Source organism: Lactuca sativa, chromosome 7 (assembly GCF_002870075.4).
Source record: "Lactuca sativa cultivar Salinas chromosome 7, Lsat_Salinas_v11, whole genome shotgun sequence".
Taxonomy (NCBI): domain Eukaryota; kingdom Viridiplantae; phylum Streptophyta; class Magnoliopsida; order Asterales; family Asteraceae; genus Lactuca; species Lactuca sativa.
Window position 1 is genome coordinate 8924076 of NC_056629.2, and position 72089 is coordinate 8996164.

Sequence of the window (72089 nt, forward strand, 5' to 3'; positions counted from 1 at the left end):
CTTAAGAATTCCTTCCTGGTTACCGCATTCTTCTTCTACTTCTTCTTCTCCTTGGGCTTAGAAGTTGAGTGATGAGAACCACTGGATTCTTCGTCTTCATCAAACATCATTAGGTCGTCATCAGAAGGAGAGGGTTTGTTTACCTCTTGAAGTTCAGCATCATCAAAACCAAAGATGGGATCAGAACTCACTGCGATATCTGGTCCTTCATCTTGTGAACCTTCAACAGTGGGAGTGGGGGGAGTTTTGGAGACATGTTGGTCAGCAGTGGCTTCCTGAGTTTTGTTGAATGTTTCAACCATTTGTGTCATCCAATCATGAACTTTAAGGATGGTGGCTACGGTATTGGCATTATTAATGACATCTGCCTAATACTTAGCCACAGCTTGTATCTCTTGTTCCTTCAGCTGTTGTTGTTTGATTTGCTGATCCTTACGAGCTTGGAATGCCCTACGAAAAGCGGCATACTTCTTTGCTTTGGCATCATTTGAGGGTTGATACTTGCTCCAAGAATCACTAGAGTTTTCACCGTCAATTCCTTGTAAATGCACCAAGGTGTCCCTTGGGTTCACGGATCCTTGCACATTTGTGCTCACCGTGCCTAAACCACCTGTTTCTAATGAAAGCAGAGTAGGATTTCCTAAGCTTCCTTGGTCTCCTTGACCTGTGGTCAAGTTTGGCCTCGGCTCAGTTCTAGCATGGGCGGAAGAAGTGCCCTGCGGTTGGGAATGTGTTTGATGTGTTTGGGTGACATTCAATAGGATGGATTTCAACTCCTCAGGTGAAAAGATATGCAGTCGGGAAGCCTTGGAGACTTTACGGCAAGAACCAGTATTATCCCTTTGGGAATGTACCGGGGGGGTCTCCTCTTTGCTGCGAATCAGACTCACTTTCTGAGTCTAAAAGGAAAAAGATAGTGGTTTTGAATGGATGTGCAGGCATCCCAAGGACTACCAGAGCCTGTAGAGAGGCTGAGGTATCAGTCCGTTCATGCATTTGGCTAGAGGGATCAGTTTTACGTTTCTTGAGGATTGATATGGGTTGGTTGTCCTCTTCAGAATCACTGATGGAGTCATGATGACGTGGTTCCACAGTGATGATTGTGGGTGGTGTTTTTCTTTTCTTTGAAGGTTTGGAGGGTTTGGAAGCATCCTGTTTAGGAGTTCCAGATTTCTTTGTGTTGCGGGGGCCATGAAGAGTTGAAACCTTATGTTTACGTCTTTGGGAATGAGAGACATTGGAGAGAGTTATAGAGGAAGGGACTGCGGTACCTTCAGGGTTTATGATTGCGGATGGAAGAGGAGGGGTAGGAAGGTATGGTTCAATACCTTCTGTAGCCTCAATGTGGTCTGAGACATCAGCAGTCTCAAGACCAAGAGTAGAAAGAATATGGGTAGGGAGTTTGCGGATTGGACCAAAGATTGTTTGATCGGAAGAAGAATTGTACCTTTTTAGATCCTTGGTGACGAAGAAATTGATGTCACCACACATGTCTATCCCTGCATCCGCATGTAAGTCAGAAATGCAGAGAGACCAGAACCTAGCAAAGGTAAGTTCGGTTGGGTTCTGCCTTGGGCTCTCTGTGGGAATGTATTGTAGAAAGTCATCCCAAAGGATCTATCCGTAGTTTACGTCGTGGCCTGTGAAGATGCTCCAAACCAGTTCCAGTAGTTTAAGACCCATGTTGTCAGTGCCTCCAGTTCTGCCGGATAGACTGTGGATGATAAAGTGGCACACGAACTGCCAGACTGCAAGCAATTGGTTCTTCTTGAATTCACCAATGCCTTTGATCTTTTTCTGAGAACCCATCTGATAGAGTGCCGAAGTGATGTCCGCCATTGATGGAGTGAAAAATTTAATGGAGGGATGAACAAGAAGGTTAATGGCATTGAGGAATTTTCATTGGACAGAATGACCAAAGAATCATTTATTAGGTTTAGATGGACTTCTTGGGGGTTATCGATTGGGCGATAGACGGAAAAGGCACATTTGTAGAGGGTTGAAATGGGAACAACGTTTGTGAAAGAATCAAATGGACCAAACAGGGGATGGTTTTTCAAGAACTTGATTATGAATTTGGTGGGAGCATTGTAATAAGGTTGTTCTTCGAAGATAGCTCTGATATTGCTTGAAGCAATTGTAGGAGAGTCTGAACCAGTTGGGTTCACTGATCTAGAAGCTTTGGATTGTTTCTTTGACACACCGGATTTCACCATTGTTGAGTTTGAGAGAGCTTCGAACAATGCAGGAAAGGATTAAAGGTTTTGAGAGCGTAAACGTTTCTTTGTGGAGAACAAAAGGGTTTTATAGTGGCTTAATGGAGCGGGAAATGTTTTTTTCTTTTTTTGACCTAAAAGAAATTGGGTGAAATTGGGTAAAAAGTTTGGGTTTATCCTTTGAATTAGCATCTTTAATCTTAGCCACATATTGACAAATGAGGGATAAAAAATGAATTTGGGATTAACCAGAAAAGGGACTCTGCATTTAATGAAATGTCAGATTTTGTATCACGTCTTGAGAACATGTGGTGGGGGAGAGATTAATCCGTTGGATAAAGGGGAAGTTGTAACGGATGTGATGGTTTAGGGGTAATATGAAAAGACAGATTAAAAGGATTTGATTTGGAAAATCTTTATTTTGTGATCATACCTAAAATAGGTCTGACACGAGGTTTAGAGAAAAATAATGAGACAGTATCTCAAATGAATGTTTCTATTTAATGTTTTCTTTAATGAATGATCATTAAATAGAACACTATTTTTTTTTGTTTTTTGAAAAAGAATGAACAGTCTGAAAATCAATTTATGTGACTGCGGATGGACACATCATTGCAGATGGCTTCTTTGTCATTGCAGATGACTGTAGTGGGAGAAACTGAGAAGAGCACTTGTACAAGAAGTTAGTAATAACAAGAAAGAATGACCCGTGAAAGATAGATATAATATATGGTTGCGGTACATAGACTGCGGTACACAAGATATACCAAAACCATCTATGATAAATGACTTTCAGTTAGGACCGCAATGGAGACCAAGAATGGTATGCGGTACCTATTAATTCAAGAAGAATTGAGGGTCCGGATTCATCATTCCTAACATTTGTAAGAAGGCATTGAGTTTGGTAGAGTCAAGTGCTTTTGTAAATACGTCAGCAATCTCTTCATGAGTAGGAACAAAGATGAGTTCGATGTTACCTTTCAGAATGTGGTCTTTGATGAAGTGATACCGTAGTTCAATGTATTTCGTCTTGCAGTGTTGAATAGGATTATGAGATATTGCTATGGCACTTTCAGAATCACAGTAGATTGGTATCCGCATCATTCTGTATCCGTAGTCTAACAGTTGTGTCTTCATCCATAGAACTTAAGAACAACAGCTGGCTGCGGCCACATATTCAGCTTCTACGGTAGACAATGAAACACAACTTTGTTTTCTTGAGGACCAGCTGACGAGTCTACCTCCCAAAAATTGACAACCAACAGATGTACTTTTTCGATAAAGATTGCATCCGGCATGATCCGCATCGGTAAATGCTTGCAGACTGAAATCATTGCATGCGGGGTACCATAGACCAAGAGATTTTCTTCCTTTCAGGTACGGGAGAATTTGTTTAGCTGCGGTCATATGTGATACTTTTGGGTCAGCCTGGTACCTTGCACATACACCAGTAGCAAAGACAATGTCTGGTCGGCTTACGGTGAGGTACATTAGAGAGCCAATGATGCCTCTATAAGTCTTGTGATCCACAGATTTGCCATTAGGATCAGCAGAGATCTTATATCCGAAGGCCATAGGGACCTTAGCCGAGGAGCAGTTATCCATAGAGTATTTCTTCAATAGTTCAGTGGTGTATTTCTCTTGATGAATGAATATCCCTTGCTGAATTTGTTTGATTTGAAGACCTAGAAAGAAATTAATTTCTCTATTCATGCTCATTTGAAATTTGTTTGTCATGAGCTTAGCAAATTCATCCACCATTTCTTGATCAGTCGATCCGAAGATGATATCATCCACGTATATTTGTACAAGCATATGGTGGTCACCATTTGTTTTTTCTAAATAGCGTAGGATCAATCATTCCTCTGTTTTAGCCTGAAGACACTAAGAATTCAGAAAGAGTCTCATACCAAGCTCTAGGGTCTTGCTTCAGACCGTAGACTGCCTTTTGAAGCTTGTAGCAATGGTCAGGGAATTCAATACTTTCAAAGCCAGTAGGTTGCTGAAGATAAACCTCTTTTTTCAATTCCCCATTAAGAAAAGCACTCTTAACGTCCATTTGGTGTACCTTGAAGTTTTTGTGGGCAGCATATGCTAAAAAGATTCGGATGGCTTCCATTCTTGCCACCGGAGCATATGTTTCATCGTATTCAACACCTTCCAGTTGACTGTACCCCTTTGCAACCAGTCTTACCTTATTTCTGATAACCGCACCAGATTCATCTAGCTTGTTCTTGAACACCCATCTTGTTCCAATAATAATATGACCTTGCAGTATGGGAACGAGTTGCCACACATTGTTTCTTTTGAATTCTTCCAATTCTTCTTGCATTGCAGAATTCCAATCAGGTTCCAATAATGCTTCTTTGATCGATCGTGGCTCAACTGTGGACATAAATGTTGCGTAGTGACAATGATCAGATAAGTCCTTGGCCGAACGAGTCTGGATACCTGCGGATGGATTGCCAATAATTTGACCTGGTGGGTGGTCCTTCGTCTATACGTGTAGACGAGGCATCAGATGATCAGCGGCTGCGGTAGAAGGAATGTCTTCAATATCATAAGTTTCTGTGGTTGGTGATGGCAGTTCCCCCTGGATTTGAGAACATCCTGCAAAGTCATCTTGGCTTGTTGGAGCAAGAATAAACTTTTCTTAAGCATTTTAGAGAGGTTCCCCATGGATTGCTGATGGGAGTTCCTCTAGAACCTGAGAAGGTTCACCCTGGACTGCTGGTGGAAGAGTAATGATCCTTGAATTGGTTCGAGTGTCAATTTTCTCTATGATTTCATCATCCAAATCTGAAGATACGTTTGATGGTAATGATTTTCTGAGGAGAGGAGCATGATCATCATCAAGTATTGGAACCTCGATGGTTGTTGCTTGATCCGGAGTAGAGCTTTTCCCCTCAATCAGAGAGGTAAAAGTATTGAGAGATGCTACATCAGTGTGTTGTTGAGTGGTCGGTGACACAAGAACTTCGGATAGTTTCACCGTTTCAACAGGGTCAAAGAGATCGTCATAATTGACTTCAACTAGATTTAAAGGACCTGAAGAAGCAGGAATGTCACTTTCCATGATGGCGGTAGTTTCAGTGGATGGAGGGGAGTTGCGGATGTAAGAATCATCAAATTTCAGATCGAAGCTTTCATTGATTAGCCTCGTATGTCTGATGAGAACCCGGTAAGCAACCTTGTTCGTAGAGTAGCCAAGAAAAATGCCTTCATCAGACTTCGGTGCAAATTTGTTAAGCTGATCTCTGTTGTTGATCACAAAACATCTACACCCAAAGATATGAAAAAAAACGAACATTTGGTTTACGGTTGTTAAGACCCTCATATGGTGCTTTATTGAGGCGTTTGCACATAATTTTTCGGTTTTGAACAAAGCATGTGGTTGCTACAGCTTCAGCCCAAAAGTAAAGAGGAAGGTGTGCGAAGTTGAGCATGGATCTGGCTGCTTCGACTAGTGTACGGTTCCTTCTCTCTACTACACCATTTTGTTGGGGTGTATAAGGAGCTGAAAAGTTGTGAGTGATACCTTTGGACACCAAGAACCTATTGAGTGGATGGTTAGTGAATTCGGTTCCATTATCTCTGCGGATGCGTCTTACAGGCAGCTTGATCTGGAGTTCTATCTCTTTGATGAAGTTGATGAGAATATGCGGTGTTTCGGATTTGATCTGGCTACGGTTGATGGACCGCAAAGATCAATGTGCAGAAGCTCAAGTGGTTGAGATATTGAAGAGTCAAGCACCATGGGGTGACTTGCTTTGGACTGCTTACCACATTCACAAGCAGGACATAGAGTGTCATTGCTAAACTTGAGAATAGGTAGTCCTCTGACCAACTCTCCAGTAACCAAAGTGTTGATGTATCGGAAGTTGAGATGAGCGAGCTTGCGGTGCCATAACCAGCTGACTTCGGATACAGCTTTGGAGAGGAAGCACAGCTGCGGTTTTCCAATGATGAGAGAGACATCCATAGGATACATGGTACCCTCGGATCATGACTTGATCAAGTAGGTGCTCCTATTACTTGTCATAACGTAACATAATTGATCATCAAACTCAACTCGATGGCATGCCTTACATAGTTGTCCAACACTGATGAGATTGTGTTTAATACTTTCTACATAAGCAACCTTCTGAATTGAGAAGTTCCCCGTAGTGAGTACACCGTACCTCGGATGATTCCATTCGTATTGTTGCCGAATATAACATTTCCACCATTGCATATAGGCCTGAAATCTCGAAGGTATTCTAACCTTCTAGTCATGTGCAAGGAGCAGGAACTGTCAATTAACCATTCATCTTCTTGTTCCTCCTTGCACAAAGCCTAAGAATTATACAGTTAGTTTAGGCATCCAAACTAGTTTGGAGCCTGGAACAACAGGTGAGTTTCTGAATGATGCATGGACTGAGGTTGCAGGGACTGGTTTCGTGTTAACTTTTAAACCTAGTCCTGGGTGTTTGTGAAATTTTGGAGTGTTGTGTGTTTTTGTAAAATTACGTGGTTTTTGATTTTTGCAACTACACCGACACGCACAGGTTGAGATTTTGTCATTTGTTCTGACACCATGTTTGGTCAGCGATCTAAAGGAAGAGTTGTTTCGCTTTTGACTAGACCGAGGTTGAAAAGATCTGACATGAGTGTTGTCATTTTTCTGAAAAGTTTTTTTTTTTAAATAGGTTTAGCACGTGTAGATATTTGTGTCCTTTTTGTTGGATTTGGTAAAATACCCTTCCATTTGTGAAAATGTTGACGTGACTTTAAATGTGTTGGAGTAGGTAAAACACCTTTCCATTTCGGATCATCTGAGAAATAGATTTGAAAAACACCATTTTGAAAAGACTTTGAACTCTTTTGAGTCATGCCAGATGACTTACGAATGACTGTTGAAACTGTACATTCCCTTTTGGATGTTTTCTTGGTGGTAGGGTCTTTTGAGAAATAGTGAGAGAAAACAAATTTTTCTGGACTTTTGGATTTTTGAGATCTAATATGCCTTTTGTTTTTTGAAAACATTTGTCTATTTGTGCCTCGGGAGTGAATTTCTTCTTTGAAAGCCTTTTTAGCTAAGGATTTTGGCGAACCGCAGTCTCTGTTATTCAACTGCGGTTTCCTAGAATCGTTTGAAATTTTGTGAAAATGTGGGCTTGATTTATCAAAACTTGAGGATTCTAGGATTTGGGAACATTGACCCACTTCAAAATTTTCTATGGGTAATTCATCATAAATCGTTTGAAGAGTGGCATAAATTTTGTTTGAAGACTGCGGTAAGGATGACTTTACTACCGCAGAGTATGTCTTAGTTGGGACTTCAGTGGGACTCATGTGAGACTTTTGACTACAGTAAGGGACACTGTTGTCTGAGGACAGAGATGGAAAGTCTCTAGAGACTTCGGTGTCCTCAATGACAATTTCTTCATCGACTACGGATGAGTTGTGAGAACTTGGGAAAGTAGTGCCACTGATAGGAGTTTGATCACATGTGTGACCCGAAACCTCAGGCACAATTTCCTCAATGACACAATTGTTGCTTAGATTGTGCAGTCTACCGAAGTGAGTTATGATATCTTCGGGAAAAGTCTTGTCATTGACTGGGAAATGAAATTCTCGGTCTGGAGGGACATATAGTCTGTCTTTGTTGAACCGGGGTGAGGAATCCATTGCGGTAGGATATCCATTCGACCAACCCCAATTGTATGTATTGTCCACGGTTCCATTATTTACCAAATTTTCAATAGCTTCACTTTCATTGAACAATTTTTTGATTAAAAGATTTAAACGAACACTTTCACTATGAGCTAAATCTCTCTGGTTCAAAGCTATCTCTAATTGAGTTTCACTCAACATTCTTGCAACTTTTTCTAACTCTAAATCTCTTTCTAACATAGCCATTTTGAGTCTTTTGTTATCTAGTCGTCCTCTCACATGGAACATCTCCTGGGACGCAATGTTCTTCTCATCTAATGCTTTATTATAGTCTGTAAGGACGGCAGCATATGTGTCATTAAGATTATCTATGTAAGGTTGAGAATCATGCATGCTATAATTTAGAGTTTGGATCATGATTTTTACCTGTTCAACGATGCTTAGAGTTCCATCCTTTGCCATGTACCAGTAGTTTTTGTTCATTTTTATAGACCCATCATCATCCGCAGTAGCCAACATGCAGATTTTCCCTTTGCCATTAACATTGTTGATGGCTTCATCTTCATCTCCGGATGACCAGACTTGGTGATCTCTTTTGACATGGGCTACGTATGCCCTTGATTTCTCCTTTTCTTCCAGCTCTTGATCCATTCTAAGGTAGAATGCTTTCTCTTTAACTACATTGGCCTTACAATCTCTTGCAAAGGGATTCTCTTTGTTGCATTTGTGACAAACTACAACATCAGTCTTGTCTTTTGAGGGAGTACCGGAGTCAGTGGTTTGAGTAGGCTGCGGTGCTTCCTTAGGTTGCGTATTGTGAGATTGCGGTGGTGGATGAGAATTTTTAGGATAATGTGAGTGATTTGTTTGTGCGTTTGAAGTTACGATTGAAGGGTGGTTTGTTGAATTGTTGATTTTTGCGAAAGGAGTGAGGTGGTAGTTGATTGAATTATTTGCTGACGAGAGCGATTGCCTTTTGAAATTCTTGTTCAACGTCATACTCTGAATCGGCTTCGTATGACTGCGGTGAAATATCATATGAGTGAGTGTAAGATTGTTTTTGTGGAGTTTGTGCTATGAGAGCAAGAGGTCCTCCGAAGTCAACACAGTCTTTGAGTACGGTGGATTCCTGTGCTTGAAGTTCCCCATAGAGTTTGTAGAGCGACAAGGAATGAATCTTTCTATCACCTTGGACTATCATTTTGGTCGTAGTCCAATGTCTTCCCAAGCCAATAAGGAACTGAATATTTTTTTCATGGTTACTACGGATGGTGCCCGCATTGGATAACTTGGTGACAATCAGGTTGAATCTTTTGAAGGAGTCTTCCAAACTTTCACCGGTGTGAGCTTTGAAGTTGTTGAACTCATTGAGTGCAGTTGTGAGCTTCTTGTCTTGAGCTTGCTCTGAGCCTTCGTACAGATTCTTGAGAACATCCCATATCTCTTTTGCTGATTTCCAGTTTATGATAATATCGAAGTTGTCAGGAGCAACTCCACAGGATATTTCATAAAAAGCAACAACATCATTTTCCATTTTATCAAGATCATCCTTGGTGGGACGACTCATAGCTGGTTGACCTCCTCCTAGTCTTGTTGTAGCTCCGTCAGTTTGAACTGGTGTAAGGACTGGAACATGTGGTCCTTCTTCTACGGATCGCTATACATCTCTACCAAGTCTTCTTAAGTATCTTTCCATTCTTTGTGACCAATGATGATATTCGTTTGCAACCAGTATTGGGGATCGACTAGAACCACCAATACTGTTGGAAACATTTAGAGATAACGATTGTGCCATGTTTTGAAGTTTTTTTTTGTTTTTTTTTTTGTTTTAGAAATGAGCTTCAGTGGTATAGAAGGCTCTTTGAAAAATCAGAGTTCTAATTTTCAAAAAGCAACCACTATGGCTCTGATACCAATTGTTGAGAGAAAAATTTTGAGACACGCTTGAACAAACTTTAGAACAAGTATATTGCGGAATTGTTAATCTTGAAGGATCTAAAAGCTCAACAATAATATTTAGAGTTAGATGTTAGAGAGTTAGTTGCGGAAAAGTAAAGAAATGTAAATGACAACAATTGTTATATCAAGTATACACTTAAGCTGATTCATAACGAGGAATGCATTCAAGCCAAGTTAATAAGTGAGATCAAACATAGTGATTAAGTCACAAAGGACTTGCTCCGAAGAGAAATTGTGATTGATTATGAGAGTAAGAAAAGTGAATAAGTAAGATAGAAAGATAACTTCAGAGATATGTATTAGAATTAGATGCGATACACTTCTTACTCTCTTTTTGATTACATGAGAATGAGCTCTATTTATAGAGACTCATAAAGATTGCTAGATTACAACTCTAAGAGTATCCATGCAAGGCATACTGGACAATAGAGTGTATTTCAAAAAAGACAAAGTAACATAATCTAGATAGAGACTGCGGAAGATAGAGACTGTGGTTGTTGATTGCTGATGAAGTGGCTTGACTGCGGTGGCTTGGAGGCTGCGGTAGCTGAAGTTCAAGAGGGTCACTTTTTTGAATTAACACGCTCCTCAACATCTCATGATACCGGGCCTTTTTCATTTCCTCGTTTGCCACATACTGCGGAATGAGAAGGGCCCTCTCCCTGAAATTGGTGGTGATCTCCGCCATTGTCTCAGTCGTCTATTGGAGATCCTGGAAATCCCTAGCATGCTGTTACACCTAAATCACAGGTGAAAAATCGACCCTGAACCTGGCCGAGAAGTCACTCCAAATCATTGCATCTGAAACTATATCATCCCTAATGGCTCGTCCAACCTCCCCCCACTAATCTCACGTCCTGTCCTTATGAGGCAGAAAGCAAGTCGGACCTTGTCCCCCTTGGAACATCTACTGGTGCGAAAAGCATTGGCGACATCTACCAACCACTTACTACTAGCAATGGGGTCTCTATCCCCATGGTAGTAGGGAGCCTCACAAGCTCTGAACTCCCTGAAATTCAGCGTGCGCGACCCCATCATGGCCGCCACCTTAGTGTGGAATGCACTTAATATCTCATCCAAAAGCTCCAGGATACCCTCCTTGATCGTACCGAAGATCACATGAGTCGGATCGATAATACTGCGCAAGACCTCATATGAATTGAACTCTCTCATCTGCTCATCTAGTTGTCCGGCTCTAGAGCCCAAGCCCTATCCCTCACCAGCTCCTGAACAACTAACTGGTATAGTGCGTAGTGTCACCATACTGAAAAATACATCATAAAAATCATCAGAAAACTCATCATACTCGAGGGATCACACACACTACAAGTTTCCTTGATTCATCTCAGCCCTCCTTGATTTGAGTACAAATCCTTTGCTTTCAGTAGTACGGGCCCATACGACCTTCCATATCTATTCGTACTTTCCTTAAGAACTGCTTTGACTTCACCAAGTCCCTTCTACTACTACTGCTTCACGCGCTAATCTCATCCTAGGCTTGCCCTAGGGTAATCACCAATCCACTCTCTGCCATCTGCTGCATAAGAATTCCATGTTATCTCCCCATAACTAGCTCACGAATACCATTACATATCACTAAGACCAGATAATTCTTCGAATGAGAGGTCCTACCCAACAACGGTTTGACTCAAATGAGAGTTGCAAAATAAGGTGAAACCTCACCTTCTGAAATTATTTAGTCCTTGCAATATGTAACTTAGTGTATTCGTTTACTAGTTGGTAAAAGATAACTAGAACTCTTAAAAGCACAAAGAAAGAAGCATTCGAGCATTGAGTAAACATAATCAAGCATATTCTACTCAGGCTATCATATCACTGACTAATCAGTACTAGCATGCAATTCATAAAGCTCATACACATATAACAGGCACATAAGGCATCCTCCTAGATCCTTAGCCCTAATCTAGCTTGCAGATCTCATAAACATATCATAACATAAACGTGTATAAGTAATTTGGGAGTAATTAGTTGAGCTCAGTTGATTGCATGCACCACACCCTTTTTCTCTTTTTAAAAATCTTTTGTAAAAATGATTTTATTTTTTAAATTTTCACACCAAGTCCTCAGTTTGAGTACTGACACACCCGAGAGTCCCCGAATCCCTGAAACCAAGACTCTGATACCAACTTGAAACACCCCAAAAATACAGTCCAAAATTTTCATTTTAAAAACATTAATTAAACCATAATTACTGAAAATAATTTTTCAAAACATAAATCATAATATCTCAAAATATCAAAATAGTATATCCATCTCAAAACATATCAAAATATCAGAGTAACAATCCCAGGCTAACAACATGACGTGTGCACTGCAATCATCCTGAGCTCTTCCCCTTTCTACTGGAAGTACCTGAAACCAAAACTGAAAACTATAAGCATGAAGCTTAGTGAGTCTCCCGAAAATACCACATACCATACACATAACATGAAACTAGGAGATGCGGGCCCCGCCCACAATCATGGAGGTACAGGCCCCACGCACACTCAACTAACTAGAAGATACGGGCCCCACCCACATTCAGCTAACTAGAAGATACGGGCCCCGCCCACACTCTGCTAACTATAAGATACAGGCCCCGCCCACACTCAGCTACTAAACATACATACAAGTATCACACAGACAACAACTATAACTAAATCTATCAATCAATCATATATCCATACTTAAATAATGCTATGAGATATAGGCCCTGCCCATACTGAGCTAACTAGGAGATACGGGCCGCGCCCATACTTGGCTACTAATCATACATATACGGGCCAACCTTGGTGCCTTTGACCCGTCCTACTAGTGAAAAACTCACCTTGATATCGTGTGAATAGCTAAAGTGTCTCTGCTTCGCCACCAACTCTAGTCACACCCTATATATAACAATATTCTTAGATACCATTCCATACTCAAAACCCCTTCATGGGTCAACCTTCATCAAAGTCAAAGTCATGGTCAAAGTCAAAGTCCAATCAAATTCAAATTCAACCCTAAGTTGCTTCAACTCATCTAGTCACTCCCCGACTCACCGAGTTTCCATGCTACTTGTTGTCATTATAAATAGAGTCAACTCAACGAGTCCTCCTACAAACTCATCGAGTTCTGTTCTTCACATAATCAGGACAAACTGAACTAACTCATCGAGTTCATCTGTCTGATGCTACATCTTAATGGTTTGAGCCCCTATTCTCCAGATCTAAGCTCCAAACGTCACATGTACACCGAAAATGCCCTTTTAAGGACAAAGATTGCAACTTTACCAGCCAATGCCCTTATATAATGGATTTAACTTGGACCCTAACTCTTTAGGACCTAGATTTTTGTCCACAAGCCAAATTACCCAAACTAAGGCATATACACTGAGATCTAGACCCTAGACGCTTCAAAAACACGTAAAGCTCCTAACTTTCCTTCCATGCATGGCCTTTTGGAGCTTAAAAGGCCAAAATAACATCATATAACTTGCATGGGGCTTCAATGGCCATAAATTTTGCAACTATATGCCATGAAAGCCCTTTATGGTTCCAGATCTAGAAATATACATACTTGGGACGTCCATGTCCCAAGGGTCAAGCTTCTTGGACCCAAAAACCCACTAGAAAGGTAATAAGGAGATCGAACTAACCATTAAGCAAGTTTGAGACTTGCTTACCAGAAAATGTTACAAATGGAGTTAAGCATCTGGATCTACTATCCCCTTCTTGAATCCCTAAGCTCCTCTTTCTTCAACAAGCTTCAAAACAAACAATATTCACTCAAAAACAACTCACAAGCTCATATAAAGCATTGGGGTTTCATGGATTAGGGTTTGGGACTTGGACGCTAGAAATGAGGCTGATAGGTGGGGATTAAGATGCTTAAATAGGGTGCAAAACCCTAAATTTAGGGTTTTCACCCCTGCCAACCTACTAATTGAGTTGAGGGCTCTCAACTCGTCGAGTAGGCTTCTTAAAAATCTGCATCCCTTCTAAAATAAATAATTTATAATTAAATACATACCAGGAACCATGCATTACACCAAACTTCAGATCCCCATCCATAGAGATGTCTAGAAGGGTAAAATTTCCAGCTTTACCCCCAAGGATCATCAAATAAGCTCTAAACCCAAACCCTAGCTCCTTTAAAGAGGGTCTTGACCCATTATGCCTCTAACCCTTACTACAATGTCCTAAATTATAGATTTGAGGTCCTAAGGTGGGTTAATCACATAAAGTTTCAAACTTTACCTCCATGCATGCTAGAAACACTCTCTAATGGTCATTTTTGGCTTCGTAATGTGCACATTGCATGAATGGATCATGGAGGCTATTAAAGTTTGCAACTTTAATCCTTTAAAGATCATGTAGGGGTTAGATCTACACCCCCAACCCCTGCAAACCTCTTTTGTTTGGACAACTCAAGTCAAAGTCCCAAAACCAAGCCAAAACTACAAGAGATGAGATCTAATAACCTACATGTCAAGGTTATGACTTTATACCTCAAAGATGTAGCCTTTGATTTAAAGTTTCTGAATCTGAGATCACCCCTCCAAGCTTGATACTTCTCTCTTCAAGACTTCCTTCAAATATCTCCAACAATCACTCTAAAACTCACAAAAATCAAAGAACAAGTGGCAGAACGATCTAGGGTTTCTTCTGGGAAAGGAAGGTTGGTAAGGAGGCCAGCCCTAGGAGTTAAGTCCTTTAAATAGGGTGCAAAATCCTGGAATTAGGGTTTCTCAAACCCAGTCCAACTCGTTGAGTTGGTCTTTCAAAAACAAACGACCTTGATTTCCAACACGTCAAGTTCTCCCCCCATGGACTCGACGAGTTGGCTTTCTAATTGAATATTTCCTTAATCGGCCTTCTAGATTCTGGGTGTTACAGCAAGATTAACGATTACAAGTTCTGAGTTATCGAATTTAATCCAGATAAGGATGAATAATAATAGCTCACTAATGCATTAACCTTAGGTATTGTATCTTTCTTACTTAGTGATTACATACAACTATCACAATATAAATCTTTTATTTTTATATTTGATAATTATACCATTTTAGATCTCATAAGTATCTAGTGTGTGTGTTTGTGTGTGTGTGTGTGTGTGTGTATATATATATATATATATATATATATATATATATTATTTGCCATAAATATATACCCAAATTATGGTTAATATGAAAAACATGGTATTTGGGTAGGGTAACGATAAGGTACAATGCATATCCCTGTATTTTACCAGCATTACCTCTAGGTACTATGCTATCTTAGGAAATTCGCCATTATAACATCTAGGTAATATCTCTTTCTAGAGTATCAGACATCATAACTCTTACGCATAGTATCATAGCTTACAACTAGGTATATTATCTATAGCTATAGTATCCTGAGGTTTCATGCTTTATATAATTATTGAAATATATATATATAAAGCCATTTAATAAGCATGTATTCCCCTACCCCCTAAAACCTTTAAAATAGTAAAATGGGTCCATGAACTCACCTTAGTAGCATGATCTAAAGCATCCTTGCTACTACACACGAAGCTTCGCGTCATTGGGAGGTATTCTGAATAGCTCAAGAGATAGATAGAGAGAGTGTGAGATATATATATATATATATATATATATATATATATATATATATATAGATAGAGAGAGCGAGAGAGAGAGAGAGAGAGAGAGAGAGAGGTAGTTTTGGGTATGAGGAAATCAGAAAAGTGAGCACCTTTATTTTTAGTGCTTATGTGTACGACGCACTTCACGCACGAGGTGTGCATGACTCGTGGCTGCATCCAGGGTTTGCCATGTGCCACACTTCTGATGGTCCACGTCTCTCCAATCTCGGTGAATCTAGGTTTCAGACGTGTACGTCGAGCATGGCGTGCACTTGGCATACAACTCTAAATCTTTTATCAAAATTCATATCTTCCTTATATGAATCTTGTTTCTTACTCCTTTTATATATATTTGGGTAGTTCTCTACTAGTGCTATAACTTTCCCTAAGGTTATGTTGCCAAATTTTAACTTTTATTTTTAACCTATATTTTATATTTTTCTAAAAATCGTATCTTCTACGAACTCCGTTTTTGACCTTTTTCCTTTTAAAGTTCTTATCTCTCAGAGTACTACGATTTTACTTTTAGTGATGTTTTCCAAAACTTAACCGGTTTTTATACCATTTTGACATTAATAGAGTTAATAACACAGTTGATTTTTATTTTTTTATAAAAATCATAACTCCTCCAATCGGAGTCAGATTTTTAGAAGGTTTATATCCTTGGGAGCATTTGTTATGTACTTTCCAAGTACACTAACCATTATAAAAAGTGGTGTAACTTTTTTGTCACTTATTTCTAATCCTATATTTTTTTTATCATAGTATAACTGATCATATTTTCCTAAAATATGAAAGACTCAATTATCATCATCTGTCGATGCAAATCTCTAATGCTGGCCGCTGATGGGAATTTCCCAATTGTCACACATCTAAACTTTTTCATCAAGTTCACCATTTAAAAAGGATGTTTTCACATCCATGTTATGAATAATCAGATTGTGTATAGCCACCAAGGAAGCCAATAGTCTAATGGTAGAAATTTGTGCCACTAGATCATAAGTGTCAAAATAGTCAATATCAGGTTTTTGCTTAAACCCTTGAATGACTAATCAATCTTTAAACTTATCAATGTTTCCATCAAATTTCATTTTCTTTTTGAAGATCCATTTGAATCCAAGTGGTTTAGAACCTGGAGGCAAATTTGATAACACACAAGTGTTATTCTCTAGAAATAATGATATTTCATCATCAATTGCTTCCTCCCAAAAAGCAACATCTTGAGACTCCATAGCCTCTTTAAATGTCTTAGGATCATCTTCTATGTTATAACAATAAGCATACTTATAGCCAATTTCATCTCTCAATCCTTCCACTAAATATACTTGAAAGTCAGAAAAAAAATCTTTGGCAATTCGGCCTCTTTTGCTTCTCCCAATCTCTTATTTTTCAAGTTCAACAACATCAACCAATTTTCTGAATTTGGCACTTCATTAGTGATAGAAATCAGCTCTTTAGGCCTAAACATTGATGAAAATCTAACACGATTCAATCACAGTGTGAACCTACACATAAGCATTAGGTTCCATTACATAGAACCTATAAGCCTTGGAATCCTCAGCATATCCAATAAAGATGTAAAGAATTCCACGTTCACCCAAATTCTTTCTTATAGGTTCAGTCAACTTGACAACAACTCTAAAACACCAAATTTAAAAATACCTAAGATTTGGAGTTTTCTTGAACCAAAGTTCATATGGGGTTTTTTTGTTTCTTTTATTTGGAACTCTATTCAAAACACAATTCACTGTTAACATAGAATCTCCCCAAAATCCCTCACTCAAACCTGAGTACAATCATCAATGAATGTCATAACATACTTCTTATTTCCTAAAGATGAAGTAAAGTGGAAATAACACAAGTCACTATGAACTAGTTCCAAAACACTCGAATTTCTTTTAACATTTGGAAATGGTTGTTTTGTTACTTTAGTAAGCATGCAAGTTTTACACTTATCTATGTTAATAATCCATCTTTTACACTTCATGCATCCTTCTAAAATTAACATGACCCGATCTATTATGCCAAAGCATAGAGTAATCAATTTTATAAGATGAAGAAGATGAAATAAATGTAGAATTAATAATACTTATTTTATTAATTACATTCAAACAAAACATATGATTACATAGATATCCACATCTGATAAACACAACACATCAAGATAGAGTATATCTATGTGATTCATAAACTTGTTTATATCCTAGACAATTAAAAGAAGTACCACTAACAAGATTCTTACACATATTATGAACTAATATTACATCATATATGTAACATCTAAAATTTGAAACCAAAATTTTCATTTTAAATTTAGATAAAAACATTTTTCGTAGTAACCATCCAAAGAAAATCACAGTGTCAAATACAAATCATTAACAAAAATATCAAAGTGTCCAAAAAATATTTGGCATCAAAAACTGCAGGCGAATGTGTACAATCAGTCCTTTTGCTTTCCTGTAATTCTCATAAGTACCTGAAACACATTTAGTCAACAAGGATAAGCATGAAGGTTAGTGAACTCCCCCAACATACCACATAAAACACAACATGTATAATAGCTATGGGTTATCAACAACCCTGGAGACTACTCGAAGTCTCAGTGGGCAAACAACACGCCATGTGGTTTATCAGCAACCCTGGATACTACTCAAAGTCTTGGCACACATAAGGTAACACATATCAAAGTAATAACACATAGACCCAGTTGGTCATCACATAAATAAATCTATACTAACACACATGTACGAATAAGTGAAAAGACTCACCTTGTACAACTAACTAATAGAAACTCACGCCCAAACTTCCGGAACTAGACTCCGCCAATCAACTATACCAATTAACCCTAATGAATAATTAAGGTAACTTTCATACTTCACTAATCCCAAGCCAAGTCTAATACATAGTTTGGGCAAAAAACCACTTTCCCCTCACAATATCCAAACCCTCACAACTTGTCAAAAGGGCATACTTTGTCAAAAGTCAATGAAAGTCAACGGCGGCCGTACATACGAGGTACACTTCTCTACGTTGGGCGTAGAGCATTGGGCAGGCGGAGACGGGTTTGCAACTGGTTACGTTGAGCATAGCCAGAAGTACGCTCGACGTACACGGCATATTTCAACATTACATTTTTTAAGGTCTTAACCATTAATACACTTATTCAAACTTCGGATCTAACCATAAAGAGACATCTTAATCCATAAAGTCTATGACTTTAATCCTTTTCATGGCTACATAAAGTTAAACCCAAAACCCTAACATTTCACTTCACTAAAGACTCCATAACTCTTGCATGGAGAAAGGAATGGGCCAAGAGAACATATTTATGACTCTAAACACCTTAAAACATCTAAAAGAAGAGCTTGTAAGCTCTGGAGTATTCCATACACATAAATATCGATGTTTTTGGGACAAAATAAGCTCATATCATAGACTAAACAATATCTATCAAAATAAGCTCTAAGGTTTGAACCTTATACCTTTAAGAGGTGCACAATGAGATGAAGATTCTAGATCTAGAAGCTAGGATGCACCACCACCTCTTGAATGATCTTCCTTCTCTATCATGAACACTCAAGAATCACTTTCTAGCTTCAAATCTCAATCACAAAATCTAGGGTTAGATTTTAGGGTTTGGAGGATATGCAAGTTGGTCATAAGAAGGTCCAAGAGGGATTATGATGCTTAAATAGGGGTTACAACCCAAAATATCATGGTTTAGGGAATACACGAGTACGCTCGGCGTACACACTTGTATTCCCAGTGTACTCAAATCTTGACACGTCACAATCTGTTGACTTACGCTCGGTGCACGGCTCTGTACGCCCAACGTAAGGACCTCTTTTGCAAACGTTTAAAAACATAAAGGACTGGAAATGAAAATACCTGACAAAAGGTGTTACAATATAGTTTAACAAACTTTCTCGAAGTGAATTTCAAATTAACAACTTCAACTACACAAATTAGTGCACTCGACTCGTTTCCCATATGTAACATGGAACCATTAGCCACCAGTGTCAATTTCTTGAACCACCGTAGGTCCATGCAAACACTAGTTGTTTCTCCTGACTCGCCACCATGCACAATCATCATATTTTACACAACAACATTTAGGAATGTGAGAAACATAATGTGTGATATAATTCTTAATAGAATTATCAAAGTTAGTCAAAATATGACCTCCTTATGGTAGACTTTAGCCTTTCGACCCATGTTTTCATTTCCATTTCCGTTCCCACTTCCACCAGCACCATTAGTTAGTTTTAGACAACAATCACGCTTCCTATGACCCACTTGATGACATCTACAATATACCAATTCAATGGAATTTTTGTTGTTGGATTTGTCATGTCCATCGAACTTGTGTTTCTTGCTTTTTCCTTTTTAATTAGAATTTGTTATCCTATGTTCCACCATATGAACAGAGGGTTGTCCAGATTCAACCTTTACCTTATTTTTGGCATTCTCTTGCACCCGAAGAGGTTCTTCTATGCGTAAGTGACTGACCAATTAAACCAAGAGACAATTCCATTTTTTGATGTTTCTAAGTATGTTTGAAATCCATCCACGGAGAGGGAAGTTTATCAATCACACTCAAAACTGCAATGGATTCATTCATATTTATATTGTGTAAAGTGAATTAACCCAATATACAAAGGATTTCATTGTATTGTTCCATTACGGGCCTTGAATCACCCATCTTATAGTTATTGAAATCACTCACAAAGAACTTCTTACTAGAAGCATCTTCAATAATGTATTTTGATTCAAGAGAATTCCATAATGCCTTCGCACTTTTAATATTTTGGTAGATATCAAACAAGAATCAGACATACCATTTAGAATGTATCCTCTACAGATATAATCATTATTCTCCAACTTACCACGCTTCCGAGTCTGTTCCTTCATCTCATCTTCCACTTCTTTAGGGCATCGTAATACACAACACGTACACCACTTTTAATGTTGTCAACAGAAAATGCATCTTTTTTTTTCTGCAAGCATCTGAAATCATTCCCTTCAAACTTGTCCAGTTTGTTAAATTTCGAAGTCATGTCTTCACAGAATCCGCCATGATCACCAACAGAAAATATCCATTCGCTTGTTAGAGACATAGGGTAGAAAATAGAATATCATCACTGGATTCTTCAAAGATCGTGTTGGTTCACTTGTCGAATCAATATTTCTCCTTTATGTTTGGGTTACGACAAATTTGATATGGGATAATCTTCAAATTGAACAATCAAGATTCTAGGCACATAAAACATGATCAAAACAAGAGAGAATATGTTGTGTGTTTGTTTCGTAAGTTTAAAAACGTAAGAAAATTATAATATCTTTCAGAATTCAAAAACAAATGCATTTGGATACATAAGGCATTTAAGGGTTAGATAAACACACAAATTTACAATGAAACCCTCGAAAATTCAACAATTACTATTAAGGTCCTTCTAATAAGGCGGTTAAAGGTTGGATAAACATACAAAATTATAGAGAATATGGATAGGACACCTTGGAACCCCGCAAGGGGGTGTGACCACCTTGACCCCCGAGGCCCCCGCTCTTTTGGTTGCACCGGGATCAATCTAGATAAATACAAGTGTTTACTACACACCTCCAACCATATATTAAAACTAAGATATAATCCCCTTTGAAACATGTAAAACTCTCATTATATAAAATGAACATGTAACAGTAGTCATGAAATTTAACGAATCATATAACAATTTGCAAAACAATTGAAAGGGCGGTCAAAGACTTCGACAGATGTTCATATCGGTATCGAACTAAACCATGATGATAACAAAAAAATGGCTATGTCGTTTGATGTTTCTAATTTTAGTTTGAGATGTCCTTCTATATCCTTGTGGGTAGAATTCCTCTATGGACAAACAGCAAGGTTGTATCTTGACAACACGCATATTTGGTCCCCTACTGGGGTTCAGCAAGGAGACCCCTTGGGACCACTTCTCTTTGCTCTTGTGTTACACCCACTCTTGCATAATATTAGCAACAATTGCAAGCTTCTCCTCCATGCATGGTACCTTGATGATGGCACACTTATTGGAGATTTGGAGGAGGTGGCCAAAGCGTTGGACAACATTACGGTGATTAGCCCAAAATTGGGCCTTCAACTGAATATCAAGAAAATCGAGCTCTTTTGGCCCTCGTGCGACGGTAGGAAGCTACATGAGGGGCTATTCCCGACTGACATCGGGAGGCCACATTTGGGGGTGAAACTTCTTGGGGGAGCTGTTAGTAGAGATGCTAGGTTCATTAGCAGCTTAGCCATAAAGAGAGCCGAAAACGCTGTGAATTTGATGCGCCTTCTTCCTTAATTGTCTGACCCTCAGAGTGAGCTCCTTCTGCTTCGGTCTTGTATGGGTATTGCTAAGCTTTTCTTTGGACTGAGGACGTGCCAACTCGTTCACATGGAGGAGGCGGCAATATTCTTTGACAATGGGTTGCGCGGGGCCATTGAGGACATTGTGGTTTGTGGTGGCCCTTTCTTTGGTGATCTACAATGGCGCATTGCTTCCTTACCCATCAGGTTTGGTGGTTTAGGTTTATACTCGGCAGTAGAGGCTACTTCATATAGACCACATCTTACGGGATAGCGTCATATATGGTATGGATTCTGATTATGATGGTGCCTTGGCTTCTCTTCGTAACAAGCTTCCAGATTCTGACCTTAGCAGTTTTACTACTAAAGGCACCGCCCCCTTAAATCCCAGAGTACGTTGGCGAGTGCCCTTTTTCGTAAAATTGTCCAAGATATGGAAGTTCATCTCGACATGACGGCCCGTCAAAAAGCGGTTTTCCATTGCTTACGTGCACCACATGCCCAAGATTTTCTTATTGCTATCCCTATAGATGGGATTGGCTAACATATGTCTCCTGTGGAGTATCGTACTATCCTCAAATATCGACTCATGATTCCAATATTCCCAGCTGACGAGATATGTCCGGTGTGTCGCAAGGCATGTTTGGACTCCTTTGGAGAGCATGTAGTTCACTGTAAAGAACTCCCGGGGTTCAAATACAGGCACGATATGGTCAGAGATGTTTTGTTCGATATATTTAAGCCTGCATGAGTTTCTGCTAAGAAAGAGGCACCTATGAATTTCTTGACCGGCCCGACAGAAGGAAGGTCAACCCTTAGACCGGCTGACATTTTGATTTTTGGATGGGTCGGAGGGAAACATGCATGTGTGGACCTTACAGGGGTATCCCCTCTCGTGAGCTTGAGGGCAGGGGGTTTCACGGCAGGACTGGCTGCTTTAAAAGCTGTTACAGGCAAAGTCAACAAACATGAGAAATCGTGCATGGAAAATCAACATGTGTTCATATCATTTGCGTTTGATACGTTTGATTTCCTCGCACCGGATGCAGTAGAGCTTCTTAATAGAGTACAACGGATCATGCATTGCAATGGTATATCCCCTAATTCTATGAATGTAGTCTTTAAAAGATTGAGTTTTGCTATACAAAAAGGCATAGCGGCACAGCTTGTTGTCCGTTTGCCATCTCAGTTGTTGTACAATGATAATTAAATTTATTTAATGGAAAAATTATGTTTCGGAAAAAAAATTCAATTTTAATGTGCATATTGACTTTGAAATAGAAAAAGTTAGCACGTGAACGAAAAGCAAATGGCCAAAGATATGAAATTGTTGTCGGTGGCGGACTTACCTGGTTGGCAGGGGTATCACGTGCTACCCGTGAACTATTTAATAGAAGTACTGTCTTTTTAGATAACGTGCATATAAATAAATGTGATGATGCAACTTAGCTTAATGAGCCCATATATAATTGGTAAATACCTTAGCCCAAGTAATGTGAATAGCCCAACTAATGTAAATGAAGAGGGTTTGGACGGTCTTTGTTTTGTCACCACAAACAATTGAACAAATAACTTGCGAAGGAAAAAAATCGCATCTTTTTTTTCAGAGTTCGTCAGCGTGCCTCTTCCCTCCTTGAAGACAACTTTGTTTTGGCAAACTCACTCACGAAATCATCATCCTACTAGCTAGAATAGAAACAAGTAATATTTACTTTTTCAACTTTAATGTTTTATCCTTTAGTTTCATTTAGTTAGTTGCTCAAATTGAAAACCGAATTAACCAATTAGTTGTTCATTTGTTATGTTGTTGGTGAAATTAAGTTTAGATCTTCAATTGTGAATTATAAATCTTTAATCATGTATGTAGGGTTTTACTGGAAATCTTTTAAATAAATATTTGATATTAATTGGTAATAATGATGAAAGTGGTGTAGGAAAAAAAACATCAACAACAGCCTACTTCAATAAGTTTTAATATTAATAATTTTCCTTCGGATAGACTAAGAATTACATATCATCCAAACCAAAGGTTTAATTGTGTTGATAAATTTAGTTGGTTCGAGTATAGCATAAAATAAAATAAAAGAAAACTTATTCTTTATGTTGTTGTTTTTTTTGAGACATATGGGTCAACAAGGGAGAAAGATTTATTTGTGACGGGAGACTTTAATATTTGGACTAAAAGATATCATCGAGTAAAATAAGAGATCAATTTAAAATAATATATATATATATATATATATATATATATATATATATATATATATATATATATATATATATATATATATATATATATATATATATATATATATATATATATATATATATATATATATATAAGTTTATTTTATCAAATGAAATCTTAATATTCAATGTTTTTTATATTATTATATTTTATTGAGATGTTTTTGGTGCTACCCCTTACATAAGTTTCTGGGTCTGCTCATGATGTTACAAAACACTAGAAGGTGTTTGTTTCTTCTCTGCAGGTCTGCGTGACCTCTTCTGTCTGAGAGGCGCAGACCATGTGCAGACATAATGGTTTGCAGTCCGTTTGTTTTTCTGAAGTACGCAGACATAAAAACGTCTGTGCGAGGTCTTCACCACACAGATATGAGATAGCCTCTTCTAAAGTCTGCAATGCCTTTAACCTAAAAAAAACGCGTTTCTTTTTTTTGGTTTCCGCCTCCATTCGTCGTCTAACCTCCCAACCTCCCAGAAAAAACCCTCGACGCCTCCAATCAAAACCACCGATCGCAGCCCTCCAATCAAAACCACCGGTCGCAGCCCTCCTCTCCGATCCGGCGTCCTCCGATTGCAGCGACCATGAACGAAGAACCACCGTCAGTGAGAGAATAGCAAGGGAAAAGCGAGAAATCAACGAGCAATCAGGTTTGTCGTCACCTCCTTTCTCTGTCGATTTCAATTTCAATTCAACTTGTTTGATTCACATCCTTGTTCAATTTCTTATTTGATTCACATCCTTGTTTCACAGAAAATCTTGGACGTGTATAATCTATCATATATTCTTGCTAAAATTGAAAGCCAAATTCCCAGCAAATCGAAAATCTTACCTGTAAACAAATTGGATTTGTAAACAAATTGGATTTATATTTTTCTTTGATTGGAAGCCAATATACATAACTGTCAAGCAAAAGATAACATATTCTCTTGTTGATTGTGATTGTTTATGTGTATATGATTTTTTATTGTGTATATGTATATGATTATTGATTGTGTATATGTATATGATAGTGTATATGTATATGATTGTTGATTGTAATTGTTTATGTGTATATGATTTTTGATTGTGTATATGTATATGATTATTGATTGTGTATATGTATATGATAGTGTATATGTATATGATAGAAAGCATCAAAACGAGTCATAAGTTTTGTTTATTTGATAAAAGTAAAATGGAAAACTCACGAGCTGTTTGGATGTGTGTTGGTACTAATGATTTTGATTTATAAAGTTTTTTAGAAAACTTTGAATTAAAACACTCTAATTGAGGTTATTTATAATTGAATAAAAAGTTTCACATTATTATGATTGAAAATAAAACAAGATTACAAATTTGACGTGAAAATAAAAAGTTTACTAAAACAAAATTTATTGAAATAATGCTGTGAAAATAAAACAAAATTACACATTATTATGATTGAAAATAAAACAAAATTACAAACTTACCCTTTCAATTCCCTAAATAGGTAGCCCTTTTCGATTTGTGGATGATATAATTTGCCTAGAATGTGCTGAAATCAAGTTTTTTCTTGAAATAATGATGTGAAATAATGATGTTACTTGTTGACTGTTTATTGTTATTTGGTTTTGTAAATATTTTTTATTGTCTCAAATCGTTATTTTTTTTTTTGTTAGAATGTGTATGATATGTAATACCTTATGAAATCATATTTGTCTATGTTATATTGGTTATTAGAAATGGGAGAAAAACAACAATGGACCAATGAGCATTTAAAATTCTTATTGGATACTTGTATTGAAAAAGTAGAGATTGTTGGTAGAAAAGGATTGAGTTTGCGGAAAGATTCATGGATAAGGCTTGGAAGAGTTCCTAAGGAGAAATTTGGGGTTGAGTTGACTCAAAAACAAATGAGAAACGCATATGACAATCTGAAAGCCAAATACACTGGATAGGTATATTTAAAAAACAAAACTGGTAATATATACAATTCTCAAACAAACACTTTTAATTTAACAGCTGATGAGTGGGATGATTTTAAGAAGGTACATATACATTAATATACAATAATATATATATATATATATATATATATATATATATATATATATATATATAACATTTACGTTTGAAGTTGCCAAATATTTTATACTATTTCTTGTTACATTTGGGTTTAGGGGCATCCGAAAGCTGCTTCTTTGAGAACAATTACACTGCCTTTTCCAAATCTTTGTGCACGTCTTTTTGATGGAAAATAGTGCCACTGGTAATTTTAGGAGTTACTCAACCCAATCATCATCAGTAGCTGGCTCATCCTCCTGTCGTGTTCCACCACTTCAGATCACTGCCACCCCTTTTGATGCAATAGATGATGATGGTGTTGACACTTCTCATCATGAGCCACCACCTTCTGCTGCTTCACCTTCTGCAGCTTCACCTTCTGCTGGTTCACCTTCTACTGCTTCACCATATACTGCTACACCATCCGGTAACCCCAACAAAAGGGCTAAACCCTCAACTCCTGTAGCTCCTAGTGCCTCACTGTCTGCTTCTTCACCTGATGGAACTTTTATTACTACTGACGATTTAGCATTTGAAATGAAGAAAGCTCTACAAAGTTTGACTAAAGGGTATACAATTCCTCAGTGTTTAGAGAAGTTAGAGGTCCTTCAGTTAGGCCCTACAGATCCTTTATGCTTTGTCGCATATCATATTTTTGGAGGAACCATGAACATGAGAGAGATGTGGATGCATTTGCCTAATGTTCCCGAGATATTACGAGGGTGGCTTGAGATGGCGGGTACCAGTTTAGGAGTTTTGAAGGATGGAAAGATTGTCCGATGATTTTCTAGTGTTGAAACGATTTGTTATGTCTTTTTGCTTTGTTGGAACTACTTTGTTAAATGTTTTTGCCTTTGTTGGAACTATTTTGTTAGGTCTTTTTGCCCTTGTTGGAACTCTTTTTTGTTATTTTGCTACTTGGAATATGGTTTATATAATGTTATTTTGGTACTTGAAATATGATTAATGGAATGTTTATTTGATACTTGAAATATGGTTTATGTAATGTTTTTTTTGCTACTTGAAATATGGTTTATGTAATGTTTTTTTGCTACTTGAAATATGATTTATGTAATGTTTTTTAAAGTTCTACTTTGTTGATTTTAGGTTCATATGAATCACGATCAAAAGTTACTTCTCGTAATTCTTATGTACCTATACATCCGTTATTTTTAGAAGAGGGGTGTGAAACGATTGCGGGATAATGATTCGGAAATGACGGGACATGAATACACATTGGAGTTATTACACTGTAATCGTTTACAATGTGTTGAAGTATTACGCATATCCCGTGAATCTTTTGTACGCCTATGTGCTCATTTTAGAGCAAATTACTCATAAAGGACAGCAAACATGTATCGGTTGAGGAAAAGATGGCTATGTTTTTTATGATGATCGGCCATAATCAACGTTACGTGATTATCAAGCGGAGATTTCAACACTTGAAGCAAACAATTCATAAATTTTTTTATGAAGTGTTGGAAAAAATGATGCTTTTCGCACATGATGTTATAGTACCAACATCTTTTAATCCGAATCCAAACATTCCAGGACATAATAGAAGGCTACGAAGGGTTTTCAAAGGAGCAGTTGGTGCACTTGATGGCACTTTAATACATGTTGTTGTCCCTGCTAAGAAACAAGACTTATATAGAAGTAGGGGAAAGGGAGATTGCTACCAAAACGTATTGGCAATTTGTGACTTCAATATGATTTTTACATTTGTTGTGACCGGGTGGGAAGGGGTAGCGCATGACTCTAGAATATTATCAGAAGCAGTAGCCGATCCACAAGCATCATTCCCGTTTCCACCACCAGGTAAGTTTTTGTTTTTTTAAATATTTTTATCTTAATTTGAAAATTGATTAGTGTTTTGCATTTTTTTTAGACAAATATTATCTTTGTGATGTCGCGTATGCACACACTCGAGGATTTATGGCCCCTTATCGTAATGTGAGGTATTGGCTTGGAGATTTTCGTCAAAGACGTGCATTGACCAATAAAGAAAAATTTAACCATGGGCATGCAAAACTTCGGAATGTCATTAAGCGTGCTTTTGGTGTTTTGAAAGCACGCTTCCCTATATTGAGAGGATGACATCATTCCCGTTTGTGACACAAAGAAACATTGTCATGGCATGTTTCGCGCTTCATAATTATATAAGGAAAAAAGGATTGAGTGATGAGTATTTCGCACGATACGATGAACCCAATGTCCCGTTTCGAAATAACAATGTGACCATTGATGATGATGAAGACGGGATTCCAACACATGAACTGCAGCAGATCGTGAATATATGACTCAGTTACGGGCTGAAATTGCTGATCAGTTGATACACAATATATATTGAATTGTTTTAAATGAAATTGGTATTGTAAAACAAAATTTTTTATTGTATAACTAATTTAGTTGCATAAATTTTATTTTCAATGTTATAAAACTATTATTATTAAAATTTTGGTGTTGAAAAATCATTTTAAGTTTGTAAAATAATTTTATTTAAAATTCAGTTTATTTCAGCAGCCTGCAGACGTTAAAAAACAAATAGTCTTCTTATTGCAGACTGCAGACGTTTGGTCCACCTCTTCTGCTGCAGAGGCTTGCAGATTTTGTCCGCAGACTGCAGACATTTTGGCTTCAGAAAAACAAATAGCACTAAGCATCTATATAGCTAGGAGGAGGGCCTCCAAACGACTTTGCCTATAAAAACCAAAATTAGGAAAAAAAATTAAAATTTTGAACTTTTAGTTATTGTTAGGTATAATATTGTTATATAACTTTTAAATTTATGTTTTAAGGACATATTTGATTTATTTATATTTGTGAAATATTTTTTTTATTGTAAATTAATATTGTTTTTATTTATATTTGGAAAAATAAAGGAGATTTCTTATATAAAGGGGTACTCAATAGAAAACCACACAAACCGATGGATTATCTAACCATTTTTCCCGTACTTTCTTTCTTTTTAACATTCATCTGTGCCTTCATCATCTCTTGTCGCCGCAAGTCGCGGCTTCCACCGGGACCCTACCCTTATCTGATAATCGGAAACCTTTTAGAACTTGGCGACAAACCCCACTACTCCCTCGCAACGCTCTCTAAATATTATGGCCCGTTAATGTCTCTTAAACTTGGAAGCATAACAACCATGGTAGTTTCATCACCTCATATCGCCAAAGAAGTCTTTCAAACATATGACCTGTTGGTCAAGGATTGACCTGGTAATTAGGAAAAATAAAACGTGGGCAGTCATGACCGTTAGAAAAGAAACTGACCCTAGTATTTCTCTTTTCTGTTAAATTTAGTAGTATAAATAGAGTAGTTCAGTGATCACAATTCATCAGTCGAAAATTCATTGTATAGTACCTTAATCATTAGGCTGCTAGTATTCTTCAGTCAATAAAGTAATCATTCGGCTGCCAATTCCAGTTTTACCCCTTTTACCCCTGTTCTTGTTTATTGCTATATTTCTTGATCGCCAACATTTGGTATCAGAGACAAACAGATCCTGATCAATTGTATGCCCAAGTACCCTCGATTCAACAAGATGACAGCCCCATCTTCATCCAATCAGTCCAAGGACAGCCCCTTCACCCTACAGTGCCCAATGTTAACCTCACTAAATTACAACACCTGGTCAATTAGGATGGAAGCCATCATGGATGCCCATGGGTTATGGGATGCCATAGAGCCACCAACCGGAGTGGTTGTGGATGAGAAGAAGAGCAAGCAGGCTCGAGCTTTCATCTTCCAGTCAATACCAGAAGAAATACTTGCACAGGCTGCCAAGAAGAAGACAGCTAAGGAAGTTTGGGACTCTCTAAAGTCACGTTATGTGGGTGCAGAGAGGGTCCAAAAGGCAAGGCTGAGGGTACTGAAGAGTGAGTTTGAAGCACTTCAGATGAAGGAAACAGAATCTATAGATGAATATGCTGGGAAGATCTCAGCAATGATCTCTAAATTTGGGAGTGCAGGGGCAATATTGGAAGACGAAGAATTGGTAAGAAAATTGTTTGATACAGTCCCAGAGAAGTTCATAAATCTGGTGGCATCAATGGAGCAAAGCTGTGATATGGAATCAATGCCATTTGAAGAAGCAATTGGGCATTTGAAAGCATATGAAGACAGGCTCCGACTCCGGAAGGCAAGCACACAAGCTGATAATGCCCTGCTACTTGCCAAGGCTGAAGGTTCATCAACCCACCGGAGTCCAAGCAAGCCGAACTCACAAGGTGGCTGAGGAAGAGGAGGAAGTAACAACTGGGGAGGAAGAGGCAGCACACGAGGACGAGGTTCGTCCCGTGGCAGAGGTGGTCGCTGGGGCGGTGACTCACGACAGGAGACAAACATTGTCAACAAAAAACCACGAGACAAGAGCAACATTAGATGTTATGAATGCCAAGAGCTTGGTCATTATGCATCAGAGTGCAAAGCAAAGAAGCAACAGGACCAAGAAGTTAACTTGGCTGCTGATGAAGAAGAACCAACTCTATTGTTGACTGTTTGTGGTGAAAAGAATACCGAGATGGTCCTTTTGAATGAAGAAAAAGTCTATCCGAGTCAACTCAAGGAGAGCAATGAAGAGAACATATGGTATCTAGACAATGGAGCTAGTAACCATATGACTGGATGCAGGGGCTTATTTGCAGAACTAGATGAGAAAGTCACGGGGCAGGTTCGATTCGGAGATGGGTCCAGGGTTCCAATCAAAGGAAAAGGTGCTCTTCTGTTTGATTGCAAGAATGGTGACCAATTTGTCATCCCAGACGTGTATTATATTCCTGCTCTACATAGTAATATAATAAGTCTAGGACAAATGACTGAAGAAGGGTATGACATAGGGATGAAGAAGGAGTTCTTGAGAATGTATGATGAAGCAGGAAGCTTAGTTATGAAGGTGCAGAGATCCAAGAACAGACTTTATAAGATAAAGCTTACACCTGGAAAGCCTATATGCTTGGCCATGAGTATAGAGGATGACTCATGGTTATGGCATGCACGTATGGGTCACACAAACTTCAAACTACTTGAAGAAATGACACGTAAGGAGATGGTGACAGGTATGCCCCAGTTGACTCACCCATCACAAGTGTGTGAAGGCTGTATGGTAGGAAAGCAGGCGAGACAGAGCTTCCCAAAGGTGACCCAGTGGAGAGCAAAAGACCCACTCCAGTTGTTGCACGCGGATCTCTGTGGGCCAATTACACCTGCAACAAAAAGGAGGTAATCTATACTTCCTGCTGATTGTAGATGATTACTCACGCTACATGTGGGTCTATTTGATCAAAACCAAAGACGAGGCGTTCAACATGTTCCAGAAGTTCAAGTCACGAGTTGAAGGAGAGAGTGAGTATAAGATCAAGGCATTGCGAACTGACCGGGGAGGCGAATTTAAATCTGCCCAGTTCACCAATTTTTGTGAACACGCTGGAATACGCAGGCAATTGACGACTCCACACACGCCTCAGCAAAATGGCGTTGTGGAGAGGCGTAATCGAACAATTCTAGAGATGACTCGATCGTTGCTCAAGACCATGAAACTACCGGATCAATTTTGGGGCGAGGCGGTACGACACTCGGTATACCTTCAGAACAGAATCGGAACGAAGGCTTTGGAAAACGTAACTCCATACGAGGCCTAGAAGGGGTCCAAGCCATCCTTAGCACACCTGAAGGTCTTTGGGTGTGTAGGGTTCGTCAAGAAATTGCGAGGTCAAACAAAATTAAGCGACCGGAGTGAGGCTATGGTGTATTTGGGAACTGAAGAAGGAACTAAGGGATATCGTATGTACAATCCCAGTAGTCGACGTATTGTAATAGCCAGAGACGTGATGTTTAACGAAGCAAAACCTTGGGCTTGGAATGACGAGTCAATGGGGGAGCCTCTTACGACTCCTTATTGGACTAACAATATTGTATCAGGTTTGGAAGCCCAATCCCAACCAGCCCAAGTAATTGATCCAGCAGATAATGTGAGTGAAGACCCACTAACGCCGGTACAGGGTAACTCCCACCCAGACTACGGCACTCACATTCCTATGTTTGGAGACACACCACAGCATAGCACACAAAGATTGGAGTCACGATCAACGCCACCAGGTCAAGCATCAGCAGAAACCGGGTCTGTCGCCTCGTATGACGACACACCAGCGAAAGGGTTTCGATCTCTCAATGAGATTTACGAAAACACAAGAAGATTGGACGAGGCTGAAATACAAGAATTGTATGAGAAGAACCAGGAGCTACTGTTGATTGATGATGAGCCTACGTCCTATGAAGAAGCAGTGACTGAAAGAGCTTGGAAGCAGGCCATGAAATTGGAATTGGAGTCAATTGAAAGGAACAAAACCTGGTCCCTAGCCAAATTGCCCCCAAATCGCAAGGCAATAGGGCTAAAATGGGTATTTAAATTAAAAAAAAGTGCAGCTGGAGAAGTAATCAAGTATAAGGCTCGCTTGGTCGCCAAGGGTTATGTTCAAGAAAGGGGTGTCGATTTTGATGAAGCATTCGCACCAGTTGCCAGATTAGAGACGATAAGACTAATTCTCTCAATAGCAACAAAGGAGAATTGGCAGGTACATCACCTAGATGTTAAGTCAGCTTTCCTTCATGGCAATCTTAAGGAAGAAGTCTATGTAACTCAGCCCCCTGGGTTCACAGTTAAAGGGAAGGAAGGTTGGGTGTATCGTCTTCATAAGGCCTTGTACGGGCTATGACAGGCGCCAAGGGCATGGAACATAAAGCTCGACCAATCACTCAAGTCACTTGGATTCACTAGATGTGCTTAAGAGCAAGCAGTCTACAAGGTACACAAATCCAACCTTGTTCTCATAGTTGGAGTCTATGTAGATGATCTTATTGTCACTGGGTCGAGTGAAAAGGGAATCCAAGAGTTCAAAACAAGAATGAAAAGAGTATTTGACATGAGTGATCTGGGATTATTATCATATTATTTGGGAATTGAAGTATTACAGGGGAAGGATGGTATAATGCTCACACAAAAAGGGTATGCTGAAAAGATCCTAAAGGCTTCAGGCATGGAAGGCTGCAACAGTTCTCAATACCCAATGGAGCCAAAACTTCAGTTAACCAAAGATGAAGATGGTGAACCAGTAAATGCAACCATGTACAGGAGGCTTGTTGGGAGTTTGAGATACCTGGTCCACACAAGACCAGACCTTAATTACAGTGTTGGAGTGGTGAGCAAGTTTATGCAAAAACCCAAACAGAGTCACTATGTTGCTATAAAACATATCTTGAGATATGTGAAGGGAACAACCCAGTATGGGCTAAAGTATCACAGGGGAGGCGATGGAAGACTTGTGGGATACAGTGACAGCAGTTACAACAGTGATTGTGAAGATAGAAGGGGAACCACTGGAGTAGCTTTCTACTACTCAGGAAATCTCATAACATGGGCTTCGCAGAAACAGAAAACAGTGGCACTCAGCTCATGTGAAGCTGAGTATATGGCTGCAACTGCAGCAGCATGTCAAGGACTGTGGTTAAGAAATTTGTTCAGTGAGCTGATGGGAAAGAAAGCACAGAAGGTAAAGCTGCTAATCGACAATCAATCCACCATAGCACTCATAAGAAATCCGGTATCTCACGGTAGAAGCAAGCACATAGACACAAGGTTCCACTTTATTCGCATGTGTGTTGAAAGGGAGCAAATTCAAGTGGAACATGTGAGTGGAGATCAACAGAAGGCCGATGTTCTAAAAAAGGCAATGTCAAGGATAAAGTTTGCTGAGATGAGAGCACTAATTGGCATAGAAGATCTGAAGAAGAAAGGTCAACCTTGAGGGGGAGAAATGTTGGTCAAGGAATGACCTGGTAATTAGGAAAAATAAAACGTGGGCAGTCATGACCGTTAGAAAAGAAACTGACCCTAGTATTTCTCTTTTCTGTTAAATTTAGTAGTATAAATAGAGTAGTTCAGTGATCACAATTCATCAGTCGAAAATTCATTGTATAGCACCTTAATCATTAGGCTGCTAGTATTCTTCAGTCAATAAAGTAATCATTCGGCTGCCAATTCCAGTTTTACCCCTTTTACCCCTGTTCTTGTTTATTGCTATATTTCTTGATCGCCAACATGACCAATCCTCCTCTAGCAGAGTCATCCCGGATGCAGCCAGACTGGTTGACCACCATAAATATTCCATGGTGTGGCTGCCGGCCGGAGATCAGTGGCGAAGGCTAAAAAGAATTACCAGATAATCTATGTTCACCATGCAACGCCTAGATGCTAGCGAGATCGTACGCCAGGAGAAGGTACGACTCGTACAAGTAGGGTTTTAATATATTCAAATATTGGACAACTATCTGATTGTTTGATGTATGATTATACTTGAAGGTACACAAACTTCTTGAACATGTTAGTCAATATTGTTCAAATAAAAAGGCCCTAAACATAGGTGCAGCTGCGTTTACTACAACTCTTAACATTCTATCAAACGTCATTTTCTCAAGAGATTTATCTCAATACGATTCAGTGTCCTCCCAAGGATTCAAGGATGCTGTATGTGGTTTGATGGAACTTTCTGGGAACCCAAATATATCGGACTTTTTTCCCATACTTAAACCATTCGATCTACAAGGGTTTCTACGACGATCAAATGTTTATGGTAAGAAGTTATTGTCTATATTTGATATGATCATCGATGAACGAATCCAAGAAAGATCCAGTTCATCGTATGATGGTGATCATTCATCGAAAAGCCGCGATTTGTTGGACTTGCTGCTGGATCTTAGCATGAAAGATGAATCTGAAATTAGTCCTAATGATATGAGATGATCTTTTATTGCTTTTGGTTTACATGAGACTTGACTTTCAGTGAAGTATGAGAAAAAATTTAAATTTTTGTCGCATAAAAAAAAACAGAACAGAGTACTAAGACATGGACTCTTTTCCTATTTCTCGATAGTTCAAAAGATATTAAATTATTAATGCACTCTTTATCATTATAATCGAAAATAGACCCAGAAACTATTTTCAATGTGGTTGAATCTCATCCTATATTTGTTTGCCAGTTTAATGAAGATAGACTTTGAGAGCTTTTTCAAATCAGTTGACTTGTGCGGTTAAAAGCAACTTATCCAAAATAAATAAAAAAATTATTTTTTCTTTCTTTGATTTTATTATCTCTTAAAGTTATACAAATTAAGATTGGGAACCTATAAATAAGTTAAAAATGATTTTTAATTGTTATGGGGAACATCATAAGCCATTCAAAAAAATGGCAGATAGTTCAAAAAAATCAAAGAAAAAGAATTTGCGCTTGATATTGACCAACAACTAGTGATTGAAGCATTAGTACAAGTATCATAGTTTAGAAATATTGACCCAGTACCACTAATCATTTCATAAATAAGTGTAGGATTTATTTGTTGCCGGAACCGATACAACCTCAACCACGTTGGAATGGGCGATGGCTGAGCTGATTCGTAACCCACATAAAATGGAAAAGGCTCAATCAGAGCTCACTAAATTCATGCAAAACAACAACAAAAATATACACGAACATGATATATCTAAACTCCCTTATCTACAAGCTATTATAAAAGAAACTCTCCGGCTACATCCTCCGGCCCCACTTCTTCTCCCTCACCGAGCCATGCTTGACCTAGAAATCCAAGGTTTCATTGTACCTAAAAATGCACAAATCCTTTGTAATGTTTGGGCGATGGGCCGAGACCCGAGTATTTGGTCAGACCCAGAGACGTTCATACCTGAGAGGTTTTTCGAAGTCAAGATCGACTATAAAGGACATGATTTCATGCTTATTCCATTTGGTGCAGGGAGGAGGATTTGTCCGGGACTGAATTCTGCTCATAGAATGTTACACATAGTCTTAGGCTCTTTGATTCAGAAGTTTGACTGGAAGCTAGAAGGAAATATAAGAGCACGAGATATGGATATGGGAGACAAGTTTGGAATCTCGTTGTCGAAAAAGGTACCACTCATGGCCATTCCGATCAAATTTTGAATGTGTTATCCATCATCTTGCTATTGGAAGGATAAATGTTGTAATTAATTAAAGTTCTTAGCTTTAATATTTAAACTCTCTTTTACTTGATTTTAGATTTCAAACGAAGCTATTGTACGTATCAGTAATGTTTCCAGGATTATATGTTCAAATAATAAAATATTCCTATAATATATTTGATCATTTCATTGATGTCATTATTATAAACAAAGTGTTTGATCTATAGAAAATTTTTAATAAGGTAACATTCAAAGTATCCGGTTTCAAGATACTTTTAAAATATGGGAAAACTACAATAAAGTCCCTACATATTGGCCTCATAATCGATTTAGTCCTTATATATATATATATATATATATATATATATATATATATATATATATATATATATATATTTTATTCAATTAAGTCCCAAATACCGGTAATCGTGTTCAATTTAACCCTTTGACCCGGTCAACAGGTCATCCAACTTTCAAAAATTACATTTTTAGCCCAAATTTTAAAATTTATAACAAATTTGGTCCAGAATTTACACTTTCGGCCTAGATTTTAAATTTTGTTACAAATTTGATCCAAATTAACTTTACCCTTTTTTCCCAAATTTTAGAATTTTATTATGAATTCATCGTAACTTTAGTTTTTTTACAACTTTTTTTCTCAAAATATTGTTTCTAATATGTTTTTTCTTTATAAAATCATATTTCTACAAAAAAATATATGTATTTTCAAATAAAAATCTTATATTTTCTATATAAAAACTCTTTTAAAAGTGTTTTGTATATGAAATATCTAGTTATAAAAATATGTATTTATTAAGTTTATAAATATATATAAATCCGTTATTATAAAAAAATGTATACAAAAACGTATTTTACTAAAAAAATGTATACAAACACCTATTATATATATATATATATATATATATATATATATATATATATATATATATATATATATGCACACAAATAGGTGTGTATCTATATTTTTTTTAAATCATGTTTGTTTATATTTGTTTTTTATAAAACATGTTTGAATAATTTTTTATATAATACGTGTTTGTATACATTTTATAAAATCACGTTTGTATACATTTTATAAAAACGTGTCTGAATAATTTTTTATATAATACATGTTTCTATATATTTTATAAAATGGTGTTTGTATACATTTTATAAAATGTATACGAACACGTATTATATAAAAAATCGTTCAAACACGTTTTTATAAAAAAAATGTAAACAAACATGATTTTATAAAAAAAAATATAGATAAAATAGGTGTTTGTACACATTTTTTTTTTGTAAAATATGTTTTTGTATACATTTTTTATAAAAACGGATTTGTATATATTTATATACTTAATAAATACCTATTTTTATAATTAGATATTTCATATACAAAAAACTTAAAAAAAAAGTTTTTATATAAAAAATATAAGAATTTTATGTGACTACGTTTTTTTGTATAAATATGATTTTATAAAAAAACATATTAGAAACAATTGTTTGAGAAAAAAAAAGTTGTAAAAAAACTAAAGTTATGATGAATTCATAATAAAATTCTAAATTTTGGGCAAAAAGGATAAAGTTTAGACCAAATTTGTAACAAAATTTTAAAATATGGGCCATAAGTGTAATTTTTGGACCACATTTGTAATAAATTTTGAAATCTGTGCCAAAAATGTAATTTTTGAAAGTTGGATAACCTGTTGACCGGGTCAAGGGGTTAAATTGAATACGATTACCGGTATTCGGGACTTAATTGAATAAAAAAATATATATATAGGGACTAAATCGATTATGAAGCCAATATGTAGGGACTTTATTGCAGTTTTCCCTTGAAATATTCTCACTAAAAGGGGTCATAGTATTCTCAAACGGTGGAACACAAGCTTTTTCGATCCTATGATGACCCTTGGCAGCCCACAAAGATAGGCACGCCAACGAAAACTCTCAAGGTCTTTCTCTCTTGAAGCCTCAGAAAAGCCTTCCATTTTATAGAATTGGTTATTAGTATAATATTAATCAGTAATTAGTTTTTAGTATCCACTGTGATTGATTTAGTATCCACTGTGATTGATATAAAGAAACATAAGTTGCAACGTATGAAATATATATATATATATATATATATATATATATATATATATATATATATATATATATATATATATATTAGTTTATAACCCGTGGAAACCACGGTTACAAAATTAATTAAATATTCATAGTAAAAAATTTAAAATTATTAATCAATTATTTTATATAAAATTTTAAATACATTATTAATTAAGAGATTTTTTTATTAGTTATGTAAAATTATAATTATTGATTCAAATAAATATGTGGAATTAATTTATCATATATATTAGACTCTTTTTATTTGTGGACTAATGAAAACAATAATATAAAATTTAAAATTTAAAATAAAGAATAAATAGATTGACAAATAACATCACATTAATTAGGAGGTTTAATGAATTTAAAATAGAGAATTAATAGAATGACAAGTGGCATCATATTAATTAGGAGTTCTAATATTATGACACTTGGCAAAAAGACTACTCTTTTATTAGTATATATATATATATATATATATATATATATATATATATATATATATATATATATATATATATATTATTGGTATATAAAAAGAACTTGGCTTATTCATATTCTCGATGTGAGGAACTAGAAGATAAAAGAGCGAGAGCTATCCTCTAGCCTCCCTCCCTTCTCCATCAACAATTGATTGTTCATCATTAATCGGAAAAAAAAAAGTGATTCAACTCATGGATCTCAAATTCATGCCTGAGAATCGATTTCTGCAAAATCCGTTCTTCGAAATCGATTGTCAATAGAACTTTGTTACCAATTTTCAAGTCATGATATCAAGCACTTAGGGCTTAAATCATTGAAGGTATCCTAAATCGAATCTACCTGTGGATTATTATGAAGGTAAATTTCTTCTAATCGATTGAAATTTTAGTTTTTGCTCGGTTCCTAATATTCAATTCATAACCCTCGTCTCTATTGTTCTTCCTTAGATTCAAATCATAGTCAAATTATGACTTGATGTGTTGAAGATCGAAAGGAGTCCGCCTGGAATCCATCGCTGCCTCTGCTCATCCGTCGGTATCTCTCTCTCGTTCTCTTTGTGTGTGTGTGTGTGTGTATATATATATATATATATATTCAACCACTGACAGTTATCAAATGGTTATATCGTTTTAAATTCCAATATGAGTCTGTTGGCATTCATTACCAATCCATGTTGAGTTTTCTCTTGAAGTACAATCAAAATCGTTCTGTTAATCTGTTTTGATTCTCATAGTGAACGATATCTTCTTTTTTATTTGTATGATCTAGTTAATTAGTTGATATGATTAATTGATCTGGTTCTGAATTCTATGAGATATTGTGAAGACCTTACATCTGTTAAACTACTAACTCTTGTTAGATTGAATCTGAATAACTCGAAATAATAAGTGTTTTTATCTGATGTGTTTGCAAGGGCAATGATGGAAGATTCACCTGGAATGGGTGTATTACCAATAGATGGAATGAATTTGAGCATGAACATTACAAATCATGAACATAAAAACTGGATACAGCAAATCATGCCTGTAAAGTAAGCTTTTCCCTAGTTTCAATATAAGTTCACAAAATTACCTAGTTTCAATCATGTGATTCACATGTAAATCACATATAATTCACATAAGAATGACAAGTAAATCACATGTAATTCACATATAAATTACATTTGATTCACATGTAAATCACATGTAATTCACATATGAATTACATTTAATTCACATGTAAATCACATATGATTTACATGTGATTCACATGTAAATCGTATACGAATTACATATGATTCACATGTAAATCACATGTAATTCACATATGAATTACATGTGATTCACATGTAAATCACATATGAATTACATGTGATTTACATGTAATTCACATGTAAATCACATATGAATTACATGTGATTCACATGTAATTCACATATGATTTACATTTGATTCACATGTAAATCACATATAAATCACATGTGATTCACATATGAATCACATGTGATTCACATATAAATTACATGGAATTTACATATAATTCACATATGCATCACATGTAATTCATATGTATTGTGATTCATATATTAATCACATGTAAATCACATATGTATTTTTGTGAGTGTTTATGCATCAATCAGTTTTTTTTTTTTAATTTTCTTGTAGATATGGAAGAAATTGTGGTTAATATTGAAGACGTGAAAAATGATAACTTGAAGAAAATATGAAAATATTGACACGAAGACATGAAAATGCTTTGAAAATTTATAGCATGTTTTTGTTTTTTATATTTTATTTTGTATCGAATAAAATATTTATTCTATTGTGTTTATAAATTAGTAAATAAAATGAGTTTTCTTATGATTTTCATACAAATATTATAGTATATAAAATATGCATATATGCATTTGTAAAAATATGCACATGTGTACCTAAAATGTTGATTTTTTTATTAAAAAATTTTAGTATTTTTTAAATATTCCAGTTTTATTTTTTTTTATTTTATTGATTTTTAAATACTTTAAAAAAATTGCGTTTTTTTAAAAAATATTTTTTTTCAAAAATTCATGTTTTCTATAAAAAAAATTAAAAAATTTGCACTTAAAAAAAAGCTGAAAAATACTATTTTTTAAAAAATCCAAAATTTTGATTTATTATGTAAATTTTTAGACATTTCAATTAATATTTTCAATAACCAAAAAAAAAAATAAACATTAAATGAGATTGGTAATATTACAATCATGCCCTTAGTAAATTAGTTTTGATCTAACGCTCAATTTTTAGTTCTCGGGTTCTCCGGAAACTGTAAATTATATATATATATATATATATATATATATATATATATATATATATATATATATATATATATATATATATATATATATATATATATATATATATATATATATATGTGGAGCATTCAAATCGAGAAAGTTTCTTATTGCGAAAACATTTGCAAAAAAATTTGGATAACATAATTTTTTTTAAATTAAAATCATCAAATAATTTTAATATAAATCAAAAAATAAGTAAAAAAAAAAAAAGACTCCACTAACCAACACCTCTCACCACCCAAACAACACCATTACCCATCACAGCCACCCACTTCCACCACCCATCACCACCACCCCCACCCACCACCCACCACCTACGAAAACCACCACCATTTGCCACCGCCACCCACTACAACCACCACATGCCCATCTCCACCACCCATTACTACCACCCACCATTAAGACCACCACATACCACTACCAACAACCACCACCAGCCACTACAACCTGCCTCCACCAACCACCACCAACTATCACCATTGACCAACACTATCCACCACCACCAACTATCACCATTGACCAACACTATCCACCACCACCGCCTGTCACCATCAACCCTACCACCCGTCCCAACCACCACCACCTGCAACTAACACCAACCACCACTAATTGTCACCACCTACCGCCACCACCCTACCCACCCGTCATCACCACCCGACACTGCCAACTATGGAAACCATCCACCATCACCACCCACCACCATTACCCGCTACCACCAACCCCATCCATCATCATCATCACCACCCGCTACCACCACCCACCACAACCACCACCACCACCCACATCCACTACCCATCACCACCACCCACAACCCACCACCACCACCCATCACCACTAACCGCCACTACCCATCACCATCACCCACAACCCACCACCACCACCCATCACCACTGACCGCCACTGCCCATCACCACCACCCTCACCTACCACCAACCAAACCCACCACCACCCTCATCACCCACCTCAACCACTACCCACCTACCTCCACTACCCATCACTACCACCCATCATTATGACCACCACCCGTCACAACCACCAACCAACACCCATCACCACCACCCACTTCCACTTCCACGACGCACTACCACCTCCCCCACCCACCCACTGTCACCACCCAACATCACCACCCATCACCATCACCCACCTCCCGCCATCACTACCCCACCTATCACCTACCAAAAACACCATACACCATCACCACCCCTACCACCACCCACCCACCCACCACCTGTCTCCATCACTCGTCACCGTTACCCATCACCTACTATAATTACCACCCCTACCACGACCCCTGACATTTGCATATTTAGCCTCATAATAAGTATAGATTTTTGTCATTTATTAGCTAATTTATCGCATATCATGGACAAAAGGTACTTAATGGTGCTTGAATTGTGTTTTCAGTCCAAAAGTGAAGTTCGGAAGCAAAAGGAGCTGGGGGAAGCGGTTGGGAGCTCGGGAATTGAACAAGGAAGAAAACAACCAAAAACAACACCTATTCGGCGAGTAGGGTCGACTACTCGGCGAGTCCGATCGAAGATTCGAGAAGATAAAGACTCGGAGACTTATCGTGTACGGGAATTAAGAGATGGACTCGACGAGTCGGCACTAGACTCGACAAGTTGCTTTGCATCTATAAAGATAACTTCTCAGATCGACATTCGACATTTTGGAACCCTTTTGGAGAGAATAGCTGCGATTGAAGAGCCAGAAGAACCCTAGAGAACGAAGATACAACCTAGAATGCAATTCCGAAGGATATTTGAGGCAAATTCTCATCATTCTACTTAATCTTTTGTTTTCCATTATGGCTAGACAATCAAAATTCGTTTATTTGCTGTTAATTACCTCAATCATGAGCTAAAACTCTTAAACTTATGTTTGGGGATACAATATTGATACTATGGTTTGATTTATGGTAGGAATAATTCAATGTTGGTGATTTTGTTGATTTTAACTTGTTAAAGAACCTTGTGTGCGAATAATAACTATTTTTCTGTTAATAGGAAGATAATTAAATTGTATGAACATCTTTTAATTGTCAATCTCATATGTTTATGTGACCACTTTATCATATGTCTAGGATTAATGAACATGAAACTAGAATTAATAAGAAAAATAGGTAAATTCATGTATGAGCTTGTGTGATGACCATCAACAAGAAGTTAACTAAAGGACCAAATTAGTTAGCTATTACAAGTCTAAATTAACCCGAACAAATAATCTAGTGAATTAAATTAAATTAGACAACTAATCACTGTTTGAGTTAGTTTGTTCTCTAAGGATTAGTGCAGCGAATGTGAATCTAATCACTTGAATCGGTAACCAATAGAAGAATTAATCCATTGAACTATTACCATAATACCAACCATAGGATCAATTGAGTTGAACTAAACAGAAGTCCTTCCCATTATTGAATTCAGTTAAATCTTTGCTTTTCTAGTTTTTAGTTTAAGTGATAGTTAGTAAGTTTTCTAGTCTTGTAAAATTAGAGAAAACCCCTACTTATTAATTAGTTTAGATAAAATTAGTCTTTAGTTTTAATTTACCGTTCCATGTGTTCGATACCCTACTTATTTAGCTTTACCACAATTGATAAGTCCACTGCCTTTGTGTGTTCATTTTATAGTCAAAAAGTAGGTTTAAAACTAAGTTGGTTTAAACACATCAAGTTGTTGGCGCCGTTGCCGGGGAGTCCATCGTTGTTTACAGTTTTAATTTTTATATTATTTTTGTTCTTTTTACGCGTTTTTCTTGTTTTGGTTACAGTTGTTTCATGACCCGGGGATCTGATACACCTCTGGTCCCTTTTCTCGAAGACCCGGAATCTGCATTAAGGAGGAGCAAAGGAAAAGCCGTTGGAGAATCCGTTTCTTCAAAGAATTCGCCACTAAAGAACCTCAAGTCCGTTTTCAGCAAGAAGAAGAGCAGCAAATCAGGAGCATCCAGTGCCTCTTTGACAATCGAAGACCCGATTAAAGAAGAGACCGAGTACGAGACCGAGGAAGAAGAAGAACCTACATACGAGCACGAATCCAATTTTGAGGACGATTTAGCTATCACTATGGCTAATATCAATGAAGTCCCCATGGGGGAATAAAAGAAGAGGATGCGCGATCACACTGTCCTGGGACTTGTGCAGCCGGCAATTCCCGCAACTGCTACTTTTGAGCTTAAGGTTCATATCCTCGCTCAACTCAAGGAGATTCCCTTCTATGGAAAAGACCACGAAGACGCCTACAAGCACTTGGATGAAGTAAATGATGTGACTGACTACTTCAATGTACCAAATGTGCCACGCGAGACCCAGCTACTTCGCATGTTTCCAGTCACATTCAAGGGTGCTATAAAGGATTGGCTCAAGTCACTTCCTCCCCGGTCGGTCACCACATGGGCTAAGATGAAAGAAGAGTTCATAGGCTACTTTTGCCCGCCTTCCAAAATAGCCAAGTTGAAGAAAGCCATTGCCAACTTCAAGCAACAACCCGGAGAGTCTCTTTATGAGGCTTGGGAAAGGTACAAAGGTCTTCTTAGAAATTGCCCACACCATGACCTTAATAGCCAACAAGAGGTCTCCATCTTCTATGATGGAGTCAATGTCACCACAAGGCAATTGCTCGACTCGCAAGGCCCACTCACAAAGAAGGCACCCCCAGTAATCAAGGAATTAATTGAAGAATTCTCTAAGCATTCTAGAGAATACCACAACCCGAGAAATGAAGTAAGTCGGGGGGTAGTGAACTCGGCCAATGATGGCATGGCGGCGATGATAGCTAAGCTCGATAGTTTAGATAGAAGAATGACAAAAATGGATCAAACAATCCATGCTATTCGAGTTGGATGCGAGAACTGTAGAGGGCCTCATCTCACGAAGGATTGTGACTTGGATGAAAATGGAAACAAGAAAGCTCAAGTGTTCTACTCAAGCGGCGATCGATACGACGAGAATTGGCAAAAACCGAAGAAGGAATGGCTCCCTTATGAAGAATACAAGAAGGCGAAGGAGGAGAAATACAAGCAGAAAGAGAGGGGATTTTATCAAAAGGAAGAACCAGTTATGGTAAAGAAAGCCGATTTAGAAGAAATGTTCACTAGATTTATATCCACGTCCGAAAAAAGACACAATGATCATGATGCTGCAATACAAGAGACCAGAAATATGCTAAGGAATCAGCAAGTTTCTATTCTCAACATTGAGAAACAGCTAGGACAACTTGCACATCAAGTGAACGAGAGAAGACCGGGTCAACTTCCAAGTAAAACCGAGAATAATCCGAGAATGGAGAATGTGAACGTTGTGACTTCCATCTATGAAGAAATTTTCACACCTGCACAGAAGATCTCCAAGTTGCATACAGAAAAGGCAGAAGAGTCAGGTCCAGCTAAACCCGACCAGACTCGCCGAGTCCCTCTAATGGACTCGACGAGTCCATGCCCTAATGACAAATCTATTGTTTCCTTAAGGCCTTACAACCCTCCTTTGCCATTCCCAATCAGAACCATACCTGCTGAAAAGGTTAAAGCATACAGAGCTTTCATGGAGCATGTTAGAGCCCTTCAAGTAAACGTTCCATTTGTAGAAACAATGCTTCAAACTCCCAAGTATTTTAACTTGCTAAAGGGTCTCTTTGCTGCTAGAAAAGATTTAGCTGAAGTCGCGGAGATAGTATTGAGTGAGCTACCAGAAAAGAAGGGCGATCCAGGAAGCTTCATAATTCCTTGCCAATTTGGAAATGTACTTGCTACTCAAGCGTTGACCGATTCGGGTGCAAGTATTAACTTAATGCCTTTTTCTTTCTTCAAAAAGCTGAAGTTACCGGAGCCAAGGCATGTAAATATGAAGATCCATTTGGCGGATAAGACGACTATTCGTCCAAGAGGGTGTTTGTGAAGATCTCCTCATTAAGGTCGATAAATTTATATTCCCCGTGGACTTTGTGGTACTTGATATGGAAGAAGACCCCGAAATTCCAATTATTTTGGGGAGATCATTTTTGAATACCGCATGCGCATTGATAGATGTATGCGATTCCACACTAACATTGAGGGTAGGAGATGAGTCAGCGGTGTTTAAAGCTCTACCAGAGATTAAGCAAGAAGAAGGAAGAAAAGAAGAAGTCTCATTCATTAATTTGGATGATGAGATACTACAAAAAGAACTTGCACTCTTGCAAGAAGAAGATCCAACTAAGTTTTTGCTTTCTTCTGGAGTAATTGATGATGTTGACAAAGACTTGGAGGAGATAGAGATGCTACTGAAGGGAATAGATTCAAAAAACACAGTGGGATGTGAGGAAAACGATCCAACTCGCCGAGTCGCTTTCATGGACTCGATATGTCCATTCGAAAATCTCAGCAACTTGGACAATTTTGATCTGCTTGTTACCAGCTCCCTGCATGTTCTGGACATGAAGATTTTTCCTAATTCTTTAGAAGATCAAGCAGCAGAAGGAGGAATGGACTAAGTGTGGGGTGGAATGAATTTTTAATGGCTGGGTTAGATTGGAGTTGTCATATGTAATTCTAATATGCTAAAATTCAGTTTTGCTTGGGGGCAAGCAAAAGTCAAGTGTGGGGCATTTTGATATTTGCATATTTAGCCTCATAATAAGTATAGATTTTTATCATTTATAAGCTAATTTATCGCATATCATGGACAAAAGGTACTTAATGATGCTTGAATTGTGTTTTCAGTCCAAAAGTGAAGCTCGGAAGCAAAAGGAGACGGGGGAAGCGGTTGGGAGCTTGGGAATTGAACAAGGAAGAAAACAACCAAAAACAACACCTACTCGGCGAGTAGGGTCGACTACTCGGTGAGTCCGATCAAAGATTCGAGAAGATAAAGACTCAGAGACTTATCGTGTACGGGAATTAAGAGATGGACTCGGCGAGTCGGCAATGGACTCGACGAGTCGTTTTGCATCTATAAAGATAACTTCTCAGATCGACATTCGACATTCTGGAACCCTTCTGGAGAGAATAGATGCGATTGAAGAGCTAGAAGAACCCTAGAGAACGAAGATACAACCTAGAATCCAATTCCGAAGGATATTTGAGGCAAATTCTCATCATTCTACTTAATCTTTTGTTTTCCATTATGGCTAGACAATCAGAATCCGTTTATTTGTTGTTAATTACCTCAATCATGAGCTAAAACCCTTAAACTTCTGTTTGGGGATACAATATTGATACTATGGTTTGATTTATGGTAGGATTAATTCAATGTTGGTGATTTTGTTGATTTTAGCTTGTTAAAGAACCTTGTGTGTGAATAATAACTATTTTTCTGTTAATAGGAAGATAATTAAATAGTATGAACATCTTTTAATTGTCAACCTCATATGTTTATGTGACCACTTTATCATATGTCTAGGATTAATGAACATGAAACTAGAATTGATAAGAAAAATAGGTAAATTCATGTATGAGCTTGTGTGATGACCATCAACAAGAAGTTAACTAAAAGACCAAATTAGTTAGCTATTACAAGTCTAAATTAACCCGAATAAATAATCTAGTGAATTGAATTAAATTAGACAACTGATCACTGTTTGAGTTAGTTTGTTCTCTAAGGAGTAGTGCAGCGAATGTGAATCTAATCACTTGAATCGGTAACCAATAGAAGAATTAATCCATTGCACTATTACCATAATATCAACCATAGGATCAATTGAGTTGAACTAAACAGAAGTCCTTCCCATTATTGAATTCATTTAAATCTTTGCTTTTCTAGTTTTTAGCTTAAGTGATAGTTAGTAAGTTTTCTAGTCTTGTAAAACTAGAGAAAACCCCAACTTATTAATTAGTTTAGATAAAATTAGTCTTTAGTTTTAATTTACTGTTCCCTGTGTTCGATACCCTACTTATTTAGCTTTACCACAATTGATAGGTCCACTGCCTTTGTGTGTTCATTTTATAGTCAAAAAGTAGGTTTAAAACTAAGTTGTTTTACACACATCAACTCCACATGTTACCCCCACCACCCTTCACCACCACTACCACCTACCACCACCACACATCACTACATACCACCACCACCCTTGGTTATGTGTATATAATCACATGTGATTATGTGTATCTAGTCACATATAATTTATAAGGATAATATTTTTTGTCCATATAAATCATATGTGATTAGATATATTTAATTACATATTTCATTATCGTGTTCTAGATTCAATAATTGTTTTTCTTGTTTGTCAACTTTAATCATATGTGATTTGATACATATAACCACATGTGATTATATGTATCCACTCACATATGATTTATATGAACAATATACATTTTGACTTTTCGTTTCAATAAAATTTCACATATATTTAATCATATGTAATTATAAGTATTTAATCACATATAATTAATGTGGACACATATTTGTTTTAATGTTCTTGATTCAATAGTTGTTCTCGTGTATATAATTACATGTGATTATATATATATATATATATATATATATATATATATATATATACACACCATCACATATGATTTATATGGAAAAAAAATCATTATTGTACATATAACTCATATGTGATTAGATGCATATAATCACATGTGATTAGATACATATAATCATATGTGATTACATATACGAGAATAATTGTTGATTCGAGAAAACGAAAATGAATTTTATCCAGATAAATCATATGTGATTAGATAAAGTCAATAGTTTTTCTTTTTCCACCACAACCTACCACCACCACCACCCACCTACCCCAACCCTATAACCCGTCACCACCTACAATCCACCATGTTCTTATATGTATGTAATAACATATGATTTATATAGGCAAGTAAATGAATCTTGTGTGCAATAATCATATGTGGTTAAATACATATAATCACATGTGATTCACTATATGAGAGTGACTATTGAACAAAAAACACGAAAACGAATCTTATCCATATTAATCATATGTGACTATATACACAAGAACACCTATTGAATCAAGAACATGAAAACAAATCGTTTCATATAAATGATATGTGATTAAATACATATAATCCCATGTGATTATACGTACCTAATCACATATGATTTATTTGGACAAGATTCATTATTTTTCTCTTGATTCAGTAGTTGTGCTCATGTATTTAATCACATATGATTATATGTGTCAAATCACATATGATTTATATTAATCATCTACGTTTTCACATTTTTGATATTTTTTTCACATGTATTTACTCATATATGATTGTATATATTTAATCACATATGATTAATGTGGAAAAACAAAAAACTATTGAATCGAAAATACAAAATGAATCTTGTGCATATTGGTTATATGTGATTAAATCATATAATCACACATGATTTAATACATGAGAACAACTAAAAAACCGAGAACGTGGAAAATGAATATTGTCGGCCTGTCTCACTAGAGAACAAACTACATTTTTCTTTTCCTTGTTCAATCTACCAGATTAGGGTATTCGTGAACAATAACATAAGTAATGCCTACATAATAAGAGAGTTAGTGTAACTCACCTCCTTGAACGTGAAAATTAACTATCGTGAGCTAGATGGATCCTTTCCTTTCCAAGTATCTACACAACAATTATAACATTATTTAGCTTGTGCTTTGTTGTATTACTCTTATAAAACTTATGTACATATTTCCTTATTTTCTCTATGTGTGTTACTAATCACATATGATTATGTGTATATAATCACATATGATTTATGTAGACTAAGTTTGTTTTTGCATTCTCCATTCATCCACTTTTCTCATGTATTTGATCACATGTGATTGTATGTATTTGATCACATATTATTAAATACATACAATCAAATTTGACTAAATACATCAAAATAAGTATTGAATAAAAATGAAAAAAAATATTTTCCATCTTAATTATATGTTGATTAAATACATATAATAACATGTGAGTATTTATATGAAAACAACAATTGAATCACGAATGTGAAAACAAATACTTTCCATATAAATTACATGTGATTGTATACATATAATCACATATGATTAAATAAACAAGACAAACTACTGAATTGAAAATGCAAAAATGAAGATTGTCCATATAAATATGTGAAAAAAATCCATATAATCACATATGATTTTTTGTATCTAATTACGTATGAGTTTTGTGGACAAGATTCAATTTTTCTTTCTTGATTTAATAATTGTGCTCATGTAGTTAGTCATATGTGATTATATGTGTCCGATCATATATGATTTATATAGAAAAGATTAGCTTTCAGGTTTTCTATTTAATATATTTTCCCATGTATTAAATCATATGTGAATATATGTAACGTATAATTTTATTTTTAAACAAGACTTTATACAATCAATATATGGAATCATTTTGTCAAACTAATAACCAAAAACCGGACCGAATACCATTATTTGGTTCCAACCGATTCTGGTTCCACTACAAATAAAATGACATTTAGTGGCACAAAAAAGTGTCACTAAAAACCGAAAAAGTGCCATTAAAAGCGTCTCAGGCAATCAGCGGCACAAAAAAAAAGGACACTAAAAGAGCTGTCACTAAAGACCTTTAGTTGCACTTTTTTGTTGTGCCATTGCAGCTTAATTGGGTTTTAGTGACACTTTTTCATTATGCCACTAAAGCACTTGTAGGTTTTAGTGGCACTATTTTGATGACACTATTTAACCACAAAAATAAGTATTATTTTCATACTTTCAGTGCCACCTTTTTATTACAAAAAAATATTAATAAATTAGGTCTGGTTTTTTTAAATGGAATATAAAAATAATAATAGGACAATTAAGATAATAAACGAAAACAAAATATCATTACATCAATTTAAACTTGTCTAAAAACAATATTCTCAATATGTTTATAACACAACCGTCTTAAAAACGCTTAATATTTCTAAATTATGAGCAAAGAAAGCTTTCTCCAGTCTTCATATTGTATTCAAACAAGGTTAGCCATCGTTACAAGTGCCCCCAAGAAATTGTGTTGGTCCATTTCCTTCTTCTCCAACTGCGTTCCCAAACTTATTAAATGTCACTACTATTTTTGAATCACTATTCATCTTCCGGGTCGGCATGTCGCAAGTTTTACGGTATGAAGCTTAACCTTCTTTTGAACTCCTTTAAAAATTAGATACAAAAAAAAAACAATCAATATATATGTAAAAATTAAAGGGACCATTTTTGTAAATGAAGTGAAAGCGGGCAAAACAGTAAATGAAGTGAAGAAGGGCAAAACAGTAAACGAAGTGAAGAAGACAAAAGCATGTTGCTACAACATGATGTAACACCCCGTTTTGAAAAGTAATCAGTTGTGGTTTTGGAGGCCCAGGGCATAAACAATTTGGTCTTTATGGGTCTCAGGATTTATCTGGAAGGTTTAGGGCTTGGATGTGTAGCTAGGAGCGTAGGGCTTCTCGCCACCTTTTCGTGCATATAAAGTTCGTCAAAAACAGACTTAGAATGAAGGAATTATAGCATTTTGAAGTTATTGGCAATATTGGTCCTTAATGAAGAAAGATGGCAAGAAAGGACCATGCATGCAAGAAGGCCATCATAAGAGTACGCCCAATGTAAGCTAGGGTACGCCTAGCGTAGAAGGGTAAAGTGGTCGCGAGTGTTGGAGAATAACTCTAAGACTCGATTTTGGAACAAAGTATGACTCGCCTTAATTGATTTAACCATTTCAACAATTACTGATTCCTCTTCTTAGTCATACAAATGCATTAAGGTGTCCTTAGAGGATCAGTTGTGATATGGTTATCATAATCATTAAGATAATTATAAAACATGATACTAAAGTACTCTCCTTTCCTTTCAGATTGGAGAAACTTTTATCTTTCTACCTAATTTTATTCTTCTTATTCGCTCTGCTACACATTGAAACTTTTTCAATGATTCAGAATTACACTTAATCTTGTAAATATAACCATGTTTACTAACTTTAGTAAATCATGATGAATAGTCTTATCGTTCTTTGTGGTGGACCTGACCAGTGCACAACAATGTGTACTAGATCCTTTAGTCCGTCACTTGACTCACATATACATGTGAACAAGGAATTAGTCTTAATTTCCCAAAGATGAAAGTTCTCATTCATCATACAATACAAGTTGCAGTTGCATGATTCCAAGTTTCTGTCCAATTGAAACTTGGGTGATGAGAATCTTTCCTTATTGGTAAATTTTGACACTACTATAAACGAAAGAATCAAATCTATTTGCTAAAAATAGAAACACACAAACATCAATTTTCACAAATGTCGTTGCAAGGAAATATAAAATAAGATAAAATCAAAAAAATTCCTTACAATGAAATTACAAATGAAAACTGTGTTACTACATTTTCTAAGCAATCTATGATAACTCATAAGCAACAGCTCAAAAATCTGATCATCAAACATGTGATCGAAATCCATCTCTTCACGATCAGATTCGGCTTACTCTTCCTTAAGCTTCCTTTCTTTTCTTTGATCCTACAAAACATCAAAATGTAATTACATTACATCATGTATTAAGAATCTCCAAATAGGAACTTAATAGAGTTAGATAGTGGGCTTACCTGAAGTAGAACCATACAATTTGATTTGACCCTCTCTTAGATCTCTCAGGTAGTCAGGACAGCTTCGTTTCCAATGTCCCTTCAAATGGCAGTAGAAACAAGTGGACTCTTTGGCATTTGCACATGGAAATATCTCAGAAGTCGCTTTTCTCTTACGATCAAAACTTCTTACCATGGCTAATTCCTTTCCTTTAGTAGAAGGAATCAGTTCTAGAATATCCATGTCACTGCCTATGTCCATGGTAGCTTGGGAAATAGATCTTCCAATCAGGTTTGCTTTACCAATGTGCCAAATCATTGTTGATTCAGCAACAATAAGAAAATAGGTAAGATCGATAAGGGTCACGTCGTGATCCGTCACATAGTAGTCTTTAACAAACTCACTACATGACTTAGGAAGTGAATGAAGAACCAAGTCAACAGCAAGCTTCCTTGGGAACATGACACCCAACATTCTCGGGCTGTCAATATGCAGCTTCATGTCCAAGACGTGAGCACATACAGACTTTCCATCTTCATGTTTTCTTGCCAATAGGGCTTGAGTGACCTTGAACTTTTCAAGACTTCAAACATGTGGGTCAGGGAGAACTACTGGAAGAGGTGGAGGAAGTGAAGTATGATTTCCATTTCTACGATCCAATCGTGGGACATCATCTTCATGAGGAACGCTTTTTCCAAAAGATTCGGAAAGACCATAGTTGTCTGAAATAGACATCTACAAGGGAGAAATTCAAGTTTAGTTGATTTAAGTCCTTAATATAACACCCAAATGAAATATGAAGGCTAGGACCCAAACAATAGTTTATAATTCGGAAGAGGGATGTCGTAATCCAATTGTTAACTATTTGTCGGTAGGTAAATGATGATTTACCAATTCCACCACGAAAACAAAATTTTAAATGAATTAAGTTTTAAATGAAACTCCTAGATCTTTTGAGATTCATTGAACTTTTCAATGGCATGTTTAATATCAATTATGCCCTTCATGTTTGTGACTGGGATACCAAGGATCAAAAACAAGGTGTGAATAACCATGCAAATTAGCTTGGTACACTCGAAGTCATTTATCACCTAATCAATGTGCCGGTTAACCACACACACTCCATTGATCTATGACAAACTACAAGCTACCCATTGCCATCCTTCATTACTCCACATTAGGGTGCCGGTTAACCACACACGCTATACTAACTGACCAATAAGGTGTAGTTTACAATTTCATGGGTTAGCATCAAATTCACATTTTTCTTAAGTAACCAAGATTAGGAATTTATAAAACATTTAGTTACTTGGTATTTTCATTATACTTTTAATGAGAGTTTGTGTCCTATCCCACCCGTTCGGCTAACGACCCTCCACCAATCAAGGAAGCGGTGGGTGAGAGTGAACACCCATTAAACCACCATTTTATAGGCAGTATTCTTATACCCCCTTATAGATCGGCTTCGTGAATTAGGCCTACTAACAGTAAGACTGACCTTTTACTTATACATATATAATATATTTAGCTTTTAATTTTATATAGTATAAGGGTGTATATTAGACTTTTCAAATACTTAATGGTTTAATTAATAAATTATACTCTTAATTTAATTAAATTTAAACCATGTTATTATTATGGATTTATTAATCTTCTCTTTAATTTAAACACTTTAATTAATTTAATACAATCCATAAGAGGCAATTTGAAATCTTCAAAAAGACATCAAGGTTCTAAATGTAAAAAATTCAAAATTAAAACTATTTAATTAATTTTTAAGTTATGAACCTAAGAGTTGCACCTTTTAATTACAAGAGTTTTAGAATTAAATGATTCATAATTTGAGACTTTTCAAATATCAAAACTTGAGGGAAAGTTTTGTCACTCTTGAAAACTTTTGGTTTCCATAACTTATGAGTTTTAATGTTAATTTTATGAATGAGACTTTTCATGTTCCATAACTTTAGGACAAGTTATGGAACTCTTCAAAAAAACATTTAGATCAATTTTAACTAGCAAAATTATCATATAATATATCATTGATCTAACTAAACTCATAAGGCAAGATAATATCAAGTCAACAATTTACAAGTATTTAGCTTATCATTAAACTAACAAATATCTTAAATTTTGACAATTATCTTTTAATTGGGTGAGGATAATTACTACCATATAAAAAAACAGATTTTATGATATAAAATAGATTGTGGTAGTGATCCTAGTCCAATTTAGGCCAAAAAAAAAAAAAAACTACAAACAACCTATCTAACTCGTCGAGCTAGCTTGATTTTTGCTTGACTCGTCGAGTTCCCTGTTCAGACAATAGTTTTTCAATTATTTTCAGCTTTGAACAATTAACCAAGCAACACCCATGTCACTGATACCACTGTTGGGTTTTATATATTATAACACTCCTATGGTGCACATACAATCCTAATAGCTTTGGATCTAAGTTTTATCTAGTTATACATGCAACAAATTTTCCAAAGCATTAAGTCTACAACTAGCATACAAATTGACATATAAATCACAAAACTAAGTTAGCAGATTACCTCAATTAATATATTATACTTATAATATATTAATAAATCATAAATAATCTCTTACTCTAATATCCATCCTACCAAATTGTCATGGTGATATGCAACCCGAAATGGACCAATTTGTCAAGAATTTCAAAGGGCTTATTAATCGTGGAATTAATTTAACCCTCTTTCCAAACCGGATCATACCCTTCAAAAGGGAGACCTTTAACCTAACCTTATCCTCCACATGGAATTCCAAAGGCTTGCATTGGTCCCCCTGTCAACGTGTACTCCCGTTTTACTTCTATTTTTCGCGATTTCTAGGCCCTACGTATGACTTGCATGTCGTGCTTTCCGGATTTTGTCATTATCTTCCATTCGATCCCTCTTCTTCCCATGTTGTAGCACCTGGTTCCTGGTATGTATGATTTATCTAAGTATTTCACATTTTAGCCTTGGACTCGGCGATTCGTAGGCCTGACTCGCCGAGTAGGGACAGGATTTTGAGCACGTTTAAGTTGGCGACTCGGCGAGTCCACCAGTCTGGAAGAAACCCTAATTTTAGGGGTTTGCACCCTATTTAAACCCCTTTATGCGCCTCTAAGTTAGTCTCCTTCACCCTCAGAGCATCCTATACCGAACCCTAACCCTCACCTTTTGGTTGGAAGTGTTTTTGTGCTTGTTCCTTGAAGATTGAAGAAGAGAAGGAAGGAAAGACCAAAAGAGAAGGTGAAGAGCAAGGATCTAGGACCTAATCCAGAGTTCATTGAGGTACAATTCGGATCTACTCTGTTTCTATGATCAAATCCCTATTAGAACACCATTAAAGCTATCTTTGAACCATTTCCAAGCTTGATAGCTACTAGATCTGGCTATGTTCGAGTTCCAGAAGCCTAGATCTAATACCTTTATAGGGCCATATTGCATGAAATCCCTAGATCTACCCCTTTTAGTGTGTTTTGAGCGTTAAAATCCCCATGGATGATTATATACACGTAAAGTTGGAAACATTACGTGTTAATCGAGCCCTAGGAACCCAGATCTATGAATGGAATGCATTGGATTCAAGCAGAATCGAGTGTATAGAGATTGCATGTATGCGACTCGGCGAGTTGTTCTTCGGACTCGGCGAGTCGAGTCACGAGTCCCGATTTTTCCCCTTTTCGAGTATGTGAGTAGAGCAGTGAGCCATATGTGGACTCAGTGAGTCGGAAGCCAGACTCAACAATGGAGGGACTCGGCGAGTCAATGCCCTGACTCGGTGGGTCCAAGGCAATCTTTTTGCCTCAAGAACAGACTCGACAAGTTGTTCATACAACTCGACGAGTCATAGCCTAGAGTGTTCTTTAGATGAAGATCAACTCGACGAGTTGTTCATACAACTCGGCGAGTCGAATGAAGGACCATTGAGTATCAGTTAGAAAGAGAACTCGACAAGTCAATGCCTAACTCGACGAGTAGAAACGGTAGTAAGGACGATCGACTGGATATGGACTCGACGAGTTGGCAAGCCATCTCGGCGAGCCGGGTCAACTGGAAGTTGACTTTGACTTTGACTTGATTTTGGTTTGGAATCGGCCAGGGGTAAAATAGTCATTTTACCCTGGGAATAGTATCAATGTCTGATTAAGTGTTTTATGGAAATATAGTTGGGGGATCACCGGAGCAGCAGTCAAACATTTGCGGATCAGCTTTTCAGCAGCCAGCCTTTCGAGGTGAGTTACCTTCCAGTAGGGGTGGGTCTAAGGCCACAATGCCGGCCCACCAAAAAGGAGTATTTAGTAGATGACTGTCTTCGTGATAATTATCTTGGCTTGGTTATGTGCTTTGGTTACGAGATATGCCTATATGATATGCTGTCTTTGTGATAATTATCTTGGCTTGGTTATGTGCTTTGGTCACGATATATGCATGTATAATATGCTGTGTGTAGTAGGAGTTAGTTTTCTCAGACATCGGTCTCTAAGACCGTAGGGTAGGTCAGTACCCAGTTATGCCTGACTGTATGTTCACATCTCGTTATTGTATGCTAGTGATAGGGGGTGAGATAAACCCCAGTACCAGTTGAAAGATACCGATGAGGCCTACCGGTTGAAAGATACCGATGATGAGTACCGGTTGAAAGATACCGATGGTTGTTACCGGTTGAAAGACACCGATGGTTGTTACCAGTTTAAAGATACTGATGGTATTATATGTTATGTGGTATGATGGGGGAACTCACTAAGCTTCGTGCTTACAGTTTTAGTTGTGGTTTCAGGTACCTCTTCGTCAAAGGGAAAAGAGCCGGCGGCGTAGCGGCGCGTCACACACATGATTTCCGCACTGGATTTTTCTGGGATCATACTCTGATTTTCTTGTTTCCGAAGATATTGTTTTGAGACATAACCTTATGTTTTATAATTAATGTAACTTGACAATGTTTTAGTAACACGCTTTATTACATGTTAAATTATAAAATGAAATTTTTGGCCTCGAAATTTGGGATGTTACACATGTACATGTGTCCTAATCCTTAACATATTTCCCCTGATAATGGATCTTAATTACCCATTTTTAGGTTTTTGGGGATTTTGGGATTTTATGATTTTTGGTTGGAAAAGTGAAATTGATTGGTTAAACAACTAGTATATTGACCGATTATCATAGTCTTATAGTTGATGGTTGCTATATTTTTTTAACTTACCCCTAATTGATGTATTTAAGATTATGGGGAAAATTTTAGTGTTTTGTTCAAACCCACATTTTCTGTTGTGTTTTAAACCAAATTGGTGATGTAAGAGGCCTATAAATGTACCGAATATTGAACCCTAATGCTTCTTAGGTTGAAATTTGAATGGATTCGGGCCTAATGATCGATCTGTTGCCAACGTGTTCTTGGCACACGCAACTCATATGAAGATGCACGCGACCGGTCTGTTTCCTCATGATTGGACGACACATCCATTCTTGTCGTTTCCGGCTACCCTTCATGACCAGTCGTCTTACATTAGGAGGGGTTTGGGGCTATTGACCTAGCAGATTACCATTCCACAGTGTTTGGATTCGTAGGTAGCATGAAATGTAGGTTGACTGTGTTGTTAAAGCCATTCCTCATGTGGTTATTTTATGATGAGGTGGGTCTCATGACTTTTTTTAGTCAAGCATAGTGTCATGTTTTGGGCTTTCAGGAGGTCATTTTTAGGGAGCTCTACATAGAATTTCTTTCTACTATCTGTTTCAATCGAGAGTCTAGAATTTGGTCATACGGTTCAGCCTATTCTTTCATGATGGGAGGGATTTCTCATTCGTGCAGTCTGATAAAGTTGGGGTAGCGATTAGGCATCTATCCCGCTGAGGATGTCGATCATCCTTTTCCGGAGTCATATCTAGACAATTTTATTCTCTCCGAGCCGAAGGAGTACAACCACCTGGATGCCCAGGCCTTGGCTAATGGGGAGTATGTATCGAGGTCGGCAAAAGAGAGTAGCTTCGGATCTCCTTTGGATAGGTTTATACATCGTCTGATCGCGTCAACGATTCATCATTGTGAGGAGCATGATTACGTTCCTACGTGATCTTTTTCCTATCTGGTGCCTGCTTCTCACCGATATCCACCTATATATTCCTTACACCATTTCCTCCTTCGTTTCCTCCAATCTAGCTTTGGGCGCCTCAGCCACATAGGAAGATTTTTGGTGGCCATTTTATTAGTCGCTTGGCTTGCTCCTGTGGGGTTGACACTCATGTGATGACTCATTATCCCCTCCAGGACCTAAGGGAGATGGCTCTAAGGAGGATACAAGTGGTTACGTGTGAGATTAGATTTTGAGGATCCCTCCTAATGATGTTGTCGTCGTTATTCGTCAGGTAGATCTAGAGTGTAGGGTAGAGCATGAGTTTGAGCAGGATCGTCTTCAGCAGCGGGTTCAACGTGCTCCTCCAGTTTCTTAATAGGGTCTGCAACCTAATATGGGCATATCCGATCTCTCTAGGCGTATGGGTGAGCTGCATAGAGAGTTTTATGATTTTAGGTCGGAGGTTCGCCGAGATCATTTATGGATGACGAGTGTTATGGGGGAGTTACTTGCAGAGTGGGAGATAGTTTATCTTCCTCATCCTCACCCAAGGGATGGACCGAGCATATTTGGGATGTGTCCATGTTACGATGATGACGATGAAGATAGTGATGGTAATGGTGATGATGATGACAATGATGAGGAGTACTATGGTAGGGATATTTAGTTTTTTTCTTTGTTGTTACTCTTAGGCATGTAGATTACTTTTGATATTCTTTATCTTTTCTATATGTTAGCTATGTTGTATGGGAGTAGATACCCCTTTTGCAGTCTACCTTATGATAGATTACTTTTAATACTGTAAATATTGGCCACTTATAGATATTATTTCTTGGTTGGTTTCACTTACCCTTGTATCTGTTTTATGCTTTCTATAATTCTAAGGCTTTTAGCCTATTAATTACCATATTTAGGTTTAGTAGTGCATTAGACCTATCCAAATTAAAACATAGCTAATAAGTTCTATGTGTAGTCTTAGCTTGACCAATGTACTATAAAACTTATTTAAGGTATATGATATAAAATCTTGAATTCAAGAAAATATCAATGTGTGTTTTATAATTTTTGGTTTTGTACTTCACGAATATCAAATAAGGATCAACCGGCAGTACCAATTTACCCTATAGTCGTTCTGAAATCCAACAACACAAGTAATAGTTCAAACTAGTCACCTCTCCTGTAAGTAGTTTATTGGTAGTCTAATTTTATAATACTTTTAGTTGTAGATCTGAGGATAAATCTTTATAGAGTATATGCCCCTAGGTTATAGTTGTGTTTCCTAAAGAAATACTAATTCATTATAACATTTATGCTCTAATACCAATCTGTCACACCCTCGGCCTGGTGGCAGAAACACCGAGCACCACGACGTTAGGATGTTGGGTCATAGGTATGGTTCTCACATTGAGTTTTGTCTTTGACCACCATACTCTTCGGTAGACTATGAGTTGTTCATGACCTTTTGCTGAAAGGTCATCTATCTCCATTGGTGAGCCAGGAATACATGTGAGTTTTGAAAGGTCAAAATAATGTTGGTGAGTCCACATGTTTTGTATACTTGAAAATACTTTGTCGAGTTTATTAAGTCAGCTCTTTTTGTGTTCTTAGTCTATGTTAGTATGTATCAAACTATTACTTAATATTCTAGTAGTGGGTTTCAGATAGTTTAGTAACTAGATTTGATCACGGCTTTTTGGATAGGAAGGTGTATTATATTACTTCTTTATTCTTGATAATATCTCTAAAAATCCATTATTGGTACTAGGGTAACATTATCCTAGTATTCCTTTATCGTGTTGTGTTTATTATGTCTCTCTTAGAGACGTTTCTTAAAGAGTTGAGGATAAATTTAATATAGGTAAAATTGAACTCGTTTCCTCAAGTCTGAGTGTACTATCGCTACTTATGATAGCTAGTTTTAGTTTAACAAAGTTAAGATGAGTTCCTATAATCAAGCTATGATTGTTGATCCCGAAAACCACGACATTTCATCGGACGTTGCAAATGTGTTTAGAAAGCTATGCTTGCTTTGAATTGTCGTCAAGTTGTAGCTATCAACCACATGTAGGAGTATCAATCTCATATAGATCTATACATATCTCTTCAGTGTGTTGATGAATCGTGTCTCATCTAACTCTTTTTTGGGGGGCTCCCCTGGTCAGTCGTGTTGTTATTCTCATTGTATTCATATGTGAATACTTATTATATAAATTATTTATCTCATACATACATACATACATACATACATACATACATACATACATACATACATACATACATACATACATATATAGTGTGTGTCTGTATGTGTGTCTGTGTTTGCATAACTGAGTATTTGGGCAGAGTAACCACTAGGTACTAAGCTAATCCAAAGGGTGGCTATAATAAGGACTAGAGTATTTGCGTTTCCTGGTAACTGGCCAGTGTAACAACTAGGTATGATCTTATCTATCAATGTGATTCAGTAACAACAAGGCATAATATAAGCTAAAAAGTATGTGTATAGTAACTATCAGGCATAATATCATTCTAATGTTACAAGCATAATTATTTAACTATAGTTAGTAATAACTATGTATATTTGTGTTATAACATGTATTTATTGTATAAGGTGTCTAAGTCCATAAATATATTTGGTATGTACTTGACCCAAAAATAGCATGGTCCATTTGGGTTGCATTTCACCGGAGCAATCTGATAAGATGGACTTTTGAGGAGAGGTTATTTATGATTTATTAATATATTATAAGTTCTAATATATTAATATGAAATCATATTATTTAATTAGTATTGATCAAGAATTAATTTGGAATTAGTTTAGTGATCAAAAGAGACTAATTAAATATACAGGGACTGATTTAGTAAATCAATGATTCTTATAGTGTGGACCATTGGTTATTTAGGTTGGGCTAAACCAACATGGTAGTCCATGGAGGTTTAACCCATGGAGCCTAAGTAAGATGAAAGGTCATGCACATTAGGGTTTACATGGGTGTAACCCTAATCCTTTCCGCACTATAAAAGGAGTCCCTTGGCTCATGAAATCAGCCTAAGTGATCTTTGGAAGAGTCATAGCCGATTTTGTGTGCAAGCCATTCTCTCTCAAGTCCACGATTGTTAGTGGTGTAGTGTGAAGCATTTGAGGCATCACATTTGGGGAGCTAGGCTCTTAAAGGTCCAAGTTATCAAGCTACAACAAGAGGTAAGTCATTCAACTAGTTTTTGTTGTTCATGTACCTAAGCTTTGTATGCTACATTAGGATGAATGCTTTGGAAATCAAATTTCATGTATAATTAGAGAAAACATAGATCCAAAGCATCTAGGGTTGCATGTACACCAGAAGAGTGTTATAATGTTCAAATCCCTTCAGTGGTATAAGAGCCTAGGATTTTTTCTGTTATACTTTACGCTTATTGGTTTTCGAAGTTGAAAAAATCGATTTTCTGCCTTCTGAATGGTGAAATCGCCTAGTCCACTTAGAAACAGACCAACTCGACGAGTCCAGTTCATGTACTCGCCGAGTTGGTGCTCCAGTGTGCAAAATTTCAAGTGTTTGGCCAGAACTGGATTAGGATCATTACCCTAAACTGTTTTTGAACCAAGAAATCTATTTTTTGATGTGGTAATGATCATGCTTATTCAGTTAAAAGATAATTGTCATAATTTCAAGATTTGTATTAGTTTATATGATTAGGCTAATTTCATGAAGATTGATGATATGAATTATCTTGTTCTTATGAGTTTAATTAGATCATGGTTGAATTATTTGACTATTGTGTTAATTAAAATAATGATCTAAATGCCTTTAATAGACTCCATGACTTGTCCTCAAGTTATAGAAAATGAAAAGTTTTTCCCTTAAAAGTTATTAAACTCATAAGTTATAGAAATGAAAGTTTTAACAAGTTTCAAAACTTGCCCTCAAGTTTTGGAATTTATAAAGTCACACTTATGAATACTTTAATTCCAAAACTTAGAATTTTAAAAAGTTAAAATTCAACCGTTATACTATTATAATATTATAGGTTTAATATATATATATATATATATATATATATATATATATATATATATATATATATATAAGACAAATCAGTCTTACCGTTAGTAGGCCTCATTCATGAAGCCGGTCTATAAAGGGGTATAAGGTTACTGCCTATAAAATGGTGGTTTAATGGGTGTCCACCCTCACCCACCGCTTCCTTGACTGGTGGAGCGTCGTTAGCCGAACGGGTAGGATAAGACATTAATTCTCATTAAAAGTATAATGATAACTATAAAGTAACTAAACCTTTTATAAATTCTCAATCTTAGTTACTTTAGGAAAATGTGAAATTGATGCTAATCCGTGAAATTGCACTTTGAACCTTGCCAAGTCGTGAATGGAGCGTATGTAGTTAACCGAAACATTAACTTGGGCTAGTAAGGGTGGAAAAGGGTGACTTGATGTTTATCATAATATCAGTGGAGCGTGTGTGGGTATCCGACACATTGACTGGGTGATAATTGATATCAAGAGTATCAAGCACATTTGCATGGTTATTCACACCTTGTTTGTGATCCTCGATATCCCAGTCATAAACTTGAATGGCATAATCAAGATTTAAACATGCCATTGAATAGTTTGATGAATCTCAAAGGATCTTGGAATTTCAATCCAATTAAAAACTTAATAATTAATTTAGTTTTTCATGGTGGAAAATGGTAAATCGTCATTTACCTACCTTCAAATATTTTGCAAGTTGGATTACGACATTCCTCTTCCAAATTGTAGACTATTGTTGGGTCCTAGACTTAATATTTCATTTTGGGTGTTATAGTAAGGATTCTTATCTAATATAAACTTTGTCTTTCTTTTCAGATGTCTTCTAACAATGCTTCTGGCTCAAACCCTACTGGCTCATTCTCTCTCATGAACTTGTGTGGGAGAATCGTCTTTGATGGTACTAACTTCAATGACTAGATTAGGAACATCAACATGGTCACTCGCTATGAGGACAAGGAATATGTCCTCGATAAGGAGCTAAAGGAAATTAATGAGCCTTCGGCTACTCCTGAGGAGGTTGCTGAGTTTAGGGCACATAAGAAGGATGCCACCAAGGTAGGTTGTATCATGCTTGCCATAATGTCCGTGGAACTCCAAAAGTCCTATGAGGATTTCTACCCTTTTGAGATGCACCAAGAACAGATGGAAAGATACCATCCAAGTGCTCAGAAAGAGAGGTATGAAATTATCTCATTCATGATCACAACAAAGATGAAGGATGGTGAACCCATCACGGCCTACGTGCAGAAAATGCAAAGGTTTTTGGACCGCTTGCTGAAGTTAAATGTTAACTTCGATGAAGAGTTGGCCATAGATATCATTCTACACTCTTTACCTCCCTGTTAGATCATTTTTGTATGACTTATCATATGAACAAGGAGGAGGTCACTCTTAGCAAGCTTTAAGGCCTTTTGAGGACTGTTGAAAGTGGTCTTAAAGGTAAAAATGTTGTATCTGCTCCTACTGCTACAGGCCCCTGTTCTGGCAATTGGACAACGGAAGGGGAAGAAGAGGAAGGCTCCTTATAAGATTCGTAAGGGAAAGTCTCTTGATGGATCCTCTTCAAGTGGAACCAAAGGTGGTTTTGTCGATCCCTCTACCATTCCTAAGGAAGCAGAGTGTTTCTATTGCCATGAAAAGGGGCACTGGAAGCGAAGTTGCCCTAAATACTTGCAGGATGTCAAGGATGGGAAGGTTATACCCACCCATGCAGGTATTTATACTATTCTATCTAAAAACTCATCACATGCTAACTCTTAGGTCCTTAATACAGGTTGTGGATTTCACATTTGCTCTGATGTGTAGAGCCTAAAAGGAAGTTAGGATGTGGAGCACGAGAAGATAAACTTGATCATGGGGAATAGGAAAGTCTTACCTGTCACCAAGATTGGAGTTTACTCTTTAATGCTTAGTAGTGGGTTAGAAATAGATTTGAATAATTGTTGCTACTCGTATGATATAGAGAGAAACATTATTTCCTTTCATGATTTGTATAAACAAGGTTTTAGTTTTTCATTTGACAATGAAATTGGTGCTATTAATGCTTTTTATAATGGTGTATTTTATTTTATAGCATCACCTTGTAATGGTGTATATGAAACTATGATGGTTGTAGACAACTTATGTAACATCTAGTTTTCTAGGTATATTATTTTAAATAATTATTTTAAGGGGGGACTCGACGAGTTGATGCCTCAACTCTTCGAGTGGAATCGCGACTTGGTGACATGTTTAATGAATGGACTCGACGAGTCAGGTATCTGACTCGCCGAGTCAGCGTTGCTAAGAAAAACCCTAATTGCTTGGGTTTGTGACCAATTTAAAGGCTCTTATGGCCTTCATTTGCGGCCACACTTTCCCTTGAGAGACCCTAATCAATCCAGAGAGCTTAGAGAGAAAGTGGGAGCTAATTTCTTCATTTTGGTGCATTCTTGCAAGGAAGAAGGAGAGGGTTCAAGCTTAACTATCTAGAGGGGCTCAGCTATTTCACTATTTCATTCAAGGCTACTGTTGAAGGTATGAATCCATACCTGTTTTCATATGATTAGTAGATCTCATGAATTTAGGGTTTCTTTACCCTCTTTTAAGTTGAGTTATGAAATATGTTAAGTCCTTTTGAGGCTTAGACATCGGATCTGGACCTTGAGAGGTCCAGAGAGCCCCAAGAAACCAGCTTTATGCACTCACATAAGAATATTGAGCCTAAGACACCTTATTAATGAGCCTTGAGTGCATAGATCTGAAGTTTGGGAAAGTATCTTTCACTAAATTATTTGAATGCAAAAGAGTTTGAATAGACTCGCCGAGTCGAGCCGCTGACTCGGCGACTAGCCCAGGGTTTTGTCCTGATGAAGTGAGTCATATGGTGACCCTTCGAGTTAGGGGTTAGCTCATCGAGTTAGGGCTTGATGGGGTTGCCATGAATCGACTGGACTCGACGAGTCTCCCGAGTGCACTCGGCGATTCTGGTCAAAGTTAGGCTGTTGACTGGAGTTGACTTCTATTGACTTTAGGGTTTGGTCAAAATGAGTGAAAAGGGTCAGGGAGGGGTAGAATGGTCTTTTACCCAATTTTTAGAGATAAGACTAGAATATTAATTAGAAATATTAACTTGTGATAGGCGGAGGCTAGATCGAGGATTTTGGACACGAGATTTTTACTAGCTATCTTACGAGGTGAGTCTTCTTACTATACTTACCTTGAGTGGTAACTTATGTGTGACCATAGGTTCTTATGTGTATGTGTCATGTATTGAGATATCCTGCAATTTGTTTTGTGATATGCTAACTATGTATTATATTGAGATGCTTAGTCGAGGGACCAGAGGGTCCATCAGAGTTGTGGGGTAGGGGGGTCCCACTAAGACACATTGACCGGAGCGTTTTATTGAGTATAGCCTCGAGTGGCTATTGTGTTGTGTGTGGTATTTTGGGGAACTCACTAAGCTTTATGCTTACCAGGTTATGTGTTATGTGTCTCAGGTAGCTCCGAGGATCGCGGCAAGGCATCAACATGATTGTACACACCGGCGGGAGATTGTTTTTATGATTACGGGATTGTGTTTTTACTTGTTGACATTTGAGACATATGTGATTTGGTGAATTATGAGATGAGTTTTAATTGTGTTAAAAATGAAAGTTTTGTTTGGAAATTTACGTTGTTACAAGTTGGTATCAGAGCCTTGGTTTGAGAGATTCGGATGCACCCTCGGGTGTGTTTCGACTCAAACTGAGGATTTGAGAAGGATTTTCAAAATAGATAAAATTTTCTAAAAACGAGAAAGAGTTTAAGAGAAGATAAGTCGGAGCAGTGTGTATAATCAGCCAGAGCCGAGCGGTGATTTCCCAAAATACCATCATTTTGTGTTATGAGATATATGCATGCTAGAGAATAGGATAGGTAATTCAAATATTAGGACAAGGGTGACCTGATTTGTGATGCTTTAGCCTAGGATTTTCTGCTATCAGTTATTTGTTTTGAGTATGAGTACTTAGCAGGAGCGAGACAATGAGAGGACTATTGTGAGAGTAGCATGAGAAGTATAGAGTACTTGCTATTGGGATCCAAGGAGGAGGACTTGAGGTGAACATTGATGCGGTGTGGAAGGTAGTAGTGGGCCCGTACTACTGGAAACATCGGATCAGTGAGTAGTCCAAGTAAGAATCCTTAGGATGCTAAGGAACAAGTAGGGGCGGGTGGTCGAGTGTGAATATGCTCGAGCGAGTCTCTGATGAGTTTGTATTGTGTTTCAGAGACATCATGGTGGGGACACGCCACAACCCTGGAGGCAGTGGGAGTAGTGATAAGGAGATACGGAGGATGATCCATGAGGAGGTGGTTGCAGCTATCCGAGCAGAGATTCTAGAGATGTTTGAATCTATCAAGACCACCTTGATTCAAACGTTCAATGAGCGATACAGTGCTATCACCGAGGTTGCTGCTACCACGGCCACTGCAGCCGTCGCCGCTGCTAGGCCTTAGGTAGGTGATGCGTTGCTGTTCCGGGAGTTCAGCAACACGAAGTCACCAGAGTTTGATGGGACACAGGACCCGATTGTTGTGATGAGGTGGAGCTCTGATATAGAGGGGTGTTTTTACACATGTTCATGCCCCGACCACTTGAGAGTTCACTCACGCTGAACCAGCTTCGCTTAGGAGCGAAGGACAAGTGGAAATTTGTGACAACTGGTTTTACCCTTGCAGATCATGCTGCAGTATCATGGGAGAGGTTTGTTCAGATGTTTCGAGACGAGTATGTTCCCCTGGTGGAGAGGAAACGTTTAGCATAGGAGTTTCTGTCTCTCAAGTAGAAGACAGAATCAGTGACTGAGATTTCGAGGATGTTCCATGAGAGGGCGATGTTTTGCCCTGAACACGTGCCCACTGAGCAGGCATATGTGAGCCGATATCTGAGCATACTGAGGAGGGACATATGAGAGTTCGTGTCGAACTCAACATACAGGAAATTGGCTAAGCTTCAGGCCAATGCCAGGAGGAAGGAGATTGAGCTCGAGTTGCAGACCAGGGAGGAGGAGGAGGAGTCCCGGGGAGGGGACCGGAGACCAGTTCAGTCGCAACCGGCAACGAAGCGGGCCAAGCCCGCTGATTCCAGAGTTGGGGGCCAGAATGGTCGTACTTGTGGCAAGTGCGACAAGAGCCATGAGGGTTCTTTTTGTTCTGGGATTTTCTACAAATGCGGCAAGGAGGGGCACATGGCGAAGGATTGCCCCAAGGGATTCTTGGTTTGCTTTCATTGCAACCAAACCGGCCACCGGAAGGTCGAGTGCACTCAGCTCGTGCAGGGATCGGCCCAGGGATCTGCACCTACTTCTGTGCGTACTACTGAGATTCGGACAGCGAAGGTCGAGGCTCCGAGGGTTCATGGGAGAGCCTTTCAGCTGACTACAGAAGAGGTCTGTGCAACACTTAATGTTATGGCTAGTACGTGTTCTTATTATACCCTTTCAAGATATTTTGTTTCTTATATTGTAATTATGTATAGGTACTTTTCTTGCGAGTTATGTGCCTGCCTTAGTGTTATTTGACTCGGGTGCAAGTCGATCCTTTGTATCTTTAGCATTTAGTCATCATATCAACATCCGGCGAAAGGCATTGAGTCGACCTCTGAGAGTCTCCTTAGCCAATGAGCATGAAGTATTTTCGACTGATGTGATTCGTGGATGTGTGCTTGAAATATTCGGAGTTGAGTTTCTGATAGATCTGGTACCGATCGCGATGAGGGATGTATGTGTCATCGTGGGCATGGACTGGTTGAGTCAATTTGGAGTTATGATCGACTGTGAGCGTCAGTTGGTGACTATACAAGACCCTAGTGTGGGAGTGCTTACAGTATATTGCGAGGGAACCCGATCTGGTTCGGCATTTTGTTCGGCCACCAGAGCGAGACAGAGTCTGTAGCAGGGATGTATGGGATTCTTGGCGTATGTTATGGATATGCGGGCTACTAAAGAGAAATCGAGATCTATCTCCGAGGTCCCGATAGTGTGCGAGTTCCCAGATGTTTTCCTGAGGAGTTGTCGGGAGTGCCTCCCAAGAGGCAGGTAGAGTTCTGGATAGATTTGGTACCAGGAGCGGTGCCTATTGCTAAGGAACCTTATCGCCTTGCGCCTGCGGAGATGCAGGAGTTATCCTCGCAGCTGCAGGAGTTGCTGGGGAAGGGGTTTATCAGGCCGAGTGGCTCACCGTGGGGAGCCTTGACCTTTTTTGTAAAGAAAAAGGATGGTTCACACCGGATGTGCATTGATTACAGGGAGTTGAACAAGCTGACGGTCAAGAACCGTTATCTACTCCCAAGGATCGACGACATGTTCGATTAGTTGCATGGTGCATCTTGGTTTTCCAGGATCGATTTGAGGTTTGGTTATCACCAGATGAGGGTTCATGAGGAGGATATTCAGAAGACAACATTTACAACTCATTATGGGCATTACGAGTTCGTGGTGATGCTTTTCAGGCTCACCAATACACCAGCAGCGTTCATGGATCTCATGAACCGGGTATGCATGCTATGTTGGATCGTTCAGTGATCGTGTTCATCGACGATATTTTAGTGTTATCAAGGTCTAGAGAGCAGCATGAGGAACATTTGAGAGAGGTCCTTGGAGTATTGAGATTGGAGAGGCTTTATGCCAAATTCTCCAAGTGTGATTTCTGGTTACGAGAGGTCCAGTTCTTGGGACACCTCATTAATCAGAATGGGATTTTGGTCAACCCGGCCAAAATGGAGGCGATTATGAATTGGGAGGTGCCGAGATCCCCCACCGAGATCAGGAGTTTTCTGGGGTTGGCCGGCTACTATCGGAGATTTATTAGAGATTTCTCCAAGATCGCTGTTCCTCTCACTAGTTTGACCCGGAAGGACATTGCTTTTACTCTGAGTCCCGTGCAGCAGACCTCGTTCGAGACTCTTCGCCAGAGATTGTGCGAAGCTCCGGTGTTAGCTCTTCCTGAGGGAATGGAGGACTTTGTGTTTTACTGCGATGCATCTATATCGGGGTTAGGAGCGGTGCTTATGCAGAGAAGGCACGTGACAACATATGCATCGAGGCAACTGAAGCATCATGAGATGAGGTATCCCACCCACAATTTAGAGTTAGGGGCAGTGGTGTTCGCCCTCAATATCTGGTGTCATTATTTGTACGGGGTTCGGTGTACCATATACACGGACCACAAGAGCTTGAAGTATCTGATGGATCAGCCCGGAAGGTGGTTGGACGTGGTAAAAGATTATGACTGTGAGATTCTGTATCACCCGGGCAAGGCTAATGTAGTAGCCGATGCCTTGAGTCGCAAGGCGGAGAGTGCCCCAATTCGGGATATATGCATGAGAATGACAGTGATGACTCTAGTATTGGATATCATTCGAGAGGCCCAGGAGGAGGCCGTGAGACCAGAAAACTGCAAGAGGGAGCGGGTGATTGGGCAGGTATCCAAGTTCGTGGCGGATAGCCGAGGGATGATGACCTTCCAAGGTCGGGTTTGGGTGCCCTTTTGGGCGGGGCAAGTAGCATACTAATGGATGAGGCGCATAGATCGAGATTCCCGATCCATCCCGGGGCCACTAAGATGTATTTGGATCTGAAGAGAGACTATTGGTGGCCCTGTATGAATAGGGATATTGCTTGGGTAGTCGAGAAGTGCTTGACTTGCCGCCAGGTCAAGGTAGAGCACTAACATCTACATGGTCCATTGCAACCTTTGGAGATTCCCTAGTGGAAGTAGGAGCAAATCTCGATGGACTTTATCACCAAATTACCGAGAACGATGCGTGGAGTTGATGCGATCTGGGTGATTATGGATCGGTTGACGAAGAGTGCTCACTTCCTTGCTATTAGTGAAAGCTCTTCTGCTGAGAGGCTGGCAGAAATTTATGCGTGAGAGGTGGTAGCTCGGCATGGAGTGCCGACATCCATAGTGTCGGATCGGGATATGCATTTTACTTCCAGATTCTAGAAGAAGTTCCATGAGGAGTTGGGAACGTGATTGCATTTTAGTACCACCTACCACCCACATATAGGGATGGCAAAAAACCCCATACCCATTGGGGAACCCGAAACCCGCACCCGTTTTGACTGGGGAATCCCCAGGTTGACCGGGGATGGGGACGTGGATGGGGAATACCCGAATAAAAAAAAGTGGGGTTGGGGATGGGGATGGGGATACCCTTAATCCCCGACCCTGGACCCACCCCCGACATATATTAATATATAAAAATAATACATAACATATATTTATAGTGTAGTTTATAATGCATAAAATTTGATCTAAGTAACATAACTCATTAGTAATTACTTGGTTGAAATTATACTTTTGCTTTTTCTTTTATCTAATTTAAACTCGTGTTTGTGTGTGTGTGTGTGTGTGTGTGTGTATATATATATATATATATATATATATATATATATATTTCTCTTTGGTTGATCTATTTTACCTTAAATATCAATCTTATAATTTTTTTCTACTTGATTTTTCATGTATGTAGTTAAATTTGGTAGAAAATGTATTTATATTTTTTATGCAATTTATGGGTACTTATATATATATTATAAAATCTATAAACTTATACTAGTAAAATTAAAATTTAGAATTTTTTCTGACGTAAAAGTTTACATGTTAAAAGAGAAAAAGAAATCTCTGTTTCCCCGTTGGGGATCCCCAGTCCCCATTGGGGGTGGGGATGGGGGTTTATTTATATTCCCCGATGGGGATGGGGATTGGAAAGAGGATTCGGGGATGGGGATGGGGATTGGGGTCCCCTGTGTTCCCCTCCCCCGTTGCCATCTCTACCCATAGACATACGGACAGAGCGAGCAGACGATTCGGACGCTCGAGGACATGCTTCGAGCATGTGTTATGGACTTCGGTGGGAGTTAGGACACATACCTACCCTTGGCTAAGTTTTCTTACAACAACAGCCATCACTCGAGCATAAGGTATGCCTCCCTTTGAGCTCCTGTATGGTAGAAGGTGTCGCACCCCCATCTGTTGGGAAGAGGTGGGGCAGAGAGTTATGGGCAACACTAAGATAGTGTTGAAGATGACTGAGCAGATTCAGCAGGTCAGACAGAGAATACTGACAACCCAGAGTCGCCATAAGATTTATACGAATAGGCGATGATCCAAGCTCGAGTTCCAGGTCGGAGATTTTGTACACCTGAAGGTTTCCCCATGGAAAGAGGTGATTCGGTTCAAAAAACAGGGAAAGCTGGGGCCCCAATACATCGGTCCTTTTAGAGTGACCGCCAGAGTGGGGAAGGTAGCTTACCATTTGGAGCTACCTGAAGAAATGAGTCAGATTCATAACACCTTGCACGTGTCCCAGACTCCCAGTTGCGGAAGTGTGTGGCCAACGAAACGACAGTGGTACCACTAGAGGACATTCAGGTGGATGCGAGCCTGAATTACATCGAGAGGCCAATCACGATCATAGATCGGAAGGTGAAGGTTTTTAGGAACAAGGAAGTGCC

General features: G+C 37.6%; 3 protein-coding genes and 1 non-coding gene across 4 annotated transcripts; 3 read left to right on the forward strand and 1 right to left on the reverse strand.

The window, feature by feature from the left end:
- Positions 1-24241: 24241 nt before the first annotated feature.
- Positions 24242-25036, forward strand: LOC122195068 (uncharacterized). Its single transcript, XM_042896539.1, has 2 exons — positions 24242-24681; positions 24785-25036. The coding sequence occupies exons 1-2, from the start codon at positions 24315-24317 to the stop codon at positions 24802-24804; spliced, it is 387 nt and encodes a 128-aa protein (XP_042752473.1). The 5' UTR covers positions 24242-24314; the 3' UTR covers positions 24805-25036.
- Positions 25037-34172: 9136 nt separating this feature from the next.
- LOC111908196 (cytochrome P450 76T24-like) lies at positions 34173-34859 on the forward strand. Its single transcript, XM_023904032.3, has 2 exons — positions 34173-34336; positions 34419-34859. Exons 1-2 carry the CDS (start codon positions 34286-34288, stop codon positions 34857-34859), a joined length of 492 nt encoding a protein of 163 aa, XP_023759800.1. The 5' UTR covers positions 34173-34285.
- Positions 34860-35099: 240 nt separating this feature from the next.
- Positions 35100-36182, forward strand: LOC111908161 (cytochrome P450 76T24-like). Its single transcript, XM_042896707.2, has 2 exons — positions 35100-35132; positions 35443-36182. The coding sequence occupies exons 1-2, from the start codon at positions 35100-35102 to the stop codon at positions 36049-36051; spliced, it is 642 nt and encodes a 213-aa protein (XP_042752641.1). The 3' UTR covers positions 36052-36182.
- Positions 36183-44410: 8228 nt separating this feature from the next.
- LOC111908210 (small nucleolar RNA R71) lies at positions 44411-44517 on the reverse strand. The gene has a single exon (XR_002855795.1). It is a non-coding gene; the product is annotated as a small nucleolar RNA R71 (small nucleolar RNA).
- Between the last annotated feature and the right edge of the window lie 27572 nt (positions 44518-72089).

Bases quoted from the DNA above. Each gene is read 5' to 3' on its own strand.
- LOC111908161 (XM_042896707.2), top strand. From the start codon at position 35,100: ATGAAGATAGACTTTGAGAGCTTTTTCAAATCA. The intron at 35,133-35,442 runs GTTGACTTGTGC...AAATAAGTGTAG, and splicing joins TTGAGAGCTTTTTCAAATCA to GATTTATTTGTTGCCGGAAC.
- LOC111908196 (XM_023904032.3), top strand. From the start codon at position 34,286: ATGTTCACCATGCAACGCCTAGATGCTAGCGAGATCGTACGCCAGGAG. The intron at 34,337-34,418 runs GTACGACTCGTA...TTATACTTGAAG, and splicing joins AGATCGTACGCCAGGAGAAG to GTACACAAACTTCTTGAACA.
- LOC122195068 (XM_042896539.1), top strand. From the start codon at position 24,315: ATGTGCAGACATAATGGTTTGCAGTCCGTTTGTTTTTCTGAAGTACGC. The intron at 24,682-24,784 runs GTTTGTCGTCAC...CTTGTTTCACAG, and splicing joins AGAAATCAACGAGCAATCAG to AAAATCTTGGACGTGTATAA.